General features: G+C 33.9%; 7 protein-coding genes across 9 annotated transcripts in view; 3 read left to right on the top strand and 4 right to left on the bottom strand.

Moving 5' to 3' along the window:
- The window catches only part of LOC148784553 (LEAF RUST 10 DISEASE-RESISTANCE LOCUS RECEPTOR-LIKE PROTEIN KINASE-like 2.1), a 3,434-nt gene extending 1,992 nt beyond the window's left edge, over positions 1–1,442 (top strand). The window contains exons 2-3 of the mRNA XM_088877136.1: positions 86–124; positions 223–1,442. Coding sequence (XP_088733262.1) covers positions 86–124; positions 223–1,349 — 1,166 coding nt within the window. The 3' untranslated portion in view covers positions 1,350–1,442. The remainder of the gene's footprint in view (positions 1–85; positions 125–222) is intronic.
- A 16,196-nt stretch (positions 1,443–17,638) lies between these two features.
- Positions 17,639–18,417, bottom strand: LOC105176192 (glycosyltransferase BC10-like). The gene has a single exon (XM_011098923.3). The coding sequence runs from the start codon at positions 18,365–18,367 to the stop codon at positions 17,717–17,719; it is 651 nt and encodes a 216-aa protein (XP_011097225.3). The 5' UTR covers positions 18,368–18,417; the 3' UTR covers positions 17,639–17,716.
- Positions 18,418–22,441: 4,024 nt separating this feature from the next.
- On the bottom strand, positions 22,442–30,712 carry LOC105176152 (plastidic glucose transporter 4). Of its 2 annotated transcripts, none has more exons than XM_011098871.3 (14): positions 30,479–30,712; positions 29,953–30,226; positions 29,236–29,350; positions 28,981–29,048; positions 27,625–27,757; positions 27,447–27,546; positions 27,255–27,367; positions 26,247–26,340; positions 25,958–26,111; positions 25,259–25,405; positions 25,102–25,175; positions 24,171–24,259; positions 23,944–24,058; positions 22,442–22,960 (listed from the first exon to the last, which is right to left on the bottom strand). In XM_011098871.3, exons 2-14 carry the CDS (start codon positions 30,197–30,199, stop codon positions 22,778–22,780), a joined length of 1,632 nt encoding a protein of 543 aa, XP_011097173.1. In that variant the 5' UTR covers positions 30,200–30,226; positions 30,479–30,712; the 3' UTR covers positions 22,442–22,777. The 2 variants fall into 2 exon arrangements, with proteins under 2 accessions (XP_011097173.1, XP_088733317.1); XM_088877191.1 differs by having other exon boundaries at positions 29,953–30,193.
- Positions 30,713–37,593: 6,881 nt separating this feature from the next.
- On the top strand, positions 37,594–41,881 carry LOC105176153 (Peptidyl-tRNA hydrolase family protein). 2 transcript variants are annotated; one of them, XM_020698568.2, is made up of 9 exons: positions 37,594–37,781; positions 38,042–38,279; positions 38,396–38,480; positions 38,595–38,662; positions 39,651–39,701; positions 39,880–39,953; positions 40,846–40,904; positions 40,984–41,060; positions 41,543–41,881. In XM_020698568.2, exons 2-9 carry the CDS (start codon positions 38,061–38,063, stop codon positions 41,657–41,659), a joined length of 750 nt encoding a protein of 249 aa, XP_020554227.1. In that variant the 5' UTR covers positions 37,594–37,781; positions 38,042–38,060; the 3' UTR covers positions 41,660–41,881. The 2 variants fall into 2 exon arrangements, with proteins under 2 accessions (XP_020554227.1, XP_011097174.1); XM_011098872.3 differs by having other exon boundaries at positions 37,595–37,781; positions 38,057–38,279.
- A 1,553-nt stretch (positions 41,882–43,434) lies between these two features.
- Positions 43,435–44,407, top strand: LOC105176154 (homeobox Hox-B3-like protein). The gene has a single exon (XM_011098874.3). It carries the CDS (start codon positions 43,513–43,515, stop codon positions 44,182–44,184), a length of 672 nt encoding a protein of 223 aa, XP_011097176.1. The 5' UTR covers positions 43,435–43,512; the 3' UTR covers positions 44,185–44,407.
- A 284-nt stretch (positions 44,408–44,691) lies between these two features.
- TRM22 (DnaA initiator-associating protein) lies at positions 44,692–49,579 on the bottom strand. The gene is made up of 5 exons (XM_020698617.2): positions 48,614–49,579; positions 48,432–48,493; positions 46,554–48,350; positions 45,695–45,824; positions 44,692–45,574 (listed from the first exon to the last, which is right to left on the bottom strand). The coding sequence occupies exons 1-5, from the start codon at positions 48,768–48,770 to the stop codon at positions 44,862–44,864; spliced, it is 2,859 nt and encodes a 952-aa protein (XP_020554276.2). The 5' UTR covers positions 48,771–49,579; the 3' UTR covers positions 44,692–44,861.
- A 12,234-nt stretch (positions 49,580–61,813) lies between these two features.
- Positions 61,814–63,196, bottom strand: LOC105176155 (uncharacterized). The gene is made up of 2 exons (XM_011098875.3): positions 63,051–63,196; positions 61,814–62,824 (listed from the first exon to the last, which is right to left on the bottom strand). Exon 2 carries the CDS (start codon positions 62,779–62,781, stop codon positions 62,038–62,040), a length of 744 nt encoding a protein of 247 aa, XP_011097177.1. The 5' UTR covers positions 62,782–62,824; positions 63,051–63,196; the 3' UTR covers positions 61,814–62,037.
- Positions 63,197–71,643: the final 8,447 nt, after the last annotated feature.

Genomic DNA, 71,643 nt, shown 5'->3' with positions numbered 1-71,643 from the left:
GATTTTCTGTTTAAATATTTTATTTTCTTCTGAGGATGTTGAAATTGGAACAATGTTTCAAGTTTATAATTTCTTCCATGATCAGATGGAGAGAGACAGCAACGATCTCCAAGGATTTATATGGGTAAATCATCGTACTTTTCGTCAATGTAGTCCGTTTTGCTATCCTAATTATGTTGCCGGATCATGTAATCTATTTTGGCTCCATCGATATACGTACAGTTGTCGCAGTTAGTGGAGCTGGTGTTGTAATTGTATCCATGATCATATGCTGCTGCTACCTTAAAAGACGACGTTCCCAACAGAGTGGCCCTGACAAGGAAAACATAGAGAAGTTTCTGCTACAGCTTGGATCTCTCGCTCCAAAGAGATACAAATACTCCGAGATCAAGAAAATAACCAAATCCTTCAAGGATAAGCTTGGGCGAGGAGGATACGGTAGCGTCTATCAAGGACTGCTGCCCGACGGCTGTCCCGTTGCTGTCAAGGTTTTGATCGACAGCGACAGCAATGGGGAAGAATTCATCAATGAAGTAGCTAGCATCAGTAGAACCTCCCATGTCAATATTGTCAATCTCTTGGGATTTTGCTATGGCGGCAACAAGAGAGCTCTTGTCTATGAATATATGCCCAATAAATCTTTAGACAAGTTCATCAACAGTAATGGAGATTGTCAGTTGGATTTGGAAAAGCTATACAAGATTGCAGTCGGAGTTGCCAAAGGCCTGGAATATCTACACACAGGCTGCAATACTAGGATTGTTCATTTCGACATCAAGCCTCAGAACATTCTTTTAGACGACGACTTCTGCCCCAAAATCTCCGATTTTGGGCTCGCCAAGCTGTGCAGGAAGCAGCAAAGTATATTATCAGTGCTTGGGACAAGAGGCACTATTGGCTATATTGCTCCGGAAGTATTTTCCAGGAATTTTGGAGGAGTTTCTCATAAATCCGATGTCTACAGCTATGGAATGATGGTTCTTGAAATGGCTGGTGCAAAGAAAATTGTCGAATCTGAAGCAGCTGCGCAGTCCAGTGGGAATTTTTTTCCTGACAGAATCTACGAGCAGGTAGTACTTAATGTTAGCACGAGTTCAGATGATTTAATGATTGAGGTGGAACAAGAAACAACTAGGAAAATGTTTTTGGTAGGATTTTGGTGTATTCAGACAAATCCATCGGACAGGCCATCGATGTCTAAGGTTGTGGAAATGTTAGAAGGCAGTGTTCAATCCATACCAATTCCACCAAAGCCGTTCCTGTTTACTCCAAGTTTCCCGACATCAGGGCCAGAAACTTCCTCGACGTTTTCAGCACATGTAGAAATGGAAAGTTCTGTTGAAGCTTAGATGACAGCTTCAAGGCTCGGTTTGTCCAATGAATATGTAATTAATTACGAAATAATTGATTATAATATTGTGGGATAAATGATTTGAGTGAAACTCTGAATGTGTTTCCATAGTAGGAACTGACAATACCGCAGGTGGATATTAAGAGATGAAAGAGAGTTATTTAATAAAATGATAGGATTTACCTTCGAATGATGGAAATTTTAGTTCGGACCAACTCAACTAAATCGAAACCAATTCGGAAGGCTTTAGCCAGCAAGTCGTCATCCAGTACGCTTATTGTAATGCTAGACTGTATAGTGAATGCATCCGGCGGCAGCTCCCTCTCATTTTAACAGAAAGGACCCAGAGGTATTATCTCCTATATCTGATTCAATCTTCTATAAGTTAGGATGAAAATGCATCAAACTATGCAAAAGTTGACTGGTTTTGGTTTTCTTGACAAGTTATTCCTCCGGCTCAAAGTCCTGGCTACGCCCCTGGCAGCACCATCTCCAATGGTATGAGCAACTACTTCTAGTGGAAATATTTCCTTTCCTTTCCACGATCATACGCAGGGAGAGAGCATTCACCAAGCTTTTATATTGGAAAGTTATTGTACTCTTGTTCAATATTATACTCATCTTTCTATTGCCAGATAATATAATCTATCCTGGCTCCATATACAGTAGCGGCAGCTATTGGAACTGGCGTAGTATTTTTGTCCGTTATAATATGTTTTTGGTGCCTCAAGCGACATTCGGGATCCGGAAAGGCCTGCTCTGACAAGGAAAACATAGAAAAATTCCTATTCCAACATGCCTCTCTGGCTCCAAAGAGATACAAGTACTCCGAAATCAAGAAAATAACTTTCAAGGATAAGCTTGGTCAAGGAGGATTCGGTGGTGTCTACCAGGGAATGTTGCCCGACGGCTCCCCCATTGCTGTCAAGGTTTTGGTCAACAGTGAGAGCATGGGGAAGAATTCAGCAACATGAAGTAGCCAGTATTAGTAGAACCTCCCATGTCAATATGGACAAAATCTATAAAACTCTCCTTATATTTTAAAAAATCGGTTAAAAGTCCATTTTCTTTTTTAAAAAAAAAAGATTAAAACCCTCCTTGTATTATGTAAAATTCTGCAACAAACACCCATTCGGTTAGTAATTAATGGAAGGTGCATTACACACGTTATTTATGCGTGTGGGGGGTTAATTATCTTTTATTATTAAAAATAAATGAATTATATAAATATAATTTAAATAAATTATATAATATAAATATAACGAGTCGCCAATGATGAATAAAAAAAATACTTTTTTCAAAAAAAGTTGAAGTCGTGTATTGGAACTACGACTTGACGACATGGAGTCATGGTTCCGATCTACTATCCATATAAAATCTAATCTGTGCTCTGATACCACTTTATGTAGCACCCTCTATCGCTACTACAACCATATCTTCTCTAAACAGCATACTTAAAGTAACCCCTGTATCTATATATATAAATATGCACATAAATAAATATTCACACGTAATCACAACGTCATAACAGGCATAACCAATCCACAATATTATATATACATATATATATATATACACATATCAAACACCACAAAGTAATCCACATTATTTGCCTCAAATTCAACTCCTTCTGAGAGAAAGAGTGGAGGATTGATAAAATCTGATAAATGCCTTGGGTGGTTATGATTTGCTAACCAATTCTTGAATTGGTTGCCAGCGACCACTACAAAATGCTGTAGTTTTGAACCTTGACTTTACTGTGTTTAGCCATTTTGATTTCCTTCCTGCTAATAGCGTCTCTATAATTTTTTCCCTTGAATCACATGGTAGTTTCTGTAACATCACCTTGAGTTTTGGGTACTTGCATGGAAGAGGGAGAATGGTCCTTTTGCTTAGGAACAATTAATCAGTTATATATTCTGTACCTGATGCTTGACTCATACTTGTGCTTACATGTGGCTTACTGTTTATCAGGTAAAGAACTAATCATTCACCTGCCCTAGTTTCTGTTATTTTTCTGCCTTCAGGTACTTATGGGCAGTTTTATACATATTTGAGTGGTAACAGTTTTCTATTAATGTGGTTTTGGTATTCGAGAAACCAGGATATTAGGACTATAATTTGTTAAATCTATGGTGTTGCGTGATAAATGGCACAACTGTTCATGTGGCTCTTCTTTAGAAAGTGAATGATTACTTTACTGGAAGGAGACACTATCTTTAACTTTTTGTAAGAGATGTAAGTTTCAAAAAGTAATCAAAATTCATTACAAGTTTTTATGCTAACTTTGTTAAAGGTTAAGCCGTCTTGTGTGATTTATGTTTCTTATCGCTTGGGCTTTTGCTGAACTGCCTTAGTAAACACAAAGCTAACCCAGTGCTCATTGCTTTTTGTTAACCATCCCATGTATTCATAGCATTTTTTATTTTGGTTTACTTTCTGATCTCATGATGCTTTTGAGCAGTATGGGTTGTTGGATTACCTTGAAGGTACTCTTCTATTTTCTTTTTAAGGAATTGAAGGCACTTTTCTGAATCAGGTAAATTGCAGGTATAAATTGCAGGAAATGAAGAGCAGGCGAAGAAAGAGGAAGTGTAGGAAGGAGAAGAGGAGGAGGAGTCACCATCATTTACATGATGATTCTTCTGATGATTCTGCTGATCTGTATCATAAAAGGAGGAGAAGAAAGGCATATTCAGACTCTGATTCCAACGTCAGTGCGTCAGATGATTCGCAAGTGGGTAGTGGCAAGAAGCGGTCTGAGAAGAAGAGCAGGAAACATCGCCATGAAGAGGACTAGCTTATACAGTAGGTGATATGTCTTGTGCTTTTAAGGTTCCTCTAAACTGTTGTTAAGTGTGTCATATTCAATCTTTAATCTGGTGGTTGATTAGCTTCTTGATGAAAAACCACTTTAGCTTAGTTGACAATACATTAGTTTGGTGCATTTGCTGTTTTTCAGTTTGATATAATGTATCATTTTAATTGCTTTGTTCTTCTGGTTGAAAGAATTCTGATATTTACTGAGTATGCTATGTGTGATTCTAACATGTGATCGGTTCTGTTAGTTGAAATATTGCAGTAATGCTTTGGAATTTTATTGAGTTTAAAGTTGTTTTACTTGTTGGTTGCTATTCGATGCTTTGGAGGAAGCCTGCCTGTGGACATCAAGAAGAGCTTAATTATTGCTGCTCTTTTGAACCCAGTGTTATTATTAGATCAAAGAAGGTTTCAGCATGTCCCAAAGTGTTTTATTTATGTAATTGTATTAGGCAATCATTTTGTGATTAATATTATCCAATTTCTAGATCAACCTCTCCGAAAATCGTGATCAGGTGTAGCAGGTTTCTGTTGATATCATGATATCTAGGAATATATTTTTATATATTCTAATTAGCTACTGCATTTCTATTTCAATTTTATCGACCACAAACTTAAGAAGTTTTGCTGAATGATGTCCCCTCCTTGTTTTGGCTTTTCAATTTCCTTGTCTGTGCATTTTGTGTGTGTGTGTGTGAGTGTGTGTGTGTGTGCCTGTGCGGTGTGTGTGTGTGTTCAGTTTGTGTGTGTATGTGTGTGTTCAGTTTGTGTGTGTGTGTGTGCGTGAGCGGTGTGTGTGTGCGTATGTCACGGTAGAACATGTTTTACTTTCATTTTGAACATAGAAGAATTGAGGTGTGTGTGTATGTGAGTGTGTGTGGGCGTGTTTGTGCATGTGTGGGGTGTGTGTGTGTGTGTGTGTGTATGTGTGCATGTGCGGTGTGTATGTGTGCGTGTGCTATATATATGTGTGTGTACGGGGTGTGTGTGTGTGTGCGTGTGCTGTGTGTGTGTGTGCCCGTGTGTTGTGTATGTGTGTGTGTGTGTGTGTCTGTGTGCGTGTGCGTGTGCGTGTGCAGGGTGTGTGCGTGTGTGTATGCGCGTGCGCATGCGTGTGGAGTGTGTGTGTGTGTGTGTGTGTTTGTATGTGTGTGTGTGTGCGTGTGCGGTGTGTGTGTGTGTGTTTGTGTGTGTGTATGAGCGTGTGCGGGGTGTGTGTGTGTGTGTCACGATAGAATATGTTTTAATTCCATTTTGAACATAGAAGAAGTGAGGTATTGCTTTTATCTTCTGCACCAATGAATGTCATCTTCATATTGTTACATTTGCCATTCTCCTTCAATTTCTAAGTATTCATTTGTATCTTCACAACCTTTTTTGTCGTGCAGGATGTCACCATAGTTTCGCAATATTTTATGCTCATTACGGGTATTGTGTATCTTGGTGGTCTATTTATGTCCTTTTAATATTTTTGTGTGCTTGCATAGATGTGTATTCTCATTTTTGTTTACCTGATATGAAAGAATATTTATTGAAACAAAGAGCAGTAACAGGACAGGATAGAGTGTATTGTACGTCTTCTTTTTTCTTTCAATGTATCTCGTTAGCAAGAGTGGTCTAGGATTGATTTACTTTACTAGATGGGATATGGTGAGAGAAAAAGAGTGGAGGATTGATAAAATCTGATAAATGCCTTATGTGTATGTGCGCGTGTGCTTTGTGTGTGTGCGTGTGTGTGCGGGGTGTATGTGTGTGTGTGCGCGTGTGTGCGGGGTGTGTGTGTGTGTGCGCGCATGCGTGTACGGTGTGTGTGTGTGTGTGTGTGTGTGTGTGTGTGCGTGTGTGCGTGTGTGCGTGTGTGTGTGTGTGTGCATGTGAGGGGTGTGTGTGTGTGTGTGTATGAGCGTGTGCGAGGTGTGTGTGTGTGATGGGTGTGTGTGTTTGTCACGGTAAAACATGTTTTACTTCCATTTTGAACATAGAAGAAGTAAGGTGTTGCTTTTATATTTTGCATCAACGAATGTCATCTACATCTTGTTACATTTGTCATTCTCCTTCAATTTCTAAGTCTTCATTTGCATCTTCACAATCCTTTTTGTCGTACAGGATGTCACTATAGTTTCGCAATATTTTATGCTCATTTCGGGTATTGTGTGTTTTGGTGGTCTATTTATGTCCTTTGTAATATTTTTGTGTTCTTGCATAGATGTGTATTCTCATTTACGTTTACCTGATATGAAAGAATATTTATTGAAACGAAGATCAGTAACGGGACAGGAGAGAGTGCATTGTCCTTCTTTGTTTTTCTTTCAATATATCTCGTTAGCAAGAGTGGTCTAGGATTGATTTACTTTTACTAGATGGGATATAGTGAGACAAAAAGAGTGGAGGAATGATAAAATCTTATAAATGCTTTGGGTGGTTATGATTTGCTAACCAATTCTTGAATTGGTTGCCAGCGACCACTACAAAATGTTGTAGTTTTGAACCTTGACTTTAGTGTGTTTAGCCATTTTGATTTCCTTCCTGCTAATAGCGGTCTCTATAATTTTTCCCCTTGAATCACATGGTAGTTTCTGTAACATCACCTTGATTTTTGGGTACTCGCATGGAAGAGGGAGAATGGTCCTTTTGCTTAGGAACAATTAATCAGTTATATATGTTGTACCTGATGCTTGACTCATGCTTGTGCTTACATGTGGCTTACTGTTTATCAGGTAAAGAACTAATCATTCACCTGCTTCAGTTTCTGTTATTTTTCTGCCTTCAGGTACTTATGGGCAGTTTCATACATATTTGAGTGGTAACAGTTTTCTATTAATGTAGTTTTGGTATTCGAGAAATCAGGATATTAGGCCTATAATTTGTTAAATCTATGGTGTAGCTTGATAAATGACACAACTATTCATGTGGCCCTTCTTTAGAAAGTGAATGATTACTTTAATGGAAGGAAACACTATCTTTATCTTTTTGGAAGAGACGTAAGTTCAAGAAGTAATCAAAATTCATTACAAGTTTTTATGCTAACTTTGTTAAAGGTTGAGGCATCTTGTGTGATTTATGTTTCTTATCGCTTGGGCTTTTGCTGAAATGCCTTAGTAAACACAAAGCTAACCTATTGCTCATTGCTTTTTGTTAACCATACCATGTATTCATAGCATTTTTTATTTTGATTTACTTTCTGATCTCATGATGCTTTTGAGCAGTATGGGTTGTTGGATTACCTTGAAGGTACTTTTCTATTTTTATTTTTGTTTTTCTTTTAAAGGAATTGAAGGCACTTTTCTGAATTAGGTAAATTGCAGGAAATGAAGCGCAGACAAAGAAAGATGAAGTGTAGGAAGGAGAAGAGGAGAAGGAGGAGGAGTCACCATCATTTAGGTGATGATTCTTTTGATGATTCTACTGATCTGCGGCATAAAAGTAGGAAAAGGAAGGCATATTCAGACTCTGATTCCAACGTCAGTGCTTCAGATGATTCGCGAGTGGGTAGTGGCAAGAAGCGGTCTGAGAAGAAGAGCAGGAAACATCGCTATAAAGAGGACTAGCTTCTACAGTAGGTGATATGTCTTGTGCTTGTAATGTTCCTCTAAAGTGCTGCTAAGTGTGCCTTATTCAATCATTAATCTGGTGGTTGATGAGCTTCTTGATGAAAACCACTTTGGCTTAGTTGACAATGCATTAGTTTGGTGCATTTGCTGTTTTTCAGTTTGATATAATGTATCATTTTAATTGCTTTATTCTTCTGGTTGTAAGAATTATGATATTTACTGTGTATGCTATATGTGATTCCGGCATGTGATCGGTCCTGTTAGTTGATATATTGCAGTAATGCTTTTGAAATTTTATTGAGTTTAAAGTTGTTTTACTTGTTGGTTGCTATTCGATGCTTTGGGGGAAGCCTGCCTGTGGGCATCAAGAAGAGCTTAACTACTCCTGCTTTTTTGAACCCAGTATTATTATTAGAGCAAAGAAGGTTTCAGGATTTCCCAGAGTGTTTTATTTATGTAATTGCGTTAGGAAAATAATTTTGTGATTAATATTATCCAATTTCTAGATCAACCTCTCTGAAAATCATGATCAGGTGTAGCAGGTTTCTGTTGATATCATGATGTCCAGGAATATATTTTGATATGTTCTAATCAGCTACCGCATTTCTATTTCAGTTTTATCGACCACAAACTTGAGAAGTATTGTTGAATGATGTCCCCTCCTTTTTCGGCTTTTCCATTTCTTTGTCTGTGCGTCTTTTTTTTGTGTGTATGTGTGTGAGTGTGTGTGTGTGGTGTATGGGTGTGTGTGTGTGCGTGTGCGTGTGCGGTGTGTGTACGTGTGAGCGTGTGCGATGTGTGTTCTTGTGTGGTGTGTGTGTGTGTGCAGTTTGTGTGTGTGTGCATGTGTCATAGTAGAACATATTTTACTTCCATTTTGAACATAGAAGAAGCGAGGTATGTGTGTGTGAGTGTGTGTGGGTGTGTGTATGTGCGTGTGTGTGGTGTGTGTGTGAGTGTGTGTGGGTGTGTGTATGTGCGTGTGTGTGTGAGTGTGTGTGGGTGTGTGTATGTGCGTGTGTGTGGTGTGTGTGTGAGTGTGTGTGGGTGTGTGTATGTGCGTGTGTGTGTGAGTGTGTGTGGGTGTGTGTATGTGCGTGTGTGTGGTGTGTGTGTGAGTGTGTGTGGCTGTGTGTATGTGTGTGTGTGTGGTGTGTGTGTGAGTGTGTGTGGCTGTGTGTATGTGCGTGTGTGTGGTGTGTGTGTGTGTGAGTCTGTGTGGGTGTGTGTATGTGTGTGTGTGTGTGTGCGAGCGTGTGCGGGGTGTGTGTGTGTGTGTGCATGTGCATGTGTGATGTGTGTGTGTGTGTGTGCGTGAGCGGGGTGTGGGTGTGTGTTGTGCGCGTGTGCTGCGTGCATGTGTGTGCGTGTGCTGTGTGTGTGTGTGCGTGCGTGCGTGTGTTTGTGTGTGCATGTGTGTGTATGTGTGCGTGTGCGGTGTGTGTGTGTGTGTGTGTGTGTGTGATGGGTGTGTGTGTAATGGTAGAAAATATTTTACTTTCATTTTGAACATAGAAGAAGTGAGGTGTTGCTTTTATCTAGTACGCCAATGATTGTCATCTACATCTTGTTACATTTGCCATTCTCCTTCAATTTCTAAGTCTTCATTTGTATCTTCACAACCCTTTTTGTCGTGCAGGATGTCGCCATAGTTTCGCAATATTTTATGCTCAGTACGAGTATTGTGTGTCTTGGTGGTCTATTTATATCCTTGTAATATTTTTTGTGCTTGCATAGATGTGTATTTTCATTTTCGTTTACCTTATATGAAAGAATATTTATTGAAACGAAGAGCAGTAACAGGACAGGAGAGAGTGCATTGTCTCTCTTCTTATTTCATTCAATATATCTCGTTAGCAAGAGTGGTCTAGAATTGATTTACTTTAATAGATGGGATATAGTGAGAGAAAAAGAGTGGAGGATTGATAAAATCTGATAAATGCCTTGGGTGGTTATGATTTGCTAACCAATTCTTGAATTGGTTGCCAGCGACTACTACAAAATGTTGTAGTTTTGAACCCTGACTTTAGTGTGTATAGCCATTTTGATTTTCTTCCTGCTAATAGCGGTCTCTATAATTTTTTCCCCCTTGAATCACATGGTAGTTTCTGTAGCATCACCTTGATTTTTGGGTACTCGCATGGAAGAGGGAGAATGGTCTTTTTGTTCAGGAACAATTAATCAGTTATATTTGTTGTACCTGATGTTTGATTCATGCTTGTGCTTACATGTGGCTTATTGTTTATCAGGTAAAGAACTAATCATTCACCTGCCCAAGTTTCTGTTATTTTTCTGCCTTCAAGTACTTATGGGCAGTTTTATACATATTTGATTGGTAACAGTTTCCTACTAATGTGGTTTTGGTATTCGACAAAACCAGGATATTAGGCCTATAATTTGTTGAATTTGTGGTGTTGCTTGATAAATGACACAACTGTTCCTGTGGCTCTTCTTTAGAAGTGAATGATTCGTTTACTGGAAAAAGACACTAGCTTTAACTTTTTGGAAGAGATGTAAGTTTCAAGAAGTAATCAAAATTCATTACAAGTTTTTATGCTAACTTTGTTGAAGGTTGAGGCGTCTTGTGTGATTTATGTATCTTATTTCTTGGGCTTTTGCTGAAATACTTTAGTAAATACAAAGCTAACCCAATGCTCATTGCTTTTTGTTAACCATCCCATGTATTCATAGCATTTTTTATTTTGGTTTACTTTCTAATCTCAAGATGCTTTTGAGTAGTATGGATTGTTGGATTACCTTGAAGGTACTTTTCTATTTCTTTTTTGTTTTTCTTTTTAATGAATTGAATGAACTTTTTTGAATCAGGTAACTGTAGGTATAAATTGCAGGAATTGAAGCGCAGGTGAAGAAAGAGGAAATGTAGGAAGGAAACGAGGAGGAGGAGGAGTCACCATCATTCAGGTGATGATTCTTCTGATGATTCTGCTTATCTGCGGCACAAAAAGGAGGAGCAGGAAGGCATATTCAGACTCTGATTCCAACGTTAGTGCTTCAGATGATTTGCGAGTGGGTAGTGACAAGAAGCGGTCTGAGAAGAAGAGCAGGAAACATCGTCATGAAGAGGACTAGCTTCTACAATAGGTGATATGTCTTGTGGTTTTAAGGTTCTTCTAAACTGCTGCTAAGTGTGCCATATTCAATCTTTAATCTGGTGGTTGATGAGCTTCTTGATGAAAACCACTTTAGCTTAGTTGACAATGCATTAGTTTGGTGCATTTGCTGTTTTTCAGTTTGATATAATGTATCATTTTAATTGATTTGTTCTTATGGTTATAAGAATTTTCTAATATTTACTGAGTATGCTATGTGTGATTCCGGCATGTGATCGGTCCTGTTAGTTGAAATATTGCAGTAATACTTTTGAATTTTATCGAGTTTAAAGTTGTTTTACTTGTTGGTTACTATTCGATGCTTTGGGGGAAGCCTGCCTGTGGGCATCAAGAAGAGCTTAACTACTGCTGCTCTTTTGAACCCAGTGTTATTATCAGAGCAAAAAAAGTTTCAGCATGTCCCAGAGTGTTTTATTTATGTAATTGTATTAGGGCAATGATTTTGTGATTAATATTATCAGTTTCTAGATCAGCCTCTCTGAAAGTCATGATCAGGTGTAGCAGGTTTCTGTTGATCTCATGATGTCCAGGAATATATTTATATGTTCTAATCAGCAACTACATTTCTATTTCAATTTTATCGACCACAAACGTGAGAAGTTTTGTTTAATGATGTCCCCTCCTTGTTTCGACTTTTCAATTTTCTTGTCTGTGCGTCTATTTTTTCTGTTTGTGTGTGTGAGAGAGAGTGTGTGTGTGTGTGTGTGTGTGGAGTGTGTGCGGTGTGTGTGTGTGTGTGCCTGTGCGGGGGGGGGGGGGGTGTGTGCGTGTGTCTTGGTAGAACATGTTTTACTTCCATTTTGAACATAGAAGAAGTAAGGGGTGTGTGTGTGAGTGTGTGTATGTGCATGTGTGGGGTGTGTGTGTGTGTGTGTGTGTGTGTGCCTGTGCGCGTGCGGTGTATGAGTGTGTGTGTGTGTGTGTGTGGAGTGTGGCGGTGTGTGTGTGTGTGTGCCTGTGCGGGGTGTGTGTGTGTGTGCCTGTGCGGGGGGTGTGTGTGTGCGTGAGCAATGTGTGTGTGCGTGTGTCTTGGTAGAACATGTTTTACTTCCATTTTGAACATAGAAGAAGTAAGGGGTGTGTGTGTGAGTGTGTGTATGTGCATGTGTGGGGTGTGTGTGTGTGTGTGTGCATGTGCGCGTGCGGTGTATGAGTGTGTGTGTGTGTGTGTGTGCGTGTGCGGGTGTGTGTGTGTGCGTGTGTGTTATGTGTGTGTGTGTGTGTGCATGTGTGTTATGTGTGTGTGTGTGTGCGTGTGTGTTATCTGTGTGTGTGTGTCCGTGTGCGGGGTGGTGTGTGTGCATGTGTGCTATATGTGTGTGTGTGTGCATGTCCGTGTGCGGGGTGTGTGTGTTTGTGTGTGTGTGTGTGTGTGTGCATGTGAGGGGGGGTGTGTGTGTGTGTATGAGCGTGTGCGGGGTGTGTGTGTGTGTCACGGTAGAACATGTTTTACTTTCATTTTGAACATAGAAGAAGTACGGTGTTGATTTTATCTTCTGCACCAACGAATGTCATCTACATCTTGTTACATTTGTCATTCTCCTTCAATTTCTAAGTCTTCATTTCTATCTTCACAACCCTTTTTGTCGTGCAGGATGTCGCCATAGTTTCGCAATATTTTATGCTCATTACAGGTATTGTGTGTCTTGGTGGTGTATTTATGTCCTTTCTAACATTTTTGTGTGCTTGCATAGATGTGTATTCTCATTTTTGTTTACGTTGATATGAAAGAATATTTATTGAAACGAAGAGCAGTAACAGGACAGGAGAGAGTGCATTGTCTCTCTTCGTTTTTCTTTCAATATATCTCGTTAGCAAGAGTGGTCTAGGATTGATTTACTTTACTAGATGGGATATAGTGAGAGAAAAAGAGTGGAGGATTGATAAAATATGATAAATGCCTTGGGTGGTTATGATTTGCTAACCAATTCTTGAATTGGTTGCCAGCAACCACTACAAAATGTTGTAATTTTGAACCCTGACTTTAGTGTATTTAGCCATTTTGATTTTCTTCCTGCTAATAGCGGTCTCTATAATTTTTCCCCTTGAATCACATGGTAGTTTCTGTAGCATAACCTTGATTTTTGGGTACTCGCATGGAAGAGGGAGAATGGTCCTTTTGCTTAGGAACAATTAATCAGCTATATATGTTGTACCTGATGCTTGACTCATGCTTGTGCTTACATGTGGCTTATTGTTTATCAGGTAAAGAACTAATCATTCACCTGTCCAAGTTTCTATTATTTTTCTGTCTTCAGGTACTTATGGGCAGTTTCATACATATTTGAATGGTAACAGTTTCCTATTAATTTGATTTTGGTATTCGAGAAATCAGGATATTAGGCTTATAATTTGTTGATTCTGTGGTGTTGCTTGATAAATTGCACAACTATTCCTGTGGCTCTTTTTTATAAAGTGAATGATTCCTTTACTGGAAGGAGACACTATCTTTTAACTTTTTGGAAGAGAGGTAAGTTTCAAGAAGTAATTAAAATTCATTACAAGTTTTTGTGCTAATTTTGTTAAAGGTTGAGGCGTCTTGTGTGATTTATGTTTCTTATCGCTTGGGCTTTTGTTGAAATGTCTTAGTAAATACAAAGCTAATCCAGTGCTCATTGCTTTTTGTTAACCATCCCATTTATTCACAACATTTTTTATTTTGGTTTACTTTCTGATCTCATGATGCTTTTGAGTAGTATGGGTTGTTGGATTACCTTAAAGGTACTTTTCTACTTCTTTTTTGTTTTTCTTTTTAAGGAATTGAAGACACTTTTCTGAATCAGGTAAATTGCAGGAAATGAAGCGTAGGCGAAGAAATATTCAGAATCTGATTCCAACGTCTGTGCTTCAGATGATTTGCAAGCGGGTAGTGGCAAGAAGCGGCCTGAGAACTAGAGCAGGAAACATCGCCATGAAGAGGACTAGCTTCTACAGTAGGTGATATGTCTTGTGGTTTTAAGGTTCCTCTAAACTGCTGCTAAGTGTGCCATATTCAATCTTTAATCTGGTGGTTGATGAGCTTCTTGATGAAAATCACTTTTGCTTAGTTGGCAATGCATTAGTTTGGTGCATTTGTTGTTTTTCAATTTGATGTAATGTATCATTTTAATTGCTTTGTTCTTCTGGTTGTAAGAATTCTGATATTTACTGAGTATGTTATATGTAATTTCGACATGTGATCGATCCTCTTAGTTGAAATATTGCAGTAATGCTTTGGAATTTTATTGAGTTTAAAGTTGTTTTACTTGTTGGTTGCTATTCGATGCTTTGGGAGAAGCCTGCCTGTGGGCATCAAGAAGAGCTTAACTATTGCTGCTCTTTTGAACTTAGTGTTATTATTAGAGCAAAGAAGGTTTCAGCATTTCCCAAAGTGTTTTATTTATGTAATTGTATTAGGACAATGATTTTGTGATTAATATTATCCAGTTTCTGGATCAACCTCTCTGAAAATCATGATCAGATGTAGCAGGTTTCTGTTGATATCAAAATGTCCAGGAATATATTTTATATGTTCTAATCAGCTACTGCATTTCTATTTCAATTTTATCGACCACTAACTCGAGAAGTTTTGCTGAATGATGTCTCATCCTTGTTTCGGCTTTTCCATTTTCTTGTTTGTGTCTTTATTTATTTATTTATTTTTTGTGTGTGGGGTGTGTGTGTGTGTGTGTGGGTATGTGTGGAGTGTGTGTGTGTGTGTGTGCATGTGCGGTGGGTGTGTATCATGGTAGAACATGCTTTACTTTCATTTTTAACATAGAAGAAGTGAGGTGTGTGTGTGTGTGTGTGTGTGTGGGTATGTGTGGAGTGTGTGTGTGTGTGTGCATGTGCGGTGGGTGTGTATCATGGTAGAACATGCTTTACTTTCATTTTTAACATACAAGAAGTGAGGTGTGTGTGTGTGTGTGTGTGGGTATGTGTGGAGTGTGTGTGTGTGTGTGTGTGCATGTGCGGTGGGTGTGTATCATGGTAGAACATGCTTTACTTTCATTTTTAACATAGAAGAAGTGAGGTGTGTGTGTGTGAGTGTGTGTGGTGGGTGGGTGTGTGTAGAGTATGTGTGTGTGTGTGTGTGCGTGTGTGGTGTATGTGTGTGTGTGTGTGCGGTGTGTGTGTGTGTGTGTGTGCGTGTGCGGTGTGTGTGTGTGTGTGTGTGTGTGTGTGTGCGTGTGCGGTGTGTGTGTGTGTGTGTGTGTGTGTGTGTGTGTGTGTGCATGTTATTTATTTACTGAGTTGCAAGCTCATTCGTCTGCTGACATTTTTTTTAGGAGTAAATCTTGAGGTATTTACCTGTCGAAAGCTAGGTACAAACGCTATAGTTAGTCAGGTTGGGTCAGTATGCAATTTTCTTCTCATTGTTAGTTAAAATATAAATCAGTTTAGTTGTATAAAGAGGAATTAAAAGCGTAGAAACTACTTGCGATGGATTACTTTGTGGTGTTTGATATGTGTATATATATATGTATATATAATATTGTGGATTGATTATGCCTGTTGGAGATGGTGCAGCCATTATACATGCATTGAAATATTTACAAATTACAAAACTTTGAAATATATCCCAACTCAGAAGGAGTTGAATTTGAGGCAAAGAATGTGGATTTAGCTTTTGAAGGATCACAATTGCACCATTGACTATCACTTTGGAAAGGCAAATATTGTGGCAGATGCTTTAAGTAGGAAGACGGTGGACCAACTTGCAGGTATGATTTGCTATAACATGGGGTATTTAACTGCCCTCAGAATTATGGATGTGCACTTCAGTGTTGGTGGTGACATGTTGCTGGCTACAATGCAAGTGAAGCCATCTCTCAAAAATAAAATCAAAGATGCACAGAATAAGGATCCATATTTGCAGAAAATAAAAACCAAGGTACAAAAAGGGAAAAACGACCAGTTTGTGATACAGGATGATGGTATGCCATTAAATGGACTTATGTGTGTACTGAACGTAGAAGAATTGATTATGCACTATATGATATTCATCCTGGCAGTGCCAAGATGTATCGAGATTTGAGACCCTATTATTGATGGCCAACAATGAAGAAAGATGTGGCAGAATTTGTGGCTAGATATTTAACTTGTCAGCAAGTAAAAACATAACACCAAACACCAGCTAGTAAGCTTCATCCTTTATCTATACCTGAGTGGAAGTGGGAAAAGATCACTATGGATTTTGTCATTGGATTACCACGTACGTTCAGGAAACATGATGCTATTTGGGCGATTGTGGATAGATTGTTGAAATTTGCACATTTCTTGCCACTCCGTCAAAATGATTCTTTGGATGAGTTAGCCGAATTATATGTTTCAGAAATTGTGAGATTGCATGGCATTCCTACCTCTATAGTTTTTGATAGAGATCCTCAATTTACTTCTCATTTCTGGGGAAGCTTGTAAAGGTCTCTAGGCACGAAACTACATTCACTACGGCATTTCATCCTCAAAGAGATGGAAAGTCAGAAAGAATGATTCAAACGTTAGAAGATATGATAAGAGTCTGCGTTATTGAATTTAGAAGAAACTGGGATGGTCATCTACCATTGATGGAATTCGCATATAACAATGGTTTTTGTTCCAGTATTGGTATGGTCCATATGAAGCTTTGTATGAAAAGAAATGCTAAAGTCCAATCTGTTGGGGTATTGAGGAATTGAGACGTCCGAAGCTCATTGGAAAGTAGATCTGCGATTGTGGTGCTAGCAAAAGTTTTAGACTTGAGTCATTGTCTATTTTTCTTTTTGTGTGTTGTGCATCTTGTATACCCCTTTTCATAGGCATGAGCTAAAGAGTTAGCTGCAAGCTAGGGTTTTGGCTTGCACCTCACTCCCGTTTTAGCTTGAACACCATAAACTTTGTGGTTGATCAGTATTTTAATAGGCCACAATTAAACATATCTCGAAGCAGTCAGTCAATCCAAATTACAAATAATTAAGTTTGTATGTTATCTTGGACCAATCCATTAAATATATAAGACTCAAATTTGATACGAGCTTATTGTGAATTTTTTCATCTTAAAAATACATAAACCTCGAATTTTTTAAAAACTTTAAATTCAGAACCCAATTGTTTATTAGCTAGTTTATTTCAATTTTTAATTTATAATTTTTTCTAATATTTTGATGTCAATAGTAAGTTCATAACAAATATTATGGTAAAATGCAAAATACCCTCCTATTTTGCTAAAAAACAGAAAACTTTAATTGTGATAAGGAAATAAACTAAACAGTCCCCATATTTAATAAAATATTGCACACTCGAATCTTGTCCGTTAAATGACACTAACACCATTAACTTTTGAGTGATTGGATTGTTATGCTTTTACCTCTCATAACTGTTTGATTTGTGTTAGACAAATCACAACCATTGAAATGTGACCAATTATTTACAGCCATTAGATTTTAAAATTTAAGAATTATGAGTCGAGAAATTAATTTTTTTAAATTTAAATATTCTATTTAAATAATATTGAATACATATAGATTATGAAAGAACAGCAATGTCATCGTATCTAGACAGTGAGGCGATACAACGTCACCAACATATCTGCATGACGTCTTGGACACCCAAAAAAGGACAAGGGCATCCCCTTTCTCCTCATTGCCTACAGATCTGGGCAATAGCGAGAAGGAGAAGGGGGCAACGACCCTTCCCCTTCTCTGGGCAATGAGTTTTTTACGTTCCATCTTAAATAATAATTAACAGTGATCAAAATTAGAATTTTTATATTAATTTGTTTGATCATTACAAATAGTATTGATTTTTCATCAAAATTAGTCGGACTTTCTCTAGTAAAATGAACAACAGACATAAATAACTAAAAGCAATTACATTAATCATTGACTAGCATGCAAGACTAAAAATCAAGAACCGAAACCTAGAACTAATGGGGCAACCTTCAACAACACCCTCAACGTACTAGGCAGGAATTTCCTAGCAAAAAGGTGACAAACATTGGTTACATTCCCACTATACCTACACTCAGACCCAAATCGAATTCTATGCAACAACTCGACATTTACATCAACCCACCCAAACTTCCTAGGATGAGGTCCATCCCGAGGCCAATCCACCCACGTAACACTCCTGTTAGAGTTCACCTCAGCCGAAAGAATGTTCACCAAGGTTGGCAAGTAGTGCTCGTCGTTGTAACAAGGTGGGTGGCAAAACTCATGAAATATTTGGTAGTATGTCCGGTCGGAGACGATTTGCACGGCGAGGTCGCGGTGGATCTCGAACCATTGTGACCCTTTTCGCCACTGCTCCACCGTGATCGTCGGCCACATCCTCCGATTATATCGGCCCCGGCCAACTTTCCGGGGGTCGTCGAATGAACCCAAGAAGCTGTGATTTGTCCCCATGAGGTAGTTGTAGACTGTGGTGAAGTTGAAGATTGGGATGCATGAATCTGAGAGTAGTACGAATCTTTGATTGTATGTGTCGAGGAGGGCATTGGCTAGAAGTCTTCTTTCGGCGTCGATCATTGACATTGTACCCCAATACACCGGCTGCATACAAAGGAAAGATAAGCATATCTAGACAAAGGCCTATTAGCCAAGTAATTTTTACTTAATTTGAATTTTCTATTACACTTTAATATTATATAATCATATCATACCAATATATAATTGATACGTACTTTTTTAAATTAATATTATTATACATTATAATTTAAAAATAAATTCACATACAATATTCATGTGAGTGTGATATAAAATGTGATAGAAAATCTTTCACCATCCATACATTTTTTGTCCCTTGGTTCTATAAAAGATATTTTGGTTGACTTGTTTCTTATTACAACGATCTACATATTTATTATTAATTTAATTATACCTAAACTAAATTCGTAATTTCTGCAAGAATCAAGTCTAACAAAATATTTTTCATGATAAATAAAATTTAGAGTGCATAAATTGTAATTATTTAATTTGCAGTTACGATAATAATTATATATGCAACTTAAACTTTTGGAATCTCTATGTCATAAATCCTAAAGAAAACATTTGTAACTTTAATCTTGTAATTTAGAATGATGACATTTTTGGTCCTACATGAATCAATTTTAGCAATTTAGTCCTATAATTTTAAAATTTTGATTGTTTTAGTCTTTTTTCGGTCGTTTAAACAGAAAATTACATGTGACTTATACATGACACAATAAAATTGCAATTTTAATTAGTCCTATAACTCAATTCGTACATGACTAAAAATGTCACTGTCTAAGTTACAGAATTAAAACTGCATTTTTTCCCTAGATCCTAATTAGTAATTTATGCGCATAATGGGCAAGAAAATAATTATTTCTTCATTCTTACATGCATGCAAGACATTAAGATATAATTGGAAAAAATTAAAAAAAGAGCAAATCAAGTGGAATGGAGTGAATGTCACTTAACATAAACAAATCTCGGCCTCCATTTACATGCATTTTATGAGTATATATACTATACTTATTATGTAATTGATTCAGTTCAATCAAATCGAACTTAGAGACGAATTAATATGACAGAAACGGAGTTGTAACCTGGCTAGGGATTCTTCTACCAAAGAAAGCTGAAGCAGTAGGCAGAGATTCATTGTAGGAAGGATGAGGATGAACGTAAATGGAGTACATCCCTTGATGGCCTTTGAAAAACATATCCCACAAAGGAGAAAGAGGCAACGGCCCCGGCGTCAAGAACATGAACGCCACTTTAGGAACAAACTTGTCAGAAACATTAATGCTCGACGCTACTTGTGAACTAACCCTCGATGCTCTCTCCAACAACTCATCATCCCTCATGTTGTGCATGAGGGATGCCCTCGTCGTCATGCGAATATCAGAGTTTGTTACGACGGGCTGAGCAGGCGGTGGTCGTGGTGGTGATGGTGGTGGAGGTGTTTGAAGAAGTGGGAGTGGTGGGTTTGAAAATGATGGGAAGGTGAAGGAGATGAAGGTTTTGAGACAGAGAGCTGAGACAAGACCGATGGATGTGCCTATGACTAAGAGAAAGAGGTGAAATAAAGGGTTTTTGAGGGAGTTGGGGTTGGAAAATTTAAGAATCATGATTGAAGTTAATGTAGCAAGTTTGTGTGTAAGAGAATTGGTGTTTGGTTTTAGTGGGAGGAGAAAGACTTTTAGGACAGGGCAAAAAGAGGGTTCAAAAACCTTGGAACGTAAGTTATGGGAGCTGTGTGCATGTGTTTGCATGTTGGTAGGCCTTTGCAATTGGGATGATTTGTTTATGTTTAGGTCTAGGGTCAAAGATGTGAAGTGAAGATTGAGCAAAATAGCCAATGCCCAAGTCTACGAGAATATATATATATATATATATATATATATATAATATTCGTAAAATTAAAATTAAATCAAACTCGCATAAATTAATACAGAATAAGTGATTGTTTTTAGTGATTTTCAAAATTTAGAATCTTGAGAAATTGCATCTTTTATTTTAGTGGGAAATTATGTACGTTTAGATGGTATTGATCGTATCATGTAAAAGGTGCAATAGTCTAAAAAGTCGAAATTTCAAAAAATCACAAAAAAAAAAAATAATACATGCATCATATGTAGGTGCCGATCTGTTTTGTATATGTATTATTCATTGATACTTGCAACATTATGGCGTTATCTTGATGTATATATTTGCGTAATCTTTTTAGGTTATAGATTATAGCATAATATACTAATTGTCTCTAAATTAGTCAACTTTTATGGGAATTATTATTATCCAATATATATTTTGATCAATTTAAGATTATAATTGATTACATTTAAATAATCTTATTTCCTAGTATATTAAAAATAATGCATTCAACGTGCCATCTATAGAAAAAAAAAAAAAAAAAAGGAAAGGGTGATTGTGATATGAAAGTCAAACAACCAAACCTAGTGGTTGAATTTAGGGAGGTTACCATACTGACACTCTTTGGTTGGTCGTGTGATGTTTCTGTCCGTTACCATAGTTAAGTTTGATCTGGAAAACACCCTTAAATGAAAGTTGAGGCTGCTTGGCTTCGGAAGCTGTGTCCGCAAACTTAATATTGGAACAAATAGTAATAAGGGTAAACTATATTGGTACTTTCTGATATTAAATTAAAAATATATAATTATCTTTTACTTTTTTGTAAAATTATAGGTATAATTATAACTACGGGAATGTTTGTGGGCTTCTTAAAAATGTTTTTCACCTTTTGGATTAAAAAAAGTCCTTTTGAGGTGTTTGGAATGGTAGCTTTTACTTTCAAAACTGCTATAAAAAACACTTTTACGCCAAAAGTTCGAAGGGTTGCTTTGTTTTTTTTGTAAATAAATTTAACTTTCTTTAGATTACTTTACCCTCAATATAATAATTCTATTTCGACTTTGCCCTTTTAATTTATTTAAAATTGCTCATCTAAAGTCTATGTTAGAATTTTTAAATAATTTGAATAATTTATCACTAAAAATATTTATTATTTTACATATTTAATATTTTAAAATTTATTTATTTTATTTTTATATTATTGGATATTATTCCTATATCATAGAAAAATATAAATTAAAATTGCTATGATTAAATATAAGATATACTAATTGCAATAAAATTAATAATTATTATTAAATGACAAGTTCAAATATTAAACAAACAAAGTATCTTTTTAATACATATAGACAAAATAGTCTTTAACTCATTAATTTTATTTAATAAGTGATTTTTTTACAAATACTACCCAATCTAGCTTTTATCTGTTTTTCACTCTTTTTACAAACACTCCTCACTTTTAATTCTACTATAATTTTCAATTTTCTCTACCAAAATCTCTTCTCTAAAAGTAGAAATTTTAATAAACACTCCCAACATTCCCTACATACACTCCTTATTAAAAAAACAAAGCTTATATAAATACCTTATAGAAAATATTACATTAACATCCCTAAAGAGATATAGTTATAATTTTACATAAAAAAATAGAAAAATTTGTGTAATTTAACTTATCATTAAAGTATCAATGAAGAGGTAATTGACTGAACTTGTAATCTCCATCAAATATTTTATATAAGAATATTTGAAAGATGATATATAAAATATTGTAGAATGTTTTAAGAACATAATTTTCATTTAACAAATTATAAGTCTCAAAGTATCTATTGTTTCAGAAAGTTTAAAAAGAAACATTAAAATCTATTGACTAACTAGGATATAAATCACGTTGAATGTGTGTGCATAACCAATTAAGGCTTTTATTATACTTATTTAACTAATTAATAAATAACTTTTCAAATTTATTTAAAATCCATTAACTCACAAGATAACATTTTTGATAAAATCATCAAGTGACTAAGTTGTGATTATTTTATGTGAAAAATAAGTATGTTTTTTTATGTGTATTTTTAACCAAAATTAGCTATTATTAATCCCCTATACTCGTACTTAATGAAAAGCATAGATAAGATGCATATAAGCAAATTCGGATTTAAACTTAAAACCATGTAAAACTATATATCAGCCAGGGATTCCTCCAAACCTATTCTTGAAAACAGCGTGGGGAATGTTGTATGACAAAGACAATGCAGCAGAAATTGGAACTAAAAAGAGGCAAAATTTCGCCCATTCACTAGGTTGTGTTGTCGAAATTCATAATTTAATTACCAGAATAAAGAGATACATTACCAATGTTCGACTTTCTGCACAGTGATGGTGTTCCTTGTTTTGATTTCTGTACACAGAAGATTAGCAAGCAGGTGACCTTTTTTAACACTATTGGGGAAGAGATCTGTGTCTATTTGTGCATTGAACTGTCCGACCATGTAGATTCAGGATAAAAATAAAATTAAGGCAGCCAGATTGGAAGGCAGTCTGTGGGTTAATTAGCAGGCCCAGAATCTCCGTCAAAATGGTGTCCGACGAGATGTCTGCAAGAGCGCAGCTGAAATCACAATGCTTCAGAACTATATCTCAAATAGCTGGGTTGAGAGCACGTTCTATCTCCTCTAATGATCGCCCCTTCGTTTCCACAACATTGCCAGCTATATAAATTACTGCTAGAAGACAAACAGATGCAAATCCCAGGTACACTGTGCTGATTCCAAACTTGTTCACGACACTCAAGAAGCACAAGCCAATCACAAAATTGGATAGCTGTTGCAAGCATGAAAAATGGTTTGCAGAGAAAGGAAATAAGAGTTAGCAGAGAATTATTTTTGTAACAACGAGAATGGTCCGTCTCTTATTGCAGTGATACTAATAGCATATATATTCACAATACCAAAAGCTGGAAATCATGTAAAATGGTCAAATGAAATGAATGTTGGTAAGTTACGCCCTATCCCCTAATGGAAGCATTTGGGCATGAGTAATCTGACAAGATGTGAAGTAATAATCCTGTGGCTTGTGAACATTTTTCTCATTATCTCAATCCAGTGAAGATTGTAACGAAATTATCCTCAGAGCTAGAACAATTAACTCAAGATTAATACTTAGAAGAACAGTACTGACTGGGTGAATCTATTACTTTGAACCTCCCATTACAAACTATTTTTCCTCTCCAATATAACATTTCAATCAGGAATTCATTCAGCTCAAAAGTTGTTCTTCTAATGCCACTTAGTGTTAATACTATAGACTGCTAACCTTATTAGGTCAAACACAAGTAGCAACCATCCAGACTTCATTGTACGTAATATAACTAAACCAACGAGCTTTTATAGCTGTTCTAAATCTAGGAGGTTTGTAGATTCAGGGAAAGAGAAGTGCCAATGAGTGATGTTCAATGTCCCAATAAGAATCTTGAAAGTGAAAAAGGCAGGGAAAAGAGAAACTGCGGGAGAATGATTAAATCTCAAAAGTCAACGGTTTGGTCATGTTCTCTCTTACTTTTTTCTTGCTATATTTACAAGCTCCAAATTCTGTTTAAAGTGGAAACGCCCAGAAGTCAAGGGAATGGAACCGAAATAGGGAGCAGACACAAGTGCATCTCAGCCACATAACTGATTACATTGTTCGTTCTGTGTTTTTGTTTGACCAGTTGTCATCCAGATGTGTCAAAAGATGAGACCACTCCACCAGGAAAATCAAGATTGAAAAGGAAAAGGAAGACGGACGACAAGAAATATTTTTCTTACCCAATGCATGCCCAAAGACAAAGCCACTGCTTTTGCTCTGATTCTAGAGGCAAAAATCTCTGGAAGCAGAAGAGCAGGCACAGGACCAGCACCAAGAGAAAAGGACAATACGTAACTGTAAGGAAACATCAATTTGCATCTCAGTTATCATATACAAAAAATATTGAAAAAAAGTCATTCCTACGAATATTTTGCACATGAGCTGCAAATAAAAAACAAATACTCACAGAACAGTGCCAAGTACAGCAAGTGTGCCCGAATAAGGTGCCAGAGCTGGCCAAGTGAAGGTCAGGGAAAGCAGCAACATAGAAGCAGCCTTTGAAGCAGAAAATGGAAATAAATAAATAGTCTAAATTAAAAAGCACAACTTCAGAAAGAGAGAACAGGAGTGAGGCTCATGAAAAGACTAAAACACCACAAAATTACATAGTCTATGAAGTTGAATAATAGTTATTATTCATACCCTTTACTAAAAACTGTGCATGTTTCTAGAGGAGATTGGGGTTGAGAGAGTAATTTCTGTTGTTGCTCATCAAAAATTACACGTAAATGTTCCTGGCATGTCTGTCATCAGGAACCAGCAATAAAAGACGTCCATTTGTGTTCAATATTCTGGACCAATCTTAAAAAAAGTTTCAGAGTCATGGATATCATTATGAAGATATCAATGACGAATGAATGAATGCGAAGGAAATATATCTGCTGATTGTCGTGTTTAAAGGATCTATTGATCATCCACTAAATCCCGGGAAATGTCAGTCCGAGGCATGCTACAAATCACTGATATCAGAAGCTCGAAAATGGTTGAGGCATGTAAATTACTCCAATGATAAAAATAGAAAAACAATGATAGAACCAACATGTGAAAGTTGAATATATCATATAAACAACTTATTACTATTACTTAGTGACTTAAGATGTTAACTGAGTTTCACAATAAAAAAATTCACAAATTAACAACAGAAACCAAGAGAGCAACTCAATGCCCAACGAAGAAGCCTAAGTACCATATTATGATGCTGCCCACTGTGCCTCCTAGTTACGGCACAGTCACAGATGTTGCATGCCACAAGGAACATCAGCAATTTATTGTTCTAGAGACCTTGATCACTAAATTTAGCAAATTTATTAACATTTTATGAGATAATTAAGTCATACCATTCCAGCAAAACTTGTAAGCAGAAGACTTTTCCTTCCTTGCTTATCCATCAATGAAGAAGCAATAGTTGTGCCTGGAAAAATGTTAAAAACCAATGAGTAAAATATATGCATAACCATTTTAATCACTCATGTTGAACTTGCAATATCAACTAACCAAAGACATTCGCTGCCCCAACCAGAACACTGCCAGCAACATCAGATGTTATACCAGCACTACGGAATACTGAGGTCGAGTAGTAAACAACTGCATTTATCCCAGCAAGCTGCTGGAACAAGAACAGAGCTGCACCAACACTGACAACTGCAAAATGGCAAAGAATATTACTTTACACAATACCACATATGCTGAAGACGTACTTATGGAATAGAAGACTTCAAATATAATCCACTTACTAGCTTTATGGTCTAATATCTAAACTACAAGGTTGATTATTTAAGTAATGATAATCAGCCTTCAGCTGATCACAGTTTTCTTAATCAAGATTCAAGAGCAACCTAAATCCTGCTTAAATACAATTGACCAGTGTTTAAGCACTACTTGATCTGGTTTATCAACTAATTAATCTATTACCGCAACATAAATTCCATAAGATGATGAACTAAATGGGATACTGATCTACCTAGAAAATGAAAATTGTACTAAGTTTAACATTGGTGGGAGTGGCAATGGAAGTGAGAAGAGTAAAGAATTCTCATTGGTTACATGTGGCCTGCTATCATCAATGCCTATGGACAATATAAATGTTTAAGAGCGAGAGGCTCATGGTCGAAGAATTTTGCTTTGTAAAAGACAAGAAACATCATTACAGGATAGGCATAGCACTTGATGCTGATGCCATTAAAAGTTATATACCCTTCCAGTAACGGCTGCTGAAAAGGTCAAACCATCCAGCTTCAGGTTCAGCGGAACCTTGGGCTGCTGCATCCAAATCGCTCATAACCTCACCAACTCTTTCTTTCCCAAAGAGCCTTTTTATGGATACTTCAGCTTCAGAAATTTTCCCTTGCTTCAACGGGGATATGGCTCATTTAGAATTATTATACCACTAAAATAATGCAAGAATCCAGGCAAAAAATATATAAACAAATAAAGTTTCATGCTAGCTTAAAATAGGCATTGTTAATAAAGTTCACAATGACACCTGATAAAGCCATCGTGGACTTTCAGGGGAGAACGCCATTCCAAGTGCCAACAATACAGAAGGAACAAGTGCAAAAGCAAACATTGTTCTCCACCTTTTAAACAGAGAGAGAATAGCATAAGATAAACATATAATCAAGATAAACTCACAATACAGGAGCAAATCACTTGACATCTGTCCAAATAGAAATGCATTGAAGGCAATGTTAAACATGGATACGAAAGGAACAAGTTTACAGTGACCTTGCCACTTGCTGGAATTTGGTAAATATAGGTCACTGCGACTAATAAAAAACTGGCTGGGGAACACTGTGGATTTTGAACAGCTATTGGATGCTTGAAAAAGTGGTGAATATTCAACAAGTTCGATGTGGAAATTAATTGATAGGATCAGAGTATCAGTTTCTTATTGTCAGTTATACCATAAAACATACAAATGGAACTTCTTCTCTCATAAACTATTAGGACATCTCAATAGTCGAATTACTTGAAATGCATGAAAATAAGTGCATGTCCAATTAAGACTTTTATTTTTACTTCTCATGCCACCAGCAGCCTTAGTTTATAGAAATAAGTGATGAAGTATTGTCACTTCAAAATTTTAAATTTTCCTAAGGCAAAGAAACATATCTTAAGTTTTCCATGAAAAATTGAAATATTGAGGCTAAAATTATAAATTAATGTCAATCTCAAAAACTACAGGAGGATGTAAAGTCAACTAGATCAATATTGACTCTCCCAAAAAATTACTAAATTAACCTAACTTGAGGACCCTATAGCCAAAAGGAATAAACTTATCCATTTGTACATGGTTCTGTCATTGATCCTGAAACTAACTTTGTTCCATCACTAACTGAATGGAATTTCTTATTACCTCCTTGGTAGTTTACAGGGGACAAACATTAAAGGTTTAAGATCATGGATAACTTATTCTTTCATTTGAAATTGGTAACATTTCTCAGCTAAGTAGCATGTTTTTCATGCAAGATAAACTTTCAAGGAGAAATACCACAATGGGTTCCCTGCCAAAGGCAATCCAGCTACCAATGCTGCAAGTATACCCACACATATAAATAACTGGTTGACAGATCCAAGTGCGCCACGAATTTCAGTTGGTGAGATCTAGTCATAGAAAGATTGTCAGCAGTATGATAAAATCATTTAAGCAAGAACACACGCATAACAGGTAAGAAAATGGCACCTCAGATATGTAAAGTGGCACAATAGCTGATGATATGCCAATTCCAATCCCAGCAAGTAAGCGACCAATTATCATCGTCTCTATACTTTGTGCTGTCGCACTACAAAATTTGAAGACAGTTAAACACTGATCTCTTCTTTTTATTGTCAAAGATGAAAATGACAAGAATAATACAAACCAAAGAAATGCTCCAACTGCAAGTGGAATTGCATCCAACAGAAAAGTCTTTGTTCGCCCAAATTTATCAGCTAATGAACCTCCAGTAAAAGAACCAACAGTGGCACCAGCAAGAAGTGTGCTAACAACCCAGCCTAAAGTAAAAACAGGCAACAACCTTCAACAAAGGTATCTTGATTTATAAAATATCTGCAAGATTATATCCACCTAAGGTTCCATCCCGTAGGAGGAACCAACAGTGAGTGGAATGCAAGTAGGAATGATAGCCTTTCATTACTTTAGAAAGGAAATCTGCCTATCCTTTCTTTTCCCAGGCGAGATCAGGTGGAGGACAGAAATGTCACGATGCAAGACAGGCAGGAAAGAAATGAGATTTAAAAATCTAGTGGCATAATTAACCATTTAGTATCTTGACTAGATGCTTTCCTTATCATAAGTACAACTAGTAATTCTTACAGAGGGGTAAAACAGTACATTACTCGTTTTCGATGTTTATTTCAAAATGTTCTCTCTGGTTCCCTCCCAGCAGGGCCACCCTTTATCCAGCGGGGGTCAATTGACCACACTGGGTTCAAGATATTCGTATTTATTTATGTATAATAACAAAGTTATAATGATGTTTATTGATTTAGTTAGAAATTTACCAAGAAAAACAAAGTTTTATGGGAAAAAGATTCAAAAAAGAATCTGTTCTCTTAACGATAATAGCGCAAGGAGTCTAACAAAATCATTTCAGGAAGAAGTGCTATCAAGCAGTGATTTTATTTATTATGTATGAGTATTAGACCTTCCAGAAGACTAGCATATATAAAATATAATTTTAACTCTATCCATAAAACAACATAAAATTATAATTTTCTTAGTGTCTGAATTTCTATACTATACAGATGAATTTCTATTCAGATGTTTTAACTAATAGTTAATTATTTAGTTTCAACTGCTATCTAATTGCCTATCTAATCTTTGAGGATTTTATTTATCCACTAAGTTAAAGAAGTATTATTGAATAGGCATAACACATAGACTGGGATAGATGCAAAGAGAAAACATTACAGTGCAATGCAGAACATTGTGTTATTCAGACAAGTTTACCAAAATCCAGTTACTTTTATTTGTAAAGAAATAGTTCATTTATGTAATCTTCAGAACTGAATGTGCAAAGTGACATCTGACATGAAATACTCATTGACCCCTTCCACTTGAGGTTTTCAGGAAATTTGAAATGACATCCAAGATGGCATCACATATTTCTTATCCTCAATGTTACCAACATACAGAACAACGGAAAGTATGGTGCATCTTCTCACTCTTCCCGCTGTTCCAAGTGGACCCTAAGAAGACTTCAAGAACAACTTGCCTTGCAACACAGTGTTCTCTGCAATACCAAGATCCTTGGCAAGGTACTCCAAAGCTCCATTAACCACCCTGAATAAGAGAAATGTCAGAGCAGAATACTAATAGATTAACTTCAGATCATCCAAATAAAGAGCATTTTATACAACACCCATCAGCAATGAGTAGGGCACAACTAATCTGAATCATCACCATTATCCATCAGGATGAAGTACTCAAAATCAACCAACAAGAAATATTAGATACTACAAGGTCATACCCCAGATGATATCCGAATAGAATGGCTCCTAAGCAAGCAACACCAACATATGGAAACACAGTTCCAGATGATTTGACTTGGATTTTGGAAGGCGCTACATCCTCAACGTCTCCTCCTGTCACAAGAGGATAAATGTTGATTGTCATTTTAAGAAGAATGAAGTCGTCTAAAGAAAATACAAAAAGATTCCAGAAGTGGAGTACATAGTGAAATAGAGTAAATTATACTCAAATGATAAAACTTGAATTAAAACTAGGAGTAACCTATGCAGATATGACTGTGACTGGACACAATTTGACATGACTAATTTTAGAAGTTTATAGATGTTTGCTACTTCAACTTTTTACATCAAACTGATACATGAAATTAAGAACTACAAATTTTTCATTCCAGTGTGCAGATTAAGGCACACAATCAACATAAATATTAGCCCTCCAGCAAACATCAAGAAATAAAAGGAATAATGACGTTGAAGCACAGTACGAGAAATTGTTTGACAATAAAAAAGTTAAATCGTAATACTCTTCAGCATTAAATGTTAATTCTGTTGCACCAATTGATATATCTGTATCCATACAATTCATTCCAAAACCAAATTCTAATAAAATATACAGATCCTACAAACTATCATAGCAAAATGCACATGCTAAACATATTTACGATAAGCAGAAATCTGTAACAAAAAACGTGACATCCGAGTTCCAAAAGAGCACAAACCAGAAGCTGGAGCTCTGACTGATCTGGCCTTGGCCGAAGATCCAAAGACGCTGTGAATACTTCCCCTCACCCCCATTGAAGCGGAGCTGAGGCCAAGGCCAACGCAATTTTTCCTCTTTGTCATGCGAAGATCGCTGCTCGCAAACGCTAAACTCTTTTTCCCGGAGTCACCAGTGCTTGGCAAAATCCTACTATTCTGGAGGGTAGAACCCGATTTTGCCTCGACTGCAAAAGCAGAAGCCTGCATTCTCCACTAATACGACCTGTCAACACTCTAAATTCGTGCGCAAAAAGTCAACAAAGTGTAACTTAATCAGAAAGTCGAATCGTAAAACGCACGGCGCAGAGACAACCAACACGAACGCATATATACTTCAATGCAAGTCAGAACGTAATTGAAGTGCGAATTAAAAGCATCATTAGGCAGTCATTAGTTCGACGTTCAACCGAAGAAAACTGAATCATTAATCACGAAATAATCCAACCAAAAAGCATGAAAACCAACAAAATTCCAAGAAACTTTTACCAGAACCGTCGGCACTCGTGAGAATTGTAGGAGATGATGAGAGGTTTCACTGCTGCTTCTGGCGTGCGTGTTTGTGTGACCAAAAAACTTTGGGAGGTTCGGAGAAGGAATAAAGAGGAAAATGGATAGAGAAATGAACTTAACAGAGTGGGAACTGTGAAGAAGTTGGAAGAGGAGATGACTGTTACCTTATTAGTGACCAAGTTGGTGGAGATTTCAACCTCCTTCTAATAGGCTTCTCTTCTTGATTCTTTTGTCGGACTCCAAGTAATATATATTTGGGATAATTACACCACCTCCTATAAAGTTTAGTATAATTACGTACAGATATTATATAATTTAAAAAATTATATTGAACATCTTGATCAGTAATAAGTTAGTATCAGTCAATTGAAATTAAAAATCAATTTTTATTCAATTTTTTTATTAATTATCAGCAAATTCAGCGAATACCAACTAATGAAATGATTTATTTGTTAGAAGGAAATAAACTTTATAGGTGTTAGATTTAATTTCTCAAACCACAAAAAATTTAAGTGTAATTATACGAAATCTCGGGGGAGGGGAGTGCAGTTATCCAAATATATTTATTTGTGATGAGATTGGTATATAATTCAAAAAAAGTGATAAATTATATTGTAAATATATCACACTTGTTTTATGATAATTTACTTTAATTAAATTTAATTTAACAAAAATTAAATAAATAAAATTATAATTATTGAAATTTTGAAATATACACTAAATAAATAATAAATAACCTAAAAAATTTAAATTAAAGCAATTAATAAGTATAACAAACATAAAAATAAATTTAAATCATTTTACTAATTAATTTACCTTAAATAATCGGTAAAATTTGTGGATAATTATCTAAATATAGTAAATCTTTTGGATAAAGATAAATTATCCTACACTTATCTAAATGTATTACAAATAAAAAAATATTTTTATGTGGAAAAATAAAATTCTAAGAGACACAGAGAATTATATTTTTCTAAATTTAATAAAAAATATAAGAAATTCGAACTTTATAAAATAAAAATTAGTAATTGATATATAATATAAATTTTGAATTACTATAAAGTTTAATATGAAAAAAAATCAATGATAAAAGTATTATAAATATAAAAAAAATCTAAACTATGTTATTAATTTATCTAAAAGAGCTATATAGTTTTTAGACAAAGATAAATAATTTTACACTTATCCACATTCAAATAAAAATAAAGAATAATATATAGAAAAATATGATAATTCTTTTGGATTAAAATAAACAATCATAAACTTATCTAAAACTATTATTTTAAAATAATACATTTTTGTTTTTTTAAGGTTAATTATATTTTACTATTCGAATTATAATTATTTTTAAACTTTGGCATCTTAAATTATTTTTTTTTTATCAATTTACTATATTAACTTTATAAATTTTGCATTCTGTTATTTATAATATTTTTTCAACCAAGTTTCTGTTAAAAAAACATCACATATAGTGAATATGTGTCGTTCAAAAATTATGTGATGTGATATTTTCTTATATGCACAGCATGTGATGATTTTTCGGTAAAAATCAACAAAAAAATGATCATATATGGCAAAGTTAATTTTGTAAAGTTGAGATGGTAAGTTGACATACCAAATAAAAAAAAAAGATTTTTATGACAGTATAAAACAGGCATAGTTCGAATAGAAAAATATAATTTACCCTTTATTTTTAATAAATAAAAATAAAATATATAAATCAACACGTCATATTTAAAAAAATAATTTAGGATTATTATCAACATAATAAAAAATCGATGCCATGATACCACAAATTTGAGTAAAAATTATTTTTTTTATATTAATATAAATTAACGGTACACATCACGCTTGTGCAAAAATATTTAAAGATTATAAATAATGAATCTTTTTATTGATGGATTGAAGATCAATATTAAAATTGTGGCTTGAAAATGTAAAATTGGGTGTAACAATTTACCTCCGTGTGATATTAAAAATGAACACATTAATCCCTTATGAAAAAAATATAGCATTTTATCCTCCTATATTTTTTAAAATGAATCAGTTTACCTCCTTATACAGGGAGGTAAATTGCTTCATTTTAAAAATCATTGGAGGTAAATTGTTGTATTTTAGGTAAATCGCTAATTATTTTTTCATAAGGGGATAATTTACTTATGATATCACAAGAGAATTGCTTGCATTTTTTCCATATAAAATGTGCAAAAAGTTGAGGTATGTTTATAATTAAGTTTCTTTTTATTTCACATCTTAATTTCTTTTTTATATATTTGTTGGAACCGCATACAAATGAACCGGGTTTAGGCAAGGCTGGGGGGAGCTTGTTGCAATGGATAGATACGGTTTAAATCTTGATGAACAGTGGTGATGTTGCGGGCGCACGTGAGTTGGCAGCAGATGAGAGATGTTGCCACGTCATTATTGTAACTTAGATGTGGGTACACCAGCTCTTGTCGGACCGTACACATTTATGCTGATACGCTAGCTTTGTCACCCTCAAATGCGGATAGGATTCGAAACAATTATTTCATTAAAAAGAAATTTATCATTTAAGTATAATTAATTATCATAATTAAAAAATAATAATTACAGTAAATAATTCTTAATCATGATCAGATAATAATTATTAATCATGATTTTTGTGTGTAGCTAAAATATTTATTATGGCAAAAAGTAATGATGCAAAAATTTATTATGACTCATGTTCATGATAAAGATCGTTTCTGTTAATAAAATTACATCAAAAAATCTATAAATTAGGTTGAAAAGATGAGAAGAAGAAGAGAAAGTGCTTGTTCTACATTAAAAAATGATTGAAAAAGTGGAATGATTTGATTAGTATATAAGAATTGTGGGGTAACTGTAATAAACAAATAGTTTTTTATCCCATATGGGAAGTTTAATGATACATACAATAAACTCTTTATACTAAGTTTAAATTCAAATTTGTATTTGAAGTGTTATGGAGACTAGAGTGAATATGGCCGTGCTTGACACGCGCATCGTCTGTTTGCCCCGCCCTAGCTCTTGGTCCAAGCAACTGACGTCTCGACGAATATCTCAATCTTAGAATATACTTTTTTGCAGCAAAAAAAAATATTTTGATTTTTTTTAATAGTTAAAAATTTAAATTCTGATTTTAAATACTAGAACTTTAGTTTTAGATTTCAAAATTTTTTAACCTGAAAACGAAACCGTTTTCTTGTTGTTACAATTGGATATTAAGGGTCATAGTTGGCTGGATTTTAAATGCTGCAGGTGAGGAGGCCATTCCTCATTTCTCAAACACACACCTCTCAACATTCTCTCTTCTGTCTCAAGCTCTCTCTAGGCCTCTCTCAAATCTCTCCAAATTTGAGTTTAAGTTTCAGAACAAGCTTCTAAGTATTTGATCGATGTGTTCTTCAATATAGTGTTACACCAAAAGAATCACAACTGTCTTATCTTGGGAGAAATAACGTTGTATTCGGTGCACTACTGATAAGGGACGTATATTTTCTACAAAGCAAGCAATGAATTCTGCGATTCGGTTAATTTATGATTTTTATTAGACTGATGATTGTTACGATACAATTCTCGTTGTAAGTTTTCTATTTAATTTTTTGGTCGTTTACAATGTTCTAACTGTCATCTTATTTTTGTTCCAACATGGCTATTTTTTACTTTGGATATCTAAATCCGATGTTATATTTCAAAACGTTGTTTCCATTACATGAAGCTAAATGTTTTGAACAATCTTGAAGAAAATATACAGGTTTTGAAAAATTGAATTTTTTGTTGGAAAGTCTAAAACAGTTTTATAAACATTGTTTTGAGAACTCGTATTTTCCTGAAATTATTTGAATGTTGCTTTCAGTTTTCTAAGATATTAAAAATGACTGAGCCTATTTCTGTTGCAATTCCAATCGCACCAAAAGTAGACTTGACCAGTCTGCTGGACAAGTTTTTGGATCAATTTTTCAAACGCTGGCAACAATGAATGAAATATTGGTTAGCAATGAAAGGACTTTTAATAGTGATTCAGGTGACCAGACTTGAACCTATTAATACCAATCTCAATACTGATGAGATAGCGCAGTGGACAAAGAGGGATCAAATAGGCCGAGGAGCATTTTAGTCAGCTATGTCAAATACGCTTTTTGACGTCTATTGTTCCGGCTCTTATACTGCTAAATCTCTGTGGGATGAGTTGGAGTGGAAATTATGCTAAAGAGCAAAGGCTCGAAGAGTATTTTGTTTCCAAATGGTGTCAAATGGTTGAGGACAGGTCTATAGCTGAACAGACTCATGAGAGTATCAACCTTGAGCATGCTCCGGCTGATGTTGAGATGAAGCTTCCTGAGAAGTTTTTGATCATGTCCATAGTAGTCATTTTTTCCAAATCCTGTGAAAGTTTTGGCATGATACTCAAATATCAGAAAGGGAGATTATCTCTAGATAATCTTATGATAACCATCAGCATTGAGAAAGATCATATCAGACCTATAAGATGTCGGTTGAGCATCAACTTAGGGCCAATATCGTAATGGGGAAACAGAAAGTGAATAAAGTTAACTCGAACTCAAAAGCCATCAGTAAAGGCAAGACCACTAAAAATAAGAAATCAAAAGCAAACAATCCATGCTAGAACTGTGGGCAGGTTGGACATACTAAACTTTGTCCTATTAAAAAAGCCAAGACTGGGCAGACATCTGTCAACATGGTTGTGGGAGGTTCTAGCGGTGCTAGTACCTCAGGAGCAACTGAAGATTATGTATCTATACAATCTGAACTATAGACTATTTATGAACCCTGTGATTGGTTGATTGAACTAGAGAGAATGTGCACTTTTATGTTGATAAATCTCTCTTTGTAACTTATCAGGTCATCAGTGGAATGATAGTAAGCATGGGGGATTCGAGTACTATTGAAGTACTTGGGATACGAAGCGTGGGATTGAAGTTTCCTTCAGGGCGGATTCTATTATTGAAAAGAGTTCGTCATGTTCCCACTTGCAGAAGAAATATTATTTGTGATTCTATAATATTAGTGAGGGATATGAAATCATAAGTTGGCAATTTGGAATTTTTGTAGCTAAAGGTTATTTAGGCATGGGCTTGTTCAAAGTTCGAGTTAAGAATAATAATAAAAATAATGTTTCTGATTCTATTATATTGAATGTTGAATCATCTATTTTGTGACATAATAAGTTAGGTCATTTAAATTTTAATTCAGTCAAAGGGATGATGAATTTAAATTTTTGATGAATTTAAATTTAATCTCTAGTCAAAATATTGAACAAAATCACAGATACCAAGTTTGTGTAGAAACTAATCAAGTTAGCAAACCCTATCAGTTAGTTGAAAGGATTCAGTAATACTTAATTTAGTTCACACAGATATTTTTTAGTTCAATGGAGTTTTGACCAGGGATCACAAATGATATTTTATCACTTTTATAGATGATTGCAGTAAATACTGTTATGTTTTTCTCATACAAAATAAAGATGAAGTCTTAAATAAATTTATTTTATTTAAAAAAATAAAGCAAAAACCCAAACTAGTAAGAAATTTAAACGACTAAAGTCTGATAGAGAAGAAGAGCCTGAGTCGAGTAAGTTCAATGAATATTGTCAAACTTTTAGAATTATTCATGAAGAGGCTCATTCATATTCCCCTTCATCTAATGGAGTAGTTGAACGAATAGAACATTTAAAGACATAATTAACAGTCTCCTACTAACCTCTGCATTAACAATGCATTTGTGGGGAGCGGCTTTGACTACGCTTGTCATATTTTGAACAGAGACCCCCTAAAGCACAATACGAGTATTCCTTTTGAATTATGTAAAGGTAGAAAACCAAGCCTCTAATACTTTCGAGTGTGGAGGTGCTTAACAAAAGTGCTGGTCCTAGAAACACAAAAAAAAAAAAAAAAAAAATTGGGCCCTAAGACTGTATACTGTGATTTTGGGCTCTGATGCACCTATCTCACCAAATACAATGTGAAAAATTATATTTTAAGAACTGTATGCATTAGTAAATTTTACAATCCCAGTTTGAAGTTTCAATTGCCTAAAGCTTTTGGTATGAAATATGTAAAATTTTGTAGGCCCCATCTAACCAACTTCTTACAAAGTTTATTCAAGTACTCAATAGCGATGCTAAATACACCACAATATCAAATTCGGTTTTACTCCCACCCACATATTATGGCTTGGGCTTATGAACTATTTACCCGTATGATATATAATGATAGTAATAAAAGGTTCTACCCCTAAAAATAAATAAAAAAATAATAAAAAAGGGATAATTAATAACTAAGAAAGCAACACACAATCAAATAAAGTGACGACATATATATATATATATATATAATCAGTACACAATATCAGTATTCTTGGATAACTTCAAAAACAGACAAAAAATAAGAAAATGGATCACATGCTTCACATGATCACACGGCCTTCCCTAAAATTTAATATAGTTAAAAATATCCCCCGTTGTTTGAAAAATAGCAATATTCCCTGACTTTAAGTGTCACTTAATAGTTAGCCGAATTGGTTAGTTTTTATTAGGATTTCATTCTATTTTTATGGTGAATTTATCAAAATGCCCATGTGGACTTAAAACTATAATTTTAGTTTATTTTTTTAATTTTATTTTTGACTAAATGGATCATTTTTTTATAATTTTTAAAAAAAAATCATTCACCAATTTCGATTGTTTTTACAATTTTTTTTTCATGAAGAAAGAATAAAGTACTGTAAGGGTAAAATTTTTTTATACCTCCTCCAAAAATACATAATTTTATCAAACATTAAGAGGTATTTGTAATTTTTTAAGTAATAAGAGGTATTTGTAATTATGTCAAATCTAAAAAAAAAATAGTCATAATTTATCTTAAAATAAATAATAATTTATGACACTGCTATATCATCTTTTTTTATGTTTATAATATTCCTAAGTTGTTGTTTTTTTCCCGAAGTATGATGCATTTGTTATATTTTATTTTTATTTATTTTCTTTTAAGTAGGTAAATGCTATTAATCCATATGTGGATATTAAAATTTAAATGGATAAATAAAAATATCTCCTACTTTTTATCATCTTGTAATTAGTCCACTTCCATTCTCTCTGCTTTCTCTACTTGAAATCTTCCTCTTCCAAGTCCCAACTCTTGCTGTCCTGCTGCGTGCTACCATTACTCTGTAAATCTGTATCGAAGCAGCTCGCCGGCGGCCGTAAGTGCTCAAACTACAAGTCAAAAGAGAACAATTTGGATACCGGAAGATAAAGGTTTCTCTCTGCCCTCCAATCCTCTCTCTTTGTTTGCTTGTTCGCGTATGGTGTTACTGTTAATAGGGTTGGATTTTTTTCTCAATTGTTTGTAATTTCTTAACTGTCTGTTCACAAATATTGCCCCGTTTTCTATGTTGATGTTTTGAAATTTCGGGGAGTAATTTGGTTACACTGATTCTTTTATATATATACACTAATTAATTGTATTTTAGTTGGATGGAGTTCAATCTCTGGGAAAGTGATTTTATCTTATTTAGCATTTCTTGTTTCAGGTCAATGTTGTATGCAGTTTCTTCACCTAAAACTTGTAATTGTAGCATCTCTTATCCTAGAATTCAGAGCCCATTTTTTCATCAAAAGCATTTAGCCTCGACAAGGCTTCGGGTCTCTGCTGCTTCTTCAGCGGAGGCGAATGTGGTCAAGATTGAGTATACTCCATGGTTGATTGTTGGCTTGGGGAATCCCGGGAACAAGTATCATGGAACACGCCATAATGTAATATAGCTCCTACTCAGTAACTTGCAATGATGTATTTGTAACTTTTTCATGTTCCAGTTGAAAGAGATATATGTCTGATCCTGTTAATATTTTGGGACTTTATCGAAAATTAGGTGGGTTTTGAAATGATTGATCGCATCTCTCAAGCGGAAGGCATTTTGATGAACACTATACAATCAAAAGCATTGGTTGGCATAGGTGCTTATTCAGCTACTTTTTCTGAGTATATGATAAAGATTTATGGCAAAGATTTTGTTCTATTGTACTGATCGTGATTGCCTAAGTACCATGTTTAAACACAAATCAGTGCAGGTTCCATTGGCGAGGTGCCAGTTTTATTGGCCAAACCTCAGACATATATGAACTTCAGCGGAGAATCAGTTTGTCCTCCTGACTATTTCTTATATTTGCTCAATTTGCCTAAGAACTTAAATTTAGTGACCTTTTTATGTGTGAAGATCTATTTTCATCTTTTATCTGCTTCTTATGTTTCTCAAAATCAATTATGATGACAATATACTCTTTGAAAACGGCTGATGTAGAACTTTCATCATAGATCATATGCTCTCCTACAGGGGAGTTTCCATTGTATAAGGTGTACAATAATGTTTCAATTCTGTTCAAATTGCCACCTAGCAGTTCGACAAGGGAGTTTCTCTTGTATAATGTGTAAGATAATGTTTGAATCAGTTCAAACTGCCACCTAGCAGTCCGAAAACGGAGCTTCGCTTTTATAAGGTGTAAGATATTGTTTCAATTCAATTCAAATTTGCCACCTAGAAGCTCTGTTAAGCTTTCCTACCATGTTAAAATGCTACAAACACACATCCCTTGCCCAGGTCCTAAATTCCAAGTTAGACATAATGCATAGTGAAGAAGTTGCTGTAGCAATTCGTATCATTACCCCCACCATTGGAATTTTATTTTAGCTTTACAAAATAATCTGTGCTCTGTAAATATTCAATGTCAATTGAAGGAGTACTTTAGAAAGTAATGTGAGTGGTCCAAAAGAAAATGTTTGGTTTACTAAGACCTTCAAGTGAGATTACAATTTCCAATCTACTCAAGAATGTTGTACTATTTTTTGTTAAGACTCAGATACAATTAATGCAATTCGTATGAAGATTTCTGTAGACCTGTGTAATGTTCAGCTGATTCTTGCCTTCTGAAAAAATTTTCATCTTATGCTCTTTTTTATGATTATATATAATCAGGTAATGACTAGCAAACAATCTGACAGATACTTTCAAATTAAGATTTTTTCTTTTCATTTCACAAATGCCCCCTATTTTTGCTTCCTGAATTTGTGTTTTCTTGACCACAAAATTGGCTACTTATAGTACTTTTTCCTTTTCACCGACTTACCAGGTTGGACCGCTTGCAGCATATTATCAAGTACCCTTGCGTCACATCCTACTGGTCAGCTCTTATTGTTAATCTTTTATTTATTTATTTATTGACAGCATTAATCTTTTAATGTTTTATGTAGGCGCAATTTTTCTTTTTGACTATTCCGTAAAAGTGAAATGAGCACACCTTGGGATCGAAGTCATATATGATTAAGAAGACCTGACAACTTCTTCGGTGATCCTTATAGGTTTATGATGAAATGAGCTTACCAAATGGAGTGTTGAGGATTCAACCCAAAGGAGGACATGGTCACCACAATGGGTAATCTCTCTGGATAAAGCTTTTGAAGAAAATGTTAAATAAATTATCTCATGGTTGAAGATATTGATTTAAATATTTAGTGTGTATTTGTTGTGCTATAGTAGCAATTCCTAAGCAAATACAACAATTGCACTGATTAAGCTACCTGCTTAACACATGGCTTCTCTCCCAGTAATTGGCTTGTAAATTTTGCTGAAGATGAATTCTTGCTGCAATAAATCTTGAGTTTATTTGGATTTTAAATAATACTCACATAAGCTTCAGCGATCAAAGCTTAATTCTTGAGGTGTATGAACTGCCAGATGACTCTGGTTACCTACTAGTTGGGAAGTGAGGGATCTGGTCTTTGGGGTTTCTTGTCACTCTAGGTCCTTTAAAATGCCAAGCGACTAATTCTGTTGAGCACAAATGTTGAGATGACTTTTTGCTGTGTTTGAAAAGTTAGAAGAAAGGATCTAGTTTGTTTCTGGCCTTCTTTTTACCTCTCACTAGAAAAGTATTATTATTTAAGTTTTTCGCCAAGTACTCTTTCGCCGCCTCTACGATAAACTCTTGAACTTTTCTTGGAGAAGCGATGTACATGGAGATATGTGCTTGTATGCATCAACTTGTTACTGAACAGGGAATTTCACTTATACAGGTTTCATGTCTTTTCAATTCTTTACGCCATGCATTCTCCGTGTTCAATTGCTGGCTTGGAATGTGGATCTATGCTGTGTGCTCTATTCCGCTGTTTCTGACTGTACATGCTCATATGTGCTAACAAAGTTTCCTGCTGAAAGTCAGTGAATTTTTTCCAGTCATGTCTCAGACTTTAATGTAACACATTTCCAAATGTTTAACATATTGATGCTTATTCATTAACACAGATCTTATTCTTCTGTTACCACAGAGTGAAAAGTGTTATGGAGCACCTAGATGGTCGCCGTGAATTTCCCCGTTTTTGCATAGGTCAGCTTCCTTTTGGCTTTCTGGTTTACCATTATGCTTCCCTGTTGTAATTGATGATTGACTACCCTCTACATTCCAGGTGTTGGGAATCCACCTGGTACGATGGATATGAAGGCTTATCTTCTTCAGAAATTCAGTGCCTTGGAAAGAGAACAGGTACATTGCTAGACAGAACCAACCTTGGCTTGTTGAGTACATTTACCTTCCTATTATGGTAGTTCAGTTGCCTGCATATCTACCCCGTACAAACAAATATAGAATGATATAAAATTTAGGTATAATTACAATAACCTCCTCCCAAAATTAGGTAATTTGTTCCTGTACCTCTCTTCATTTTGAAATTTTAACCACCTCCCTTCTATTGATAACTCTTTTTTTTTTTATAAAATTACAGTTACCTCCCTGATAGGATTGGATACAAAACAGGTTACCTCCATATCTTTCTAGAAATTGAACATTAATCCAACCAAATTCCTAACCTCACCACCTGTTTCGATGGAAATTGCAAACATTATAAACTTAGAGGAGAGATTTGGTAATTTAAAACGATGGAGTATAGCATAAATCTTCTTCTGTTACCATGCTTGGAAAATATTCAAAATTTAACCCTGTAAACATCAAAATCATTATTGGCACAGGTGGATGCTGCATTAGAACAAGGCATCGAGGCTGCAAGGACGCTTGTACTAGAAGGATTCAGCAGTCGAATTAACAGATTTAATCTTGGCCAGAAATACAAGTATCACAAAGTTTGAATCCATTATCACATTGTGTAGGGAGACATGATTTACATTATTCCATCAATGTGCTAATTTTCTGCAGCTTCTCTTGCTAAGTACTTGTAGTAGATGTGTTTTTTATGATGTTATGACATATAGACATCGTATGAATATGTAAACTACACAGGATCTGCATGATCGCAAGAAACAGACGCCTTGGGACGACAAACGTGATGTCGTCGTAGCATTCAGATTAAATTATCGTTGCTTAATTCTGGTATCAAAGTGATTGAAGTGGGAAATATTTCCACCTTATTTTAAAAAAAAAAAAAAATTATTTAAAAAAATTATAAGACTCTCTCAAGGTTAAGGGAAAATCAACTATTTTATTTCTATAAATTTAAGTATTCAATAACTGAAAATATTAAAAGCTGGAAGCCCTTCATTTTCATCACATAAGAATTTCACACAATTTTAGCCAAATGTAAAGTCCAACAATGGCCGTCCAATTTTTTCCCAGTAAACTAGCTTTTTCTCAGTGCTGCCAATTGAAAAAAGGATGACCAACTCTAAATTTTATTTTATCTTTGAAAAAAAGAGCCCATTGAGCAAAGCCATCTACTTCCTTTGTTCATGAAAGAATGTTTCATTTGTTATGTTGTAGGGCCAACTTGTTTAATCTCTTGACCTATTTCACAATGGTTTTTTTTCATAATTTTGACATCATTAAGAATAATTATTTTTACGTTCATAATTTATGGTCTGTTTACACAAACTACTTTGTTTTTTTATAATTACAGACTGACTAAAAAAAGGAGTAATTTGCATAATGATGTTAATATTTTTGGGGGCGTTAATATGTAGTTTTTCATAAATCAAGAATGATTTATATAAATAATATTGATTGTTTAGTAGTTATTTGTATAACTATTCAAAATGCAAGAATAATCCGTGTAAATAGATCATAAATTAGGGAATATAAACATAGTTATTCTAAAAACATATAGTGGTAATCTGTGATAAGTTTATTGATGGTAAAAGAAAAAAATTACCAGATGATATATCATATATTTTGCTAGCAATGAAGATCAAAAGAGAACTATACAACATATTATCTTGAATGGTCAATACACGACAAATACACAGCGACAATTAAGTATTACTTCTAAATACTTTTTGAGCCAGTTAAGAGAGTATTTTTAAAACATCTTATAAATTCATACATTTTATAAAGTATTTTTTAAAAAAAAAGCTTATAATATGTTAGTAATCATGATTTTATAATGAAATTGAAGAGATTTGTTGAATCTCAATCCCGACTTATTTTAAAGAATCTCATACAGCTCCAAACAATCGTATTTTTTAATCTTATAATCCCATTCTCTGAAATCTTTACCAAACATTTTTTTTAATATGTTATAAATTTTCCAACATCTAATCTCATTCAAACACCATCCAAACATATTGAATTGCAAAGGAGGGAATATTGTATTGTTTTCTCACACATAGGAATGTAGCATAGGATACCTTATCTTTTCACAATCCATACCCCTAAATATTATGAATTTAAATAAAAGAAAAAAAAAGGTAAACATTTAAGTAAATTTAAAGCTTCTCTTTAATGTCTTTCCTAATAAAAGAGGATTGATCATCAAAATTAGAATCCAAGAACACCCCTTTTTTCTAATTAATAATAATTAAATAATTTATGACTTGGACTCATAATGGGACCCACTTCAATAAGAACGTTGGAATTTGTTGAAGTAAAACTTTGATTTTCCCTTTTCTTCCCCCTCCCCTTTATTAGACCGTTGGAAGCTCCCTTTCTTTTAAAAACCAAAGTTAGAACAAACACACAGAACTCTAAATTTCACCAACAAATCGTTTCAATGGCGGAGACCAGTGGCTCTCTGCTTCTACAGAATCAAACCCTACACTTTCTGCACGCAGCCCTTGATCCCAAATCTCTGATTCCTTATCAATTCCCCGATTCCCACGAACCCCAGTTGCTGCAGCTCACGACCGAGAGTTTCATCATGGAAAGAGGGCCCAGATTCAAAGAGTACTCTGATCTCAGAGACAGAAAGCTGAGGATGAGGAATCTGACGGAACAACAAACCCCAGAGAAAGAAATAGATCAAAGGGTTCAAAATCGATCGGTTCTGACCCCACCAAAGAAGCAGGTGAAATTCAACTCGAACTTCACAACTCCGCCAAGGCGGCCGAAGGCTCCCTCCGCTTTGGCTCAATCGGTGCCGGATTTCTCGTCTGCTCTGCGGAAGGAGAACCGGAAGCCGGTGTCGGCGCTGCCTCCGGTGGCGGAGAGGTCGGTGACCCCGCCGGCGGGGTTGTCGAAGAGTGGGGGGATTTACGGGAAGGTGGGAGGAGGGAGCAAGTCTGCAAACTCCGCGGAGAAAAGGAGTGGGGGACTGATGGCGAGGAAGAGCTACGCGAGCATGGAGGAGTTGAAGGGGTTGGCTGCAGCTGCGCATAAAGAAATCAATGGAGGGAAAAATGGTAGAGGAATTGCCAAAACTGTTTTGGGGTGCAGACAGTTTTAAGTTTCTTGGCAGCCAATTTATTATTATTATTATTTGGCTTTGGCATTGATTATTATCACTTTTTCAAATTTTTGGGTGTTGTGATTGATAAAATGATGGATTTCATACTACACTTTGTGTATAGGGGAGGGAGCTTTTTGCAGTATGATACTATGATTGTAAGTTATTTGATTGGAATATATTTTGCTAGTGGATTCCCATAATAATTATGAGTCTTTGCTCATGTGATTTTTTTTTTTAAATTACACTACTTTGATCAAACTATACTGATTTTTATACTTTGTCATCTAAGTGTTTTTTTTATGTCGACATTATCATGCACTTTGTTTATCTTAAGGTAATACAACAAAATCCAACATATACCAAACTAAACTAAGTCTTGCATGCCTAAAATTGTCCTCTTGAATTGAGTGCACATTTGTGATTTCCATTCTTTTTCAATTTTCTGTGTTTTTCCAAGATTTCTTTTTCACCACAATACACATTCACAATATGAAACGGTTAAAATTTCTCGGTTGGAAGATTAGACAATCACTTATCTTAATAGTAGCACCCAAAAGATACAACAGTTTGTACAAATTGATAGATACCATGTTTCCTTGGAGTTAGCTTTGGTTGTTGCTTTAACTGTTGAGGACTTGATGAACTGGTGAAATCCATTCACAGCTGAGTTCAGCCTAATAGTTCCAAAGATCTCTCACAGTTTCATCCAACAAAACCTGGAATACATGTCGGCTGATCTCCATACCGGTCTCAAACGCTTCGTTCTCACACTGTGTCCATTCTCCTAAGGAATGGGTCATCTCCTTTTCGATCACCTCATCAAGACTGAACCTGGATAAGTCCTCCCACCTTCTGACAACTTCCACAATCTCAAAGATCAATGTGTTAGTAGTGTTCATGCGGAGTGGCAATTTTCTAGACACTTTCGATCCAGCTTTAGGGTATCCTTCCAAACATGAGCCCAGATGTTCTATTATCGAATCAAGAACAAATCCTTTAAGTTGATTCACCTCTTTACCATCCTCAATCCCAAGAGAACTGCCGAAATTCATCCAAAGAAGGCTTGCAAGTGTATCCAATTCATCGAGGAGCAAATGCTTAATTGGGAAGCCTCTTCTGAGGACTGAACCTGAAAGTGCTGCATTATGAAACACTAACTCGGCATTCACAAGGACCTCCTTTGCTTGGTCAAGCTTGTCTTCTTTCAAACCACAAATAGCAAGGTCGCTGCAGCATAAAATTTCAGAAACATTGTTGAGGATATCAATAACCAACTCTTTGCCAGTTGTCTTTGTCGAGGCTGCAGAATCGAAAAGCTCGGAATCAAGGGTAGGCAATCGCGGTCCATGATAGGAGCAATACAGAGATTCAGAGAGTGGTTTATAGCCTGAAAAGTAAACTTAACATTAGAAATGCTAACAGTAACACAAAGACTTGAGCTACATTACAGAAAATTGAGCAAATAACAGGAATTTTGGAGCAAAAGTGTGGCACTAAAGTAGCTCACCTTGGGTTTCATCTAGACTGCTAGATGGACAGCTCTCAGTAGAAAATTGAGTTTCAAGAACTGATCCCGGGCTTGGTTGCTCACTCTCAAGTTGTTGGTCAAAAGACAGCTTCACTGCCATTACATTTGCCTGAATAGAGAGACCAATTTAAGTATGCAGAATTTAAAAATGTGACTAGACCATAACCGAGTATGGCAGCAAAATCAACTCAAGTTTAAATCTAGAAGCAAAGATCAAAAGAACAAACCTAAATTCAAATCAAAATCTGACACCCGATGATCTGTACAAGAAGCTACTAATTCCACGAGTAACAGGTCTTTTCAAGCTATGTTCACTAATAGACGAGGTCTTGCCAGCAAATTGTTCCTAAAGTGCTAAGACAGTTGCAAAGCAGCCATAAAATGACCTGTAAATAAGATTTCTTTTTCGTTTTTATAACCTTTTAAGCCAGTTTAGCCGAGTATACCGGTAAGAGGATAAAACAAATGGGGGAGCAATAATTTTGTGAACAATCTGATGACCCCATAATAAACTCAAGCAATTCTCTTCATTCTGATTTATGATTCCAAAAATCAAGGGCATGGGAGGCTAAGTCAACAAGAGGAATAACTATACATTCTTATTTCAGGTGTCACTTTTATTTTCTAGAGGCCTATGATATTAGTAGAGCATTCCACGGAGAATATGGATCACATGTTTCATTTACTTAACCTGTCAGTTTTTGGAAATCTGAACAAGCTCCTAATCTCATTGATGGTATAATAATTGCCCAAAATGAATAGTGCATCAAGGAGATAACGTGTTCTGAATTCATGACTAAATAATCTAGTCATTCCAACTAGAAACATTTTCTCTGACCTGCGAACTGGTGATAAATGTTGACTTAGACAAATGGCTTTGATCACACCTACTATTTCTCCCATCAGATGCAGCTGGTAATTCCTGCTGAAATGGTATCTCTGAAGTTAAGGCAGATATTAGCTCCTGTAGAATCATAGCAGTAGTCTTTTTAGGTGCATTGCTTCCTACATCCTCCCCTTGGGAAGTCAATTCCTTCAACTTTTGTTCCAGAAGTGGACCCAAGGCATCTTGACTTAAAGGGAATGGTTTTTCAAACCTTGCCCTTCTACCGTTTTCTTGTGATGGTGATTTCTGTAAACTGTTATGACAACGTAAATCATTTGGAACCCTTTTCTCTGCAACCTCACGGATTCCAGTCTTCTGCTTCACTGGAGAATTAAATGTGAATGAAACAACATTATTGTTCATCTGAACACTGTCAACTGTTCTTTTTTGTAGATGGAGCAATCCACTCCTATTACGCTGGCGGTTAATCACATGAAGGTTATCTCCCAATTGTCTCCCAGGCATTGCATGAGGAGAACCAAAACTTTGTTTATCACTGGTGGAGCTCATGAAGACAGAAGTTTCACCTTGTTTAGAGATGTTAGTCGGCCTCCTCTTTCGTCCTGGTGGCACCGACTCATTCAGTCTGTTGGCAATTCTCTTTTCTGATTCAAATTTACCATTGTCCATTCTGGCAGGGGACCGCGACCTGGTACTAAAGCTTTGATTAGCTGAAACAAAATCTTTTGCCCCGTTCATCACTGTTGCTGTTGATACTTTGCCACTTGTTGCACTGTTCAACTTTGATCGAGGAGGGACTATATCCCTTGCCCGCAACATCTGATTTTGGATTTGTGTTTTGCGGTTAGGACTAAGAAATATAGGCACGCTGGTTGGAGGCTTGCACTGTTGGCTGCCGGCATGCTGCTGAATCTGTCCACTAAAAGGAGTCTTACATGATGTAAAATTAACATGAGATTGTAAATTGTCAACAACTGGAGCTGCAACTGCCGGGTAGTTATCAAGCAATTCCTCTCCTAACTCTTGGTAAAATGCAGAATTTCCTGGCTTGCTTCTTTCCAACCCTTGACAGGAGGATCCAACACAATGGGAGGAGGGCGAGGCAAACACTAATGGTTGTTCACTGGCTCTAGGTCTATCCAGCAAATAGCCACAATTTCTGCATGGCTGTCCCTTTGCATCAACACTTGCCAAACCATCAGAACCCTCCAATTTGCTTGATAACATGTGTGTCCTTTCCTCCACAACAGTGTTATGTGGAGGATGACGCAAGGTGTTTGAGTAAGTGAGAGCACACTTCAATCTACTTGTTTGCAACCCAGGTTCCAAGATTCTAGTTGCTGCACCAATCAGTTTAGATGAATTCTTCCTTGGAATATGTCTAGGACTTTTCACTGGAGAAGGTAGTTTGGGATGATGCTTTCTTGATTTTGATAGAACATTCTTAAAGGGCAGCTTCTCAGAACCAAGTCTAGTTATCGGCAGCCTTTCGGAAACACTTGTCCTCTGAAGCTTTTGAGGCCTCAATTCATGTTTAACCCCTCCTTTCTCCACCGTCACCTCTTCCCTCACATCGTCGTCGACAAATTTCTCCGCTTTCCCGCTAACAAAACCAGAAGCCGAAACTTTCTTCGACTTCTCTCGATGTAATGCTGGCATAGACTCCAGACCCATGAGCCTGGCAACCAATCCAGGAACACGCATTTCATGCTTTTGCTCATGATCATCATTAGTAGCCCCATTATTATTCTTCGCAGTCGGAAAACCACCACTATTTTCATCAGCAATCTATATCATGTACCCAACACAAAGCGCTAAGTGCAAACATATCAAAACAAAAAGCATTCAGCATTAACAATCAACACATACCAATCGAAGCTTCGGCTGCTTCTCATCCCCACCAAATTTCTTTGAAGCTTGTCTCAAACGAACTAAACACACCAATGCAACAAGCACAAGCAAATGATAGTAATCAATACCAACATTAAAATAAGACACCATAATTTTTTCCAAAAGGGCAGCAGAAAGAACCATTTCTCAGAAACACTAACCTGGTGGCAGCAATTTCTTGGAAAATAGCTTCTTCTTTGCGAATCTACGGTTCCAATCAAAAAGCTGAAAGAAAATACCGACACATCCTCCTGGCCTGTGAGGTTTCTTCTCCACAACAGCTAAAGAAGACGCCGTCTTCTCCAATGTGTCATTCATTCCTCCCAAAAAAAAAAAAAAGGAAAAATCTAACCCAAAACCCACCTCCTAAAACAATCAAGAAACCTCTCCCTCACAAATCCCAATCATCGTTCTTCACAAAAATTCGATCTAAGTAAGAAATATACCCAAATTCCCTTTTCGATAAGCACCCGAAAACAAAAAGGCTACATACATTAGCAATCTCCTTTCTGTTCAAAGCGGCACATTTTCTTCTCCCTCCCAAGAGACAGAGTCAAAAGGCAGCAAAAGAATTACCCAAAATGAACACATTCGTGACAACGCCACATCCCATGCGTGAGATACTTTCACAAGAGAAGCCCACTAAAAAACACCCACAAAAATTCAGATGATGAACAGTGGTGAGAGGATATTACCATTGTGCGCCTCATTCACGCAACGGGTAACTATTAGAAACAGAGGTCTGAAACTGACAGCAGATGCATAGAGAGCGTAAAGGAAGGAAAGACCAGGCAAGTCTGTGTATATATATATATACACTCGAGACCTGGATGTGATTATGAATCAGGGGAGTAAGAAGCACAATCATATGAAAATAAATGCAGACATAAATTAATAAAGAATCTCGATAGTACAAGAAAGCGAGAACGCAAGAATGTGTTTTTTCTTTGCTTTTTGGGGAACCCAAGAAAATTGAAAATGAAGCTCGAGGGGATTTTCCTTCCTTTGTTCTTCTGAGCAATTTGCAGCTGACAAAGCTGTGCTGGTGAAAACGGCTGCTCTCTGCAATTTCACTGCTGTTGAGCAGTGAGGAAGCGAGGGTGGTGTGTGGGGGGGGGGGGGGTGTGGAGCGTAGGATAAGACGGAATGGCGCTAAGATGAGCACCCACGCGCACTGTTACATTTAGGTCAACATTGATTCATGAAAAATACACTAGTCGTAGTGTGTGTGTGTGTGTGTTGGGCCACTGTGAGACATTAATATTTGGGACCTTTTTGTTTCAACTTGTCCTCTTTATTTCTTTCTTCTTCTTTTTTAATTATTATTATTATTATGTTTAAAAAAAATATGGCTTTATTACTTATAATTTATCAGTTGACAACACCATCCACCTCTTGATTTTAGAACCCATGAAATTCTAACTTTTCTTTAATTTTATTTTTAAATTCAGCAATCAACGTAAAATAAGTTGAAAAAAATAAGACTAATCGTCACGTGAAACTATTGAACTGGTCCTGACTGGCACATGTCAATCACTCGAGAAGAACAAATTAGTGGATGAAATCATACTTCCACAATAGTTACGAGAAATCAAGTATGTAAGTATCTCCAAACGGGAGCTGTAAAAATCGAAAAGAAAAACCCATTCATTAGCTAAGAACGTAAAGCTTGCACCATTTACACTCCAAAAGTCATGTTCTCTCGGTCGAAAATCCCACTGAAATTAAAATCGTAATGTTAAAAAGTCGAAACGGACAAATACTATATTTGATGGGTTTTCGATCACACCACATACAGTATTAAATACAAAAAATTATTTACTAATTTATATTTTTATAATTCAAGAACATGTGTCTTTATTTTTTGAACATTAGGGACGTGTGTAATGTAATTTGTGAGGAAAGTCAAAAGTGCGACTACTTAGTAAATAGTCATTGGCGGAAATGAAATAGGAAAAGGTGGGAAATGGAGAGTGGGTTCGAGCGACGACGTCGTCGTCGAGTCTACGTCTGTCTGCTATCTTGCGCTGTCGTGATGCGCAAAAGTTTTGTCTGGGAGCGTATGTTTTGAATTCCCATGCGGGTAATCCCACCCGCAGAGACTGCAGAAGCATCAACACTCGCGCGCATCTGCTAGATTTTGGGACACGCGTCGGTCGCAAATAGCGCGTGAACACGACTCCATCTGGACGAGTTCGTGAGCTTTGGGAAATTGAAACTGACCGCTTCCTAATACACATTTTCTCCGAATTTGGGTTTGTGAAAGAATGAATACATAATTGGACATGACACGTCTACATATATATATATACATATATAGCAGGTGGATTAAAATTAAATAATTTTGACTGAATAATAATTTTTGATGATTTTAAATTTTTTAATTATAAAAAAAATTTATTGATTGGAGAATTTTATTTATTTTAAATTAATAATTAGTTTTTATTTATCTACAAAATCATCTACAAAATATTTTAATTATCACAAAAAAATCATATTGATTAGAAACATTATCTATTCTGAGTAGATTCAATATTTATTTGTATTTATCTGAAATCATATCTCCAATATTATAATTGCATTATTTAATTATAGAGAAACAAATCTTCTTGGTTGAAACATAATTATAGTGTTTGGATTCGTTTTTCGAGTATTTTGTTGTATTTTATAGAGACAGAGAGAGAAAAACAAAGATAAATAAGCATGTGTTAAAAATAGTATGTATATTTGGATTTGTTTAAAATAAGTATTGTATGTTTAATGTTGTATTTGATAAATAAAATTACTGTTCATTGTCAAATCATGTTTATATATATATATATTTATATATATTTATATATGTGTGTATATATATGTATTTATGCTAAAACAGTTAAAAACACCTAAATAAGGTGTTTTTAAATGATGACAAATATTAGGTATGTTTTGCCTCATCCCAAAAATAACTTGAAAATGAAAACATAGTAAATCTATTTTAAGTATATTAAATATTTATTTTATATTTTCCCAAAATCTTATTTCTAGCATTGTCTATTTTAAATATTTTGTACTTTATCAATTTAATTTCGTCCATTAAATTTTTATTTTATAGTTTAATTTTTTATTTTATTTTTCGATCTACTAATGATGTTTTTACAGGATGGAAAGAATGACTTCATTTTAATTTTTATGTAATTAATTTTTTGAAATATAAATATAATTATACTAAATATAACTCATTAACAAAAGTTCCTACATTTCCCCATTTTATATGATTCTATCATACTTGTTTTATATTTATTTTTTTATAAGTAAGATTTTTTTAGATTATATACTTTAATATAGTTTATGAGAAAAATGAATTATATATACCAACAATACATTTTTAACTAATTCTTTATTTTTTATTTTTATATAGGACTGAATATATATAAAGTCAATTTGCCTATTCAAAACTACTATATTTTACCCATTAAAAATAAAAAATTTATTGTGTGTATTCATTTATAACACCATATATTATAAAAAAAATTATTAATTTAAAAAATAAAAAATATATAACCGTGCATAGCACGAGTTTTACGCTAGTTCAATATATATGCATAAACAAAATTTTAAAAATATAAATAATTAAATACTATTTATTAAAAAAATTATTATAGGATAAATAATAATATGAAAATAATTATGATAAAAATAATAATTTTTTAACAAAATATTTGGAATAAGACAAAGAGAAAAAAAAAATTGATTGAAAATGCAGAATAGAAAAAGAGAGACACTACAGTCTAAAAGAGTGATCTCCCTGAATATATACTAGTGTGTGTGGCACATCAAAATTTGTGTGCAATTAATTTAAATATTAAGATATAACTATTACATTTTTAAATTATATATTTTAGTTAAATAAATAAAAAAATATTGAAAAGATAGAGGTTGTGAATAGTTATTTAAAAAAAAGTATGGAAGAAAAAATATGAAAGTTGAGAGAAAAAAAAAAAACTGTTGAATTATTAAAAAAAAATGACAGACCAAAAGAGGGAGAGACGCCAATTAGGTGTTCTCTCTTAATATAAAGGTATAAATTATAAATTTAATTCAAAATTTATAGACTGTTGAATTAGAAACACACGAACGTGGTATGTAGTTTACTCGTAATAGTATTTTTTTTTTTTTGGGGGGGAATATATTAGTTGAATTAGAAATATTGATGTGTTGAATTAATGTTTGAATTTGAATATAAAACAATATAGTAATGAACGAATTCTATTAAATAAATAAATAAATTAGGAACACACAACCATTTAATTTATTATTAGTGATTTGCGGTACGCTCTATGTGTTAGCGTAATTCTTTAAAATATTATTTAAAATAAGTTATTTATTACTATTTATTTTTTAGCTCAATTATTTTTATTTAAAAATAATAATATTTCAATTAAAGTCACAAGGTGACATTATTATTTTAGTACTAATTATGAAATTACGAAATATGTATGTATTTTGTTTCATATCAAATTAAGACACAAGCATAATTTATAAATACGTTAAATCTCTTTCTTGTTGTCAGATAACGCTTTAATAACCTTCACTCATATTTCCGAAAATGATTGGATGGTGATACCTTATTCCTATAGAAAATATGCTAGCATCATGACTCATATTTAGGAATGTATACGAGGAGAATTGGGACAGTTTAGGTAATTCTTTGAACTAAATCCAGTGTTTGCTATATTTAAAAATTTCTGTCCAAGTTCAACTCGACAATCATCAAAATCGTACTTTCCGTAGACCTAGCTCAAGAAAATGACCTAACAAGAGATGACTGGCCCAAGACACATGTTTAGTCATCCCCACGTGGCATACACCTGGATCGCCAAGTTTACCCCTTAGCCGACAAGGAAAAATACAAGTCAAAAGAGGTTTCCTCAAAGCCCCAGACTCCTGATCAGGAAGACTCCTTGTTGATTAGGCGTTCTGACCAGTGAAGATCCCCCTCAACTTGGAGGTTGACTTGCATCAACAAAATTAATATATAAATATAATATAATATATAACATATAATAATATATTTAATATAATATAATTAATAATAATAATAATAATAAAAATTCGATATTCTGTTCGGTTCGATCACCGAATGGTGATAAAAAAAAACAGAACAAAAAAATTGATTTTTTCTTTTTTTAAAAAAATGAAAACTGAACCGAATTTTTTAATTTGATTCTCGGTTCGAACCGAATTTTCGATTCGACCAGTTTAATCGAACTTTGTACACCCCTACTCTCTTTTGTTCTAAATATTGGCGGGTATGCAAGCAGTCTGAGGAAGCGCGAGAAGACTTGAGGGATACCCCTCTCGTCCTTAAAAGGAGGAGGGGAGAAGTCTAGAAGAATGCCTTGCGGAGCTGGTTGGGGGGAAGTGTGCCCAAAGAACTTATTCTAGCTTGTTTGGAGGAATACCGGAGGGTAGTCCTTGGAGAAGGAAAGACAGACCGTTTTTCCTTAAACTCGTTGGATGCAGAGATCCTAATAGGGGATCTGGAAAGAGGGGTCCTCGGCCCCAGTAAGCATGATTATGCATTAATTTGTTAAACATAATATTCTTTGTCAAGAAGAAAGAATACAGTTATGATTATAAGTAAACAAAATAATTAAGCATAAGGAGAAATACAAGATATCCAGGGAGTCTCCCAAGAGTTCTAGGACTCAAGCAAAAGTACCCCATAAAGCTTTCATCAATTAAGGGCTAACAATTAGAGGGGCTCTCGTTCAGAGTGGTCAACAAAGAAGACAAGGCTGTACCTATGCCCCGATATTTATAGAGGGAGGAGCCTCTATCCAATGGATGGGGGGGGGGGAGACAAAAAAGAAACTATTCTTCCAATGCTTTGGAGGGCTGGGGGTAGGCAAGAAGAACACCTCCCACCAAGGCATAAAGTGAAAAAAATCCATTTCAACACGTTTTAATCGTAAAACACTGAAAATATTGGCAGTGACAAGGGACCCAAGCGAAAAATGATATAAAAACCAGCCAAAACCCTAAAAAAGTTAGGGACAAACTGGTTCAAGGGCACTTGAAAGAGACGAACAACATCAGCATAAAAAGAGAAAATGGGAAAGCGTAAGCCTGACTTTTAATGAAGAAACACAAACAATCCGGAGGAGGAGAATGGGGGCGACTAAGTAGGGGAGGGAGTATAAATAGTGAAAAATGGGGGAATATGAAATTCACTTATCAGCTTATCAATGACAGAAGTTTTAAGAGTAGAAGACCCCCAATCTACTGGCGATTGGAACACCTCCCTCTCCTTTTCCCTCAGGGGAAGACCCTTCCCCTTCGTTTTCCCTACCTCATCTTCTTCAGTTTCCACATCTATTAAATGACGAGCAGTCGTTGCTGCCTACTGTAGGCTTCGCCTCTGGCCACTTGGGAACCTAGACGAGCCAGGGCCCATTCTCCTCGAAGTGGGCTCTGAGGGCTCATCGCCTAGGAAGGTCTCCTTAACAAATCAGACGGATTCGTTTGAAGATGCCATAAAAGGGTGTCAGAAGAAAATCATAAAAGAATTATGGAGAAGGGAGGGGAATACTAATAAAGTTTTGGAAGAAACCTTTATTCTTCAAGAAGGATATGCGGAAGGAAGATGGAGAGAAAGGAAGTTATACTTTGATCAAGGACGTGGGAGGGGAGAGTTAAACCCGTCCCACTATAACTGCTCTTTATTGGGCGGTTACTTGACAACTCAGGCGCGAGGGGAGGGGGGGAGGCGGTTATCAAATGCTACTCCTAGAGCAGCAAACGTGATGACTAAGAGTAGTCCTAGCCATAATTCCCTTACTGACAAGAGACAGGGCTCAGAGCCCCAAATTTTAAAAAAGAAAGCAAAAAGCGGGAAAAAAGAGCAGGAATTAAGAAGGGGGGCACCTAAATCATTGACTGCTCCCAAATGAAAGGGGGTACCCCTCTCAAGCACAAAAATAACTCCTACCACAACTCCTTCTTAGAGTGGGAGAGACTAAATGATGCATATGACACCAAAAAATTCAGCCCAAAAAAGAGTAAAAGAATCCAAGGCCCCCCTTAGTCAACCCAACAACCCACGAAAAAAGTGACAATCCAAGATATTTGTAGACCTAGCCTAAGAAAGTGGCCTAACAAGAGATGACTAGCATAAGACCCATGTTTAGACATTCTCATGTGGCATACACCTAGATCCCCAAGTGTACCCCTTAGCCAATAAGGAAAACACGAGTCAAAGGACATTTCCTCAAAATCCCAGACTCTTGGAATAGGACGACTCCTACTTTTGCACGTATCAATTATTATTATTATTATTATTATTATTATTATTATTATTATTATTAATAATAATAATAATAATATCATCATCATTATTATTATTATTATTGCGGCTAAATGCAGTCTATGCGGTTTACATAAACATAAATCAAACCTGAGTACACGTACCCTTATTTTAGGAACGCTCAAGTACTGGTCTAATGTAAAGATTGTTCACAAATTCGAGTTTTAGGAAAAAAGTCGGGACCAACATTGATCTTTTTTTATTTAGAAAAAAGACCCAAAAACGTTACCCGTATTTCAAATGTATTCATTTTCTATGTCAGCAATGGTTTACATGTGATGAAGATCCACATGCCAAAATTGTGGACAAGAGTGCTCCAAAAACACTTATTTCACCTTCGACCTACCTGATATACCCTTTACGTACAGGAGATGAGGGATGATTCATGTAGGCTGTGATTCGGACCTCCACATTGGTACGAAGAAACTGGTTTGTTGCTTTAACAAATAGTCTGTTGATGTGTCTTTTCTTAGTGAAGTGTTGTTGATGGGTAAGGCTGAGTGTTGAATTTCTATTACTGGACTTCGTCTCTGATTTCGACAGAGTTTCAATGGACTCATGCCCTTTATACGATACGTTAATAAAAACTTGGACATCTTTAAATAAATTGATGCTCATAAGTTGTCGTAAAAAACGCAGTACATAAGATAAGTGAAAGCAAAAAATGGATACCTACAAGAAAATGTTTGGTTTTTAGTTAGGGGCAATAGTTGTCGGGAAGTAAAACTCAACATGTATGAAATTTTTTTGGAATTTAATTTTATTTCTGTTTAAAATTGGACGGAAAAATGAATGTATAACGCCAAAGAGATCAAAAAATATATATATTATTTTTATTTACTCTATTACTCATATATATATATATATGATATCCATCTAGTTTTATTTTTTATTTCCTACTAATAATATCGGTACATAATTTTTTTAATAAAGATAACCAAATCACCGAAATAACTACTTTGCATCGTCGATCATTAGTAATTTTTATTTTATTTAAGTTGAATAGTAGAAAATAAATGCATAATCAACATTTTGATGGATATTTTTATTAAAAAAAAATAATTTTATTCTTATTTGACGAATAATTTTACTAATAAAAAACCTATATAAATTATAATGCATAATCTGAAAAGTCATTTTGATCAGTTCATCACAAAAATTAGATGAAAATCTAACAGAGCAATGGAATGTGCTCGTCATTAGATGGATGTTAAAAGCATGTGATATTTATAATTTTTCAAACAACGAGAAAATATTTATTATTATACTATACCTCCGAAAAAAAGGGTTATAAATTATTCTATTTTTCATGACAGCTAAACAATATCTGTGGCAAAACTCTTTTATAATTATGGTATGATGCTTTGCTTAAAAAGAAAAAAGTATTATGAATTACGATTTTACCCCTAATAAATTAGTATGAGGCTCCACACTTGGAACAAATTAGCATCAAATTTATGGAGGCAGCGGTCCCCTACAACTGAAATATAGTGTAGTGTACACCAAATAGCCACTAATTATTATTCACCTTCTGTTCTACCTCCCATCAACTGGTCAACATATTGATCCATTGGCCCCTGTAGATGTTCCAAACTTTATAAATTTTGGGGTAAATTACAATGATTTTTTCTGAAATGATATGTAATTATGAATATTTTTTTATTATTTAAAAAATTATAAATATCCTCGATGAAATTATGTAATTTTTGGATGAACGTATGAAATTGTCAACTATGGTCTTACTGTATTTTTTTTTTTAAACAGAAATTAAAATTTTATAATAAATCGGATGGAGTGGATGGAATTTTTTTAAAAATTATAAAAAAATTATTCACTTAGTCAATAAAAAAATTAAAATTTTAATTCTTACTCCACAAGGGCATTTTGGTGAGTTCACCACAAAAAGTAGATGGAAACCTAATGGAGACTAACGGAATGGGGCTGATTATTAGACTACAGTTAAAATCAAGTGGGTACTGGTAATTTTTTCAAACAACAAAGAGGTATTCATAATTATGTCAAATTTTAGGAAAAATTGTTGTAATTTACCCTAAATTTTATAAATTATATTAAGATTAGAAAATAAATATTTAGAATTTTGTAAATTCTTTTATTTTTTTAAAGTAAGTTCAATTCATTTTTTTAATAAAATCTTTTAAAATTTTAATTTTAACATTTAAGAGATCAAAACTCCCTCACATTTTTGTAAGTATTTTCACTTATGTCCTTTAGAGAATAGACATTTCTTTTCCCTCAAAGCAAACATATCTATTCAGATTATTATTGAGGTAAAATTATATTTTTGGTCCTATAATTTAGATCATTGGTGTTTTTGATTTTATAACTTATTTTATTTATACATTTAGTCCTTTTTTTTAACTAATTTACTCTTGAGTAGATCACATTTGGTCCTTTTATGACAAATGTAGTCTTGTGTTGACAATTTTGATCCTAACAACTTATAGTTACATGACAAAAAAATGAGATATATTATAGTGTGAGGGGGACGAAAATTGTCAATACATGACTAAATTTGTCAAAAAAATTTCCAAACGTGAGACGCTCAGACAAAATTCATAAAAAAGGACTAAATGTGCAAATAAAATAAATGATAGGACCAAATTCGCTAACGACCTAAAGTTACAGGACAAAAAATATAATTTTGCCTATTATAAAATCTAATAGTTTAGTCATTAGTGGCATTTGATTCATCATTATAATACTAGTCGTTATGACACGTGTCCCTGCGTGCATATAATAAATAATTGCTTATGTTCTAACATATAGTATAAATAAGGTAAAATATATAAACTAACACACCATATTTTAAAAAAAGAAATAAATACATGAATAAAATAATACTAATTTAGGGATATTATCGATTAAAAAAAAATTGGTGAGTGAAATTTTTATATTAGTATAGATAGATAATTTAGATCATATTGATGAGAAGAAGAATTTGAGTAGAAGTGGTCGAAAATATATAAGGATATTTTTGGTACTCCAAAAAATTAGTGTTACGGTGTAAGTAACGACTACTTGTTAGTGAAAATAGAGTTTTCTTTTATATAATATAGATAAAGAGCTTTTTATGCCAAACACCTTATATGATTACATCCTATAAATTCTGAGAACTTATCCAAACACTTTAAAATTTTATTTTTAAAATAAAATTCAACATTTTTAAGATTTTAAAATATTTTATAAAATGTACACAACTTATAAGATATTTGAAAAAAGATTAAGAGTGAGCGTATACAAATTAATAATTTAGATGAACTTATACTTTGTCTTTTACAGATTAAAAAAATAAAATATTAGTTGAATTTATTCTTATATAATAAATTATAGATCATAAAATAATATTACTTAATGAAAAAATTAATAATTTAGATGAACGCATACTTTGTCTTATACAATAATTTTAGATTGCACATTATGTCTTATTAAAATTATGTACATCTAAAGTGATGGTTATTTTTAATACATAATTTGGGACACTTATATAAGATACAAAATTAAAAATAATACCAACAAATAATTTTTCTAATTTCTCTTTAATTTTAGCATTTATTCAATTAATTTTTATTAATTAAATTGTGCAGGGCAGGTTTGGCGGGTTGTGGGACCGGGCAAAAACTCAGTTGTGGGAGGGCCGGGCCAGGGTGAGATTATCCTGGGCAGGTCTCATGTTCGGGTAAATCCGCTCCAGACTCGCCTCATTTTCTATTCACCAATTTTCCTCTTTTGGCGAAAAGATGTGTTCTGAGAATCAGTAGCACAAAATCACGACCATGGGCACTAGAAAAGACGGCAATTTTGCTCTTAATTATAGCGGTTATGTGTTACTATATTCACTTTAGGAAATAGAGCAGAATCAGTCGGTTGAGAGTCAGATTTTTTGCGAAAGCTCATTAACCATATGGAGATAAGAAATCAACTATTCTTTTTAGCTCATTGTGGAGATGGTGATGAACGGAAATCATAGCTTGGGCCTTATCTTGGTTAGATGCTTTTGATTATGTCTCTAAGATTATTTACATTTAAATGAGGGACAGGTCTGAATTATATGATTTATTATAATTGTTAAAAGTAAAAAATAGTGACGGATACCTTATTCTTTTTACTTATTTCGTTACTAATTTGATCGTTAAAGTACTGATATTTTCTCCCTTTTAAAAGCTTGTAACAGCTCAAAAACTTAAACACAATTAATCAAAATCGAACAACTTTTTACTTGCATCGACTAACCTTGTGCACAAAAGGCCATCAAGAGAACTTTGTGACACCAAAACCATCCGTTACCATAAAATTAACAGCGATAGGTAAATATCGCCACCATCTTTATCATTTAAGATCGATGACTTATTCTGTAATATGACATCAATACAATAGTTCTTATGCCAATTAAGTATTTGATGCATGATTTTAGTCGTATTGTTGTATTAATTGAATTAATATATTGTCTAATGGATAAAAATGTGATGTAATTATATATAATTATTATTTAAAAAAATATGAAAATTCAAATATAAATTAACAAAAGATAAGATGGGCCTCTGTTTATTTATAAAAAAATCAATCCTAGATCACATGTAATAGTAAGAATAAATGGCCCACATGAAGAAAAAAATGACAAATCTTGAAGAAAACATGAAAATGAGAGATGACAGTCATATAAAGCTTCTGGAAGTGAAGAAGAGTGATTATGGTTTAATAATGTGATTAATTACTATAAATATAGTAGTAATGAGTGGTGACATGACACCCCCCAACTGCTAATTACCCAGCTCCAGTAAATTACAATCATATTTTCTGAATTCTTGTATTATTATAAATACCTTCTCGTTGTTTGATAAATGATAAATAATTTCATGATTTTAATGTTCTTCTAACAATAAGTCTATTCCATTAGCATGTCATCCAATTTTTATGGTGAACTGATCTTTTTGGATTATAAATTATAATTTATAATTTATTTATTTTATTAGAATTTTATAAAGTATTTTTATAAACTAATATTCTATATAGATTATTTATTTTACTCATCCTCAATTTTTTTAATTTTTTCAAATATTTTTTTTGTTTTTTTAAAAAAATTCTGTAACAGTAAAGTAGTAATGTTCATATCATCATTTCGGAGCTATATAATTATTTTTCATTTAAAGAAAATACTTGTAGTTTTTTCAAATAATGAACGAATATTCGTAATTATAGTAAATTTTAAAAAAAGTGACTGTAATGTACTCTAAAATCTATTGTGTATATTATTTTCATATATATATATATTGTATTTATTTTATTTAAAACAAAATTATACAAACAACATATATTGGGATAATATCTAGCTAGTGGGGTTTTATTTGAAAATTTGTAAGTCTCTTTTTTGGTTTTATTTTGAAAATAGTTGATAAACATGCATGAGATGTTCTCAAATAAAGTAGCTGCAGATTTAGAGAGTGTTTTATAGAGTGTTGAAAAGTATTTGACAAATTTATAAAATAAAATAAATATATTTTTTAGGTAAAGCTGATAAGATATTGTAAAAAAAAGTTATATTAATTTTTTTGTTCATTAAAAAAATATATTTATGCACACGACAAGAAAGAGTACTATACGCCCTAATTATTAATTAATTTAGAAGAAGATAGAAGGAATTTTCGTAAATGCTGAAAATAAGTACTTACAAACTTACTTATTATTGAAAATAAATTTTAAAAAGTATTTTTGTTTTACAACTTTTTATTCTTGAACGGCTTAAATTGAATTACATTAAGCAAAAATTATAAGCAGTTTTCTACAATAATTTATTAATAAAATTCTAAATATTGAACTGTTTTTTCTTTTTTTTTTTTTTTCAAAAACACTCTAAATTTTTAGTACTAATGTCCTACATCCCATAAAATATAAAGGTAAAATATGAAGAGAGCATCATTGTAACCCTCATATCAAGACCAATTCCTGAACATATCACTGACAGAATCAGGAGAGAGCAAAGAAGAATATAGAAACAAGATGCCAAGAATGTGCGATCAAACACCACAAGACATAACCAAGAAATTAAAAAATAAAAAGAATTAAAGCTGATCAGGACAGCCCTGAAACCAAATCATTCACCTGTTATTCGACATCCCTTTGAAATTCACACTCCCGTTAATTACAACCTTAATCATGCTCTAAACCAACTCTGTTAATCAAGAAATGAACTGAATTGAACAGCATGGCCAAACAGATCTATAGCTAATACTTCTTCTTGCTTCTGTCCTTGCCGCCGGAGAAAATGGAGCCCAGCCCGAAGAGATTCGCCGGCGGAACATTCAACACTGGATTGAATTTAACCCCATTGATGTAGGAAGCATGGCTGTTCTTCTTCAATGGCGGCCTGGACGAGGAGTAGCCAGACTGCGGTTGCTTCTGCGAACTGTTTAGGGACGAGTACTTGAGCAGATTCTGCTTCTGATTATTCGCCAGCGACGAGCGCTTCCCGCTGGAGGTAGAGCCTGTCGAGTTGCTTCTCGATAACAGCGGCAATGGGCAGAGAGTCCGGCCGTAGCCGCTGCCGCAGTTCAAGCTCGCGCTGCGCTTAAACCGCCAGAACGACTTCTGCTTCTCTTCTGATTCTGGGTTTGGGTTCGGGTTCTTCGTTTCATTCACACTCGCGGCGGAACTTCTGGGTTTCTGAGGAGCCGGCGGCGGGAGCGGTGGCGGTGGCGGTGGTTGTTCTTCCAGTCGTCTCGGCGGGGGTAATCTTTTCTTGATTTCAATGGGGAGGATCTTGCCGTCGAAGAAAAGCTCGTCGGCGGAGGAGGATTCTTGATCGAAGCTCTCCCGGAAGACGCAGAAGTCGAAATCAATGGTGGAGGAGGAAGTCGTGCGGATGTACTGCTCGACGGGGACGACGTCGGCCTGAGAAAGATCATGGGAGAAGGAGATCCGGGGGCTCATCCCCACGCTCGGGCTGTCGGGGAATACTTCGATTGCCATTTCCCTGGAATTCCGTTGGAAGTGAAACGAAAACCTGAAAAGACTGGAAATTTAATTGAAGTGAAGAGCCAACACCAACCGTCGTCAAAGTGGACTTATGTGCATGCAAGTTTGATTAATTCTTTGGGAAAAGATGAAACAACACAACCACTCTTGATTGGAACTGACGAAGTATTAATATACGGGGTTTCTTGAAAATTCAAAAAAATTAAAATAAAATAAACTGAAAGACTTTTGTAAGAAATCTTGAAGGAGCTCAAGATAATTACATTTGATTGGTCTCTTTTGAACAAGTTTCTTGGCAACGTGGGGAGATGAAATGTGAATTTTGTGTCTTGATAATAAATGGGAAAGAGACTAGAAAAGGATAGTAGCATTAGTTAAACGGGTCCCGGAGGTGGGATTTTAGCGGTTTGAATTATCTACTGTAAATTGTGTTATATATATTTTTTTAAAATTTTATGTAAATATATGGATGAGATAATTATATATCGAGGTGTAAATGTAATTATCTTTATATATCATGTTTACAAATTTTTACATAAAGTAGGGATGGGACCGGAGCTGAGGGGGTGGGAATGTTGTGGAAATGAAAGAGGAAGACACATGTTTTTGGAACAGTGCTATAACGGGACATAATACGAACATAATGCTGAAACAAACCAAAACATATTTTGTGGCAACATTTGGCACATATATCTGGCAACAACCCCACTTCCACACTCAATCTAACTTTATACACTCTTTCTTCTCTTTCTGTGCTTTACTCACCCACCAAATAAATTTCATTATTCGAATTATATTTGTTTTTATATTTTTGTTATTGAATTTTTTTTGTGTTAATTTATAATCTCAATTTTGTGGAATTTATTTTGTTATATATTATTATTTTTTTTATTAATTTTTCTACTGAAAAAACATCACATGCTATGCATATTTAAAAAATATCACATCATATGACCCTTAAATATTACATGTGCATTGCATGTGACTTTTTTTTTTGACAAAAAACTTGGTTGAAAATTAAATGGCAAAGTGCAAAATTTTGTAAAGTTGAGATGGTAAGTTGACACAAAAAAAAAGTTTAAATGTCAAAGTGTAAAAAGCGATCATAGTTCGGTTGGCAAAATGCAATCAACCCTAACTTAAATACAAGAGAAAATACTACCAATACGAAAAAAATTTACTCAAATCAGATTCGGCAGAATTTGAAGGCTGAAAGGTTTGAATGATTATTGTTGCGTTCAATCTCGATTTTAGGGCTTAAATATAATTTGGGGATTTTCATGTGGAATTTTAAAAACAAACGAGGGACATAACGGTCATTTTAACATTTAATACAAGTTTATCATATGAAATAAACAACTTACTAATCGTTCACTTCAAATTATAATACAATAAAATAAACATCTATTAAATAATCCTGAGTTTTTCAATCATTTATTTAATTACGCATTCAATCAAATACTCGAAGCAAACGGGGCCTAAGAGATATTTATGTAAGTTTTTCTTCATAAATAGGTATTTATGTAAATTACAGTTACAACTTTGAATGATGTAGTTATAATTTTATAAAGTACGGGAGGTTATTGTGTAATTAGATATAAATTCAGAGGACTTTAGTGTAATTTATCATTTTATTTGAAGTTGATAAGTGTCCTTATGCATGAATCTCATCATCCACAATCTTAGGATAATGATTACTTATGTCAAATCCCAACCATTGAGTTTGGGAAATCAGGATTTAGATAATCATACGTTGGTGTTATGTCTCGAATTTCAGGTACAAAATGGATATAGTGCTTTTGAAAAGATGTTGCTTTAGTTATACGGTTTTTCCATAACTACAATATTTTATCATTATAAGATTTGGACTGTCAGATTTAATTAATTATATGACAAGTATTATTATTATTATTATTATTAATTATTTATATTAAGTAATTATAAAAATTTTGATTTTATTGTAATAATGAGTTTTATATATGTATATAGTTTTAATTAATAATAGTTACTATTTAGAATTAGTCACTAGTAAAAATTAGAGAAAAGAATTATGCATAAAGTTGTCATTAAAGAAAATCAGTGATACTCGGGTATGTAGTGATGATATATTAACAATAAATAATTCTTGTTAATATTGTGTGTTTTGTCACTATAGATGCATACTGATCGCTTATATATAGTGACGACTTTATGTATAATTTTTATTATTAATAATTATATTGTGATTGTTTAATATAGGATAAATTATAATGAGTTCTCTTGAGATTTAATACAATTATACGTGCCCTTTTCTCGTTTGAAAAATTACCGTTTACCCTCCTAATATTTGACATAATTATGTAACTCTTGGACGGTAATTAAGATGGAAATGTCAACTTTGTTCTTAAATTTATGTTTGTTTTTTTTTTTTTTTTTGAAAAAGTGTTAATAAATACGTGATGTTGTGCAATACCCCATTAGCCCCTCTGTGTTTAAGCCTTGTATATTCTAAAATGACAATTTCAGTCCATAAAACTACTCTGAAAAATAGGGTTAATTATACTTAGACCCCCTCTGAAAATGTAAATTTGCACACACTTTCTCCTAATAAGTTTCTAAAATTACACTTACATTCATCTCAAAAATTCACTGTTTATACCTGACTCCATTTCGTCAGGATTTGAGCGAGATCTGCTAACATTAGAAAAAAGAAATTACATAAATTTTTAATTTTAACCCTCATTTAATATTCTCATATAATAGTTTTGTACTTATAAGGGAAAAGATATAGAGATGTTAGCTCACGACATTTACATATATTACTTTTATCCTTTGATAAGTACAAAAATATATATAAAAATGTTAAATGAGGGGCAAAATAAAAATATTATATTTTTTTTTCTTACGTCAATATTTTTTTCCAAACCCTAACAAAAGGAGACCGGGTGTAAATGAAAATTTTTTGGAGGCAATATAATTAAGTATAATCTAAAAACTTTTTAGGGGAAAAATGTAATTAATTTTACATTTTTAGATGGGGTCTAAGGGCATGATTGTATAAAGAAACGGGATTTAGCGGGAATGGAATCTACACATTTTCTGCCAAAAAAAAATTATATTAGCTTGAACAATCAAATGAATTAATCTATTTAATCACAATGCATTTACATTAATTATGCCTCGATACTTGATAATTTTTTTAAAATTAATAATAATTAAAACTAAATATCAAAATTAATAAATTGATATTTTATTCTCCATATTTATTAATTCAAAATAATATTTTGAATTAACAAAAAGAATCATACCCAATAAAATACATCCCAGAAATATAATGTAATCACAAAGATAATTTTTGTCAAGAAAAAAAAAATCCATTCCCAAACTCATAAGAATAGCTAATACCATGTTTTTTGGATGGACTCACTAATCCCTTTCCCAAGGGAATAAGGAGTCCCATGGAATGACTAATCCCTTTCCTTACTTATACCAATCACATATACAGAAACGGACTTGTGAATGCCGAATCCATTTCCAGTCCATTCCTATGTACCGATCATGGTCTAAATGTAATTAACCCCGAAAATACATAAAATTATAATTCAGGATTCAGAGGGTATTTTGGACAAGTTGATACAAAATCTTGATACAACCTTAACGAAAGCTAATATATATGACTCATTATTGGACTAATGTTAGTTTCTGCATGGAGGTATCGAGAATTTTTTAAACAACATAAATATTTATCGCGAATTCAACCAAAATTAGAGTTTTTGGTAATTTGAAAAGGGTAGTGATTGATGATACCAAGAAGGGGGTATAGCATGGAGTGACAAATGTTGGAGTGATTTCAAAGGAAGAAAGATTTCTCCTACCCTCAAAGCAAAGATATATGTTGAATGAGAATTGAGAATTAAGCTAAGTATGGAGAGTACAATGGGGCTACCATGCCAAAGGAGGAACAACTACTAAATCCCAAAGAAAAAAGTATGTAGAGTGAGAAGTAGGATATGTGGAGTGGATAGGAAAAAACCTAAAAGAGGAATGATCATATTGCCCATAGCCAAAGTGGAGATATTCAAATTTCCAAGAATAGGATAATGTAAAAAAGAAACATTAATTATATGAAACGAATGTAAAAATATCGAATAGTATTAAACATACATTATGTTGATGCAATATAATACATATATTTTTATTTATTTATTTATTTGCACTTGATTTCAATAAGAAAATCTTGATAATTATACAGAGTAATATTATTCTATGATATCTTAAGTGAAATAAAATAATATTATTTTTCAACTTCTTGGTTCTAATTTTCTTCTTAAGAAATAATGTACGAGATTTTTTGTACCATTATAGAAGTTGCTACGTTCTTTGAACGTTCAATGACTCTATAAGAAAATGAGTATAAATAGCGACAAAAATAATCAAGTGGTGATTTTAATATTATTATTAATTATATAAATTAAGAGACAAGATTTTATTATCGCAACAATGAGTTTCATGGGTTTAATAGTAGTAATTATTTTGAAAATACCGTCACTAGTAAAAATTAGTGACAAGAAAGTTATGTTGCTGAAAACAATTATTGATAGTTACAATAAATAATTATTGTCGCTATTTGTCTATAATGATAATTTTTTTTATTAATAATTAAATTCAAGATCGAAATTATTGTCATATAATATTATATTTTTGATGTACTGTGTGAAAATTAGCCGATCCCACGATGATGTCCACAAAAATTTAGAAGGAAAAAAAAAAAAAAGAGTGGAAAAAGTTGGGATAAAGGATCCAAATTAAAGAAAAAGCAACACCACATATCCCACATGATGTAATATTTTTTATAAGAAAAATAAATAAAATTGGTGGGGAAAAAGAAGAAGGGGTCCATGAATTTAGAGAATACTAATAATTCAAGATTGTGAACTTTTTCTTTTCACTTCCTTTTGGGATCCCATTTTGCTTCTATGTATGTATGGCCACTTGCCCATGTGATCAAACACTTAAAGAAGTGACTCCCAACATCAATATTCTTACATCCTCCACTTCAATTGTCCCTTTCCCCAATCCCCCTTTTCTATGTGTTCTTATCATCATCTTTGCTATAATATATATCCTTACAACCTTATTAGCACACAATGTAAGGAAAAAAAATACAATTTTGTTGTCTAAGTATGGGGATGGTGATTTTGTTCAATTTGAAATTCATTTTGATAATCAAGAACCAAATGTTTATCTTCCGAAATTACATGTTTGGTCAAAAAATATATTTGATTTGTAGCTATCACATGATATTCAACGTGACGTTTTGGTCATTGTGGGCGACGAGTGTCCTCAATATCCTGTAAATATGGGGATAATACTTTTGATCTGCTTGAAATTCATTTTGATAATAAAGGACTATATATACTTTAAAGAAAATGATATATTTGATACATTTTGTCATTGGAAATCGCCAATTTGGCCAAAAAAATGTCCCCATTATAGTCATCACATGATATTTTCTGCAATTTCTGGCAACGAATGCCGTCAATGTGTCATATATTTTATTTTTAATCAAAATAAATTTCAAGTGGATCAGAAGACAACCTTTATAGTTACAAGATGAAACGTGCAATTTTTCCGACACTACAATTTGATTGTGGAGTGAAGAAAATTACATATATATGCTTTTTATCTTAATATATAAAATGTCTACCATTTACAAATTATTTATTAGTATATATGTAACTAATTATTTTGGCGTTCTTTTAATGTCCATCCAGCAACGAATTCATTACGTTAGCTTCCATTAAGTTTTCATCTAATTTTTATGGTGGACTGACCAAATTACCTCTTTGGATTATGAATTATAATTTTCTAAATACCTTAAAAATAAAAATATTTTTTTGGACTAATATGTCCTACGGATACTTACTTTACCCATCCTAATTTTTTTTTTATATTTTTTCAAACATTATTTTTAACTGGAAAAAGTAAACAAGGTTATAAAGTTCACCTCACCGTCTAGAGCCACATAATTATTTTTTATTTGAAGAAAGGTATTTATAATTTTTTTAATAATAAAAAAATATTCATAATTATGTCAAATTCCACAAAAAATTACTCTAATTTACCGTAAAAATAATATTAGTTCTTTTAGAAATAATATAATGTTAATAAACAGTAAAAAACAAAGTAGCATCAAATGTCACCAAATATATCATTTGATGTGGGACTAAATCACATGTCATGAATGTAATCGAGGAAATTTCCAAGCAGCATTTAAAATTGGTCGGTCCCGATTAAATCACATCAATTTCTCAAAATTGATTGATCCAAGTAGAAGTTTTACCATATTAATCACGTTAAACCCTTTTAAATATATAAAATTATGTATTTTTTTAAAATTATACGTACACTCTCTTTTGATAATTTTTCTTGTTTATAACTGACTTATTCCGTAAGAATTTGAACGAAAAATGCTGATGTCAGTAAAAGAATTAAGTAAACCTCCTAACTTTGCCAACCACATTCAGCATTTTTCTTCTACTAATATTTTCATACTTGTAAAGAAGTAAATATAATTATATATAAAATAAAAAGATGTAATTTTAATAAAATATTATTTCCAAATTATTGCTGTTAGATAAAAAGTTTTATGAACGGAAATTGATATTAGTATTTTTTTTTAGTTTTTTTTTACTTATATATAGGTGAGGTATACATTATTATTGCATTTGTCTCTTAAAGAAACATGATATTAACATTACCCATATGAAGTTCAAAAAAAAAAAAAGAAAAACACCAATCGATAATGACTACTTTCTATGAAATGATGGGTTAAATTGGAAATTATATATTTTTTGTTGACGTCAGTATTTCCCATCTAATCCCTAACAAACAGGGTCAGTGTAAACAGAGAATTTTTTCAGGGGTGTGTAATTTTGAATTTCTTTTTAGAAAAATGTAATCTCGTATTCTTTTTAGATGAAATCTAAATGTAATTAACATTAAAAAAGAATAAAATAAAACCCCACCATTACAAATAATTTAGGAAAAAGTATTATTTTAGTCCGCTAAGTATGCCTAATTTTAATTTTAGTCTGATAACTATGTTCATTTTTGTTTAGGTCCAGTAACTTACGAAATTGCTTACTTTTAGTCCTCTGGTAGATTTTCGAATAATTTTACCCCTACGAGTGCATATGGACTAAAACTACTTTTCAAAAGTTGCATAGGGGTAAAATTGTTCGAGAATCTGCCAAAGGACTAAAAGTAAGCAATTTCATAAATTACTGGACCTAAATAAAAATGGACATAGTTATCGAACTAAAATTAAAATTAGGTATACTTAGCGGACTAAAATAATACTTTTCCCAATAATTTAATGTAAAATATTAATGAACAAACACTTTGTAAAGAAAGCTATGTAAGTAGAAGGGGAAGTTCACTCGAAACCCACAGATTGTACCGACTAATAAATATTGTAAAACTTGAACTACAAGGGCTCTTTTTTTTTCCATGTAAAGAAGATTAAATATATTCATCAAAGTATTAGTTACCAAGAACAGGATCTACCATTTTCAGATATAGGTAAAATATATATATATATATATATATATTACCGTATAATTATAAGAATGGTATTAAATTTTGTCGGGTCTGATTTTAAATTTATAATTGAGGACTATAACTAAAATAAAAATAGCTCTAGATGTCACTGAAAAATACTAAAATTCGTTGGAAATTAGAATAAATGTTTGATACGTGACTTTTTTAATTTGAATATTTTTTTTAATTTTTTCACTAGTTTTACTGATGTGATATTATCGCCCTAGTGACATTTGGACTAAATATGCCGCCCTCTATAATTATAGACTAAAATTGTATTATTTTTTTTCCTTATTTTTCTCATGCTATGTCAGAAAGATAAAAATGCACTAAATTAATTAGGCACGTGATAATTGGTGACCGATCTTTTATTTTCTTAAAAAAAAAAAAAGATTTTGATTAACATATCATTTTTTTTAATTATAGTCATCAGTTGCAGTTTTCAAATAGGACACGACAGAAGTGTCACAACACTAAAATTAGATGATTAAAATTGCATTTTTATCAAGAAAATATGACGATGTGTTTTGTGTACCATTAAATATGTTCCAATGTCCAATTCTGAACTTTAATTTATCAAGAAAAAAAAAAACCATGCAATTAGAATTAACTTTTTTTTTTTTTAAAAAAAAAAAGGAAAAGAATCTCTCTGCCTAAAGGATGAAGGGTTGGAGGAGGTAGTTCTTGGACCGTACTGGACATGAAAGCGAGAGGACGAGGTAGAGATGCTTTAGTCTTGTGAAAGTGCCACAAAGATGTCTTAAAAGGTTTACTGATAAATGGATAAAAAAAACTTTTTCCTTTATTTCTTTTTGTATACTCAAAAAGTTTAGATAATTTGACTCTTGTAATCACTTTGTTTTACTTGTATTGTCAACATGTATACAAAATATATTTTTAAAAAAATAATTGCAAGATACAAGATTTACATGATTCGAAAAACTCTTTTACGTCCACCGTTGCTCAAGATCAATCTTATAGAATTTTTTTCAGTGAAATACAATAAAATGTCACTCATTAATTATTTATATAGTAGGGATGTCAATCGGGTTGGGCAACCAGATCCCTCCCGATTGGGACGGGTTTGGTACACTTCTTGATGGGTCAGAGGCTGGTCCGAGTCTAATAATTTGGAACCTAACTGAGTTGGGCGCAGGTTTCAGGTTTTATCTTGGACTCTAAGTTTTTATACGATTTTCTATATATCCAACTTTATATAAGAAATACATAAAAAAAAGTAGTTGAATATATTTTTTATATTGTGTAATTTATTTT

The sequence above is a fragment of the Sesamum indicum genome, linkage group LG13 (assembly GCF_026168435.1).
Source record: "Sesamum indicum cultivar Baizhima isolate 11 linkage group LG13, ASM2616843v1, whole genome shotgun sequence".
NCBI lineage: Eukaryota > Viridiplantae > Streptophyta > Magnoliopsida > Lamiales > Pedaliaceae > Sesamum > Sesamum indicum.
The sequence above is the reverse complement of the archived record's forward strand: the minus strand, read 5'-3'. Positions and strand labels throughout refer to the sequence as shown.

What these genes read in the sequence shown, in the direction of transcription:
- LOC105176192 (XM_011098923.3), bottom strand. Translation starts at nt 18,367, where the DNA reads ATGCAGCCGGTGTATTGGGGTACAATGTCAATGATCGACGCCGAAAGA.
- LOC105176152 (XM_011098871.3), bottom strand. Translation starts at nt 30,199, where the DNA reads ATGCAGGCTTCTGCTTTTGCAGTCGAGGCAAAATCGGGTTCTACCCTC. An exon ending in TGCCACTTTACATATCTGAG is followed by an intron (nt 27,368 to 27,446) that starts GTGCCATTTTCT and finishes TTCTATGACTAG; the next exon opens with ATCTCACCAACTGAAATTCG. An exon ending in GCTGTACTTGGCACTGTTCT is followed by an intron (nt 24,059 to 24,170) that starts GTGAGTATTTGT and finishes GTTTCCTTACAG; the next exon opens with TTACGTATTGTCCTTTTCTC.
- LOC105176153 (XM_020698568.2), top strand. Translation starts at nt 38,061, where the DNA reads ATGTTGTATGCAGTTTCTTCACCTAAAACTTGTAATTGTAGCATCTCT. An exon ending in ATCATGGAACACGCCATAAT is followed by an intron (nt 38,280 to 38,395) that starts GTAATATAGCTC and finishes ATCGAAAATTAG; the next exon opens with GTGGGTTTTGAAATGATTGA. An exon ending in AAAAGCATTGGTTGGCATAG is followed by an intron (nt 38,481 to 38,594) that starts GTGCTTATTCAG and finishes AAATCAGTGCAG; the next exon opens with GTTCCATTGGCGAGGTGCCA.
- LOC105176154 (XM_011098874.3), top strand. Translation starts at nt 43,513, where the DNA reads ATGGCGGAGACCAGTGGCTCTCTGCTTCTACAGAATCAAACCCTACAC.
- TRM22 (XM_020698617.2), bottom strand. Translation starts at nt 48,770, where the DNA reads ATGAATGACACATTGGAGAAGACGGCGTCTTCTTTAGCTGTTGTGGAG. An exon ending in CATTTATCACCAGTTCGCAG is followed by an intron (nt 45,825 to 46,553) that starts GTCAGAGAAAAT and finishes CTCTCTATTCAG; the next exon opens with GCAAATGTAATGGCAGTGAA. An exon ending in CAGTCTAGATGAAACCCAAG is followed by an intron (nt 45,575 to 45,694) that starts GTGAGCTACTTT and finishes TTTACTTTTCAG; the next exon opens with GCTATAAACCACTCTCTGAA.
- LOC105176155 (XM_011098875.3), bottom strand. Translation starts at nt 62,781, where the DNA reads ATGGCAATCGAAGTATTCCCCGACAGCCCGAGCGTGGGGATGAGCCCC.